Source organism: Haemaphysalis longicornis, unplaced genomic scaffold, assembly GCF_048455015.1.
Source record: "Haemaphysalis longicornis isolate Haplotype H1 unplaced genomic scaffold, Haemaphysalis longicornis Haplotype H1 scaffold_6, whole genome shotgun sequence".
In the NCBI taxonomy this organism is placed as follows: domain Eukaryota; kingdom Metazoa; phylum Arthropoda; class Arachnida; order Ixodida; family Ixodidae; genus Haemaphysalis; species Haemaphysalis longicornis.
Window position 1 is genome coordinate 82,809,381 of NW_027526407.1, and position 72,089 is coordinate 82,881,469.

General features: G+C 46.5%; 1 protein-coding gene and 1 long non-coding RNA gene across 2 annotated transcripts; both read right to left on the reverse strand.

Annotated features, from left to right (window-relative positions):
- Positions 1 to 2,098: 2,098 nt before the first annotated feature.
- On the reverse strand, positions 2,099 to 6,473 carry LOC144141724 (uncharacterized). The gene is made up of 4 exons (XR_013316682.1): positions 6,266 to 6,473; positions 4,887 to 5,045; positions 3,506 to 3,657; positions 2,099 to 2,336 (listed from the first exon to the last, which is right to left on the reverse strand). It is a non-coding gene; the product is annotated as an uncharacterized LOC144141724 (long non-coding RNA).
- Positions 6,474 to 9,076: 2,603 nt separating this feature from the next.
- Positions 9,077 to 50,062, reverse strand: LOC144143108 (uncharacterized). Its single transcript, XM_077674915.1, has 2 exons — positions 49,924 to 50,062; positions 9,077 to 9,469 (listed from the first exon to the last, which is right to left on the reverse strand). The coding sequence occupies exons 1-2, from the start codon at positions 50,060 to 50,062 to the stop codon at positions 9,249 to 9,251; spliced, it is 360 nt and encodes a 119-aa protein (XP_077531041.1). The 3' UTR covers positions 9,077 to 9,248.
- Positions 50,063 to 72,089: the final 22,027 nt, after the last annotated feature.

The window sequence follows — 72,089 nt, forward strand, 5'->3', positions numbered from 1 at the left end:
CAGAGAACCGTTTTTTGAAAAACTTCCATACAGAGTGAAAACACCATATTTCTAACCAGAACGATCTAGATTAATAACGAAAGAGTTACACAGTTTCCTACACAGATAGCTGCAGGCAGCTTATGACAGTAGGAACAAGAATGTGCTGCCCTCGAAGCACCTAATGCGATCGCATGGAACGGAGATTCGCTGCTACCAAAGCGAGCATAACATACGAGTCGTAAAAATATTTTCTTGCCAACCTAGCTGCTTTTAAAAGGTTATTCAATACTCCCCAGTAAAAAAAATCCAAAAGGCGCTAACAAAGGAGTCAGCCCATGCTATTTAATTGCAAGAGGCTGGAGGGCACACCCATTATGTGTTTCACTCCTGCCGACATTTACACTATCTTCATAATAGGACTCCTGAACCCGACGTCGCAGGATCGTAGGGCCCCGGTTTCGCCCATTATTTTCTTGAACCGGTTCACTAATCGAATCTTCCTAAACGACAAAGAAACCCTTCAAAATGTGCCGTTATACAATACCTCACGAACCCGCAAACAATGCTACTCAAAGGAAGACGTGTTCTTTATGACGTTTTCGGAGGCTGCTGAGAGGAAAAGATGATACGAGGTAATTACTCTGAGTACCTTTTCTTGTGCTTGGATTTAAAGCCGTATTCTTCTAGAAAATCTGGAGTGAATAATAAAGAGACCCTGCAGCTCCTTTTTCCGCCATTTTCAAAATCATCAGTGTTTCAGAACGCCGTTAACAAACACACCCAGAACATACAATTGGTGATCTCAAAATCCTCAGACATAAATGACCGCTCTATGTGCATCAGGTAACTTAGAAACTTGCTCAAGAAAATATTCGCTCTTTCCTGGTCTTGGCGTTCTTACAGAGCTTCAGCTACGTCATTACAGCTTTTTAGCATCTTTTGGCTGACTTTATTTTGCTGCACAAATACAAGTATTTGGTAGCCATTTTTTTTAAGACACAAAAGCAGAGCAGAAACGGAAGGCAGATCTTCGGCGACGAACAAAGCAAATGAAGGAGTGCCGATCAGTGCTACCGATAGCTAGATTTTTAGTGCTTCCAGACGGGAAAGAAAGAGTGAAAACGTTTATCGGAAGTGTTGTCGAATCAGTTAATATTGGTGGTACGCCGTCTATGCAAACTGTCTCCTCATTTATAATGCAGCCGCATGATTTCCTTTGCAAGGTCCCTGGCAATCGAGTACCTTTTCCAGGAAGAGGTTGTCAGCTTTCGGCGCTTATGTTTCTGCTTTGGAGGGGCTTCTGTGCGTTGTTTCATTGCAGAGGAAGTGTCTCTAAAAAGAATCGCTTGCCAATTGTACGATGTATAAGAAATATTGCCCTTTTCGTCGTCATCACCTTCATCGGCCTACTTATTTCCTGTGCTAGTGTAAGGCATCTCTGAAACTTTAAACTGTTGTCGTGCGCTGCCATAATCTATGTAATATCAAAATTTTGTCTTATGCCTGCATCCTAATATTAGACTTGTGCTTTTAGCCTGGCGTGTCTCAGGAGTGAGTTAGTGAAACACTTTAATAAATGAGATGCCATGTGGCTCAGAGGGAGCAAGGATGAGGGGAAATAGGGAGAGTCACAGCTCGCACAATGAACATAGTTGCAGTCTTGGGTCCTAATCACAAAATTACACATTAAAGTCAGTCAGTGGCGCCATAATGCACGGTTCACACTTAAATGTACAGTTCACACTGTAGACAATGCGGTTAACACACAAAACAGTGCAGGCTCCAGAAAGTTCCATTGTAGAAAGAGCGGGGGAGTCGACCAACCCGTTAAACCAATTCGTAGAGTCCGTTTTCAATGGTGTACTCGCTGATTTCTTCTACTGTGGTGGGATCGTCACCGACTCGACTAACATGTTCCTGTTCAGTCGCAAGAGCGGGACCTATAGTGAAAAGCTGGTGGCGATTGCGGTCGAATAATGAACAAAGACAAATTAAGTGGTAAAAATTTGGTGTGCCTTCACGACTACACAGGAGGCATCGGCGGAATTCGCATCCCGCTGGAGCCGCCCATTTATAAATAATGGGGGGGGGGGGGGGGGGTATGCGCTGCATTTGCATACACTTTATTGGCGAATATTTCCCTTGAACGCAGAAGCGCTTGAAAGGGTCAAGGATGCCAAGAGGAGTTTCTGCCTGTAAGCGCTTGCAGATTTCCTTTTTGAGGTGGCGACGCTGGAGTTGCCAGTCTGCTTGGAGAGGGGGTACGGACGTGCCAGGCGCCGCGGGAGGTGATCGTTGTATCACCCTGGCAGCGTCGTATGCCACAGGGTTGCATTCTTCGCCAGTAGTGTGTCCTGGAGACCAAGCAATGCAAACTTTGAACCGTCAATTTGTACATCTCTTATCATGGTAAGGATGTTGGTTGTCGTTTGGTTCGGTGAAAACGGACAACTTAACTGTTGGACAGCAACATAGGAATCCGTGATAATGCGAAATTTCTTCGTGGATAGATGGCTGGAATGGTTATAAATTTGCCGCGCGGCTCCCAGAATTCCTAGAAGTTCTACTTCTTGTACAAGACCGTATGTGTTAGAAATGTTCCTGGATTCATTGAATTCCGGCAGGTCCACAGATGTCCAGGCAATGGCCACAGTCGTTCTATTCAGGGCCGCTTCGGTGTAGATGTCAGCTTCGTCGCCTGCCTTGTCATTTGCGAGAGTGCGAACGTATTGTTCGCGTATTTTTCTTTTATCACGGCGGATCGAGCGTCGACACAGAATTCCGATGGATGGGCGTTCCCACGGAGGGAATACTGTAGGCGAATTCGTGCTCTCACAGTTACTATTTAAGTTTAACCGCATTTCGAGGCAACCAGAACCAGAGAGTTTTGACATTCCGGGCATGTAGTTTTGGCATTCCGGACATGGGTCACTTCAAATAATGCTTTCTCTCCCTCTGCCTGTACCGCCAACACCCACTGCTACAGAAGCTCAGAACGTGTCACTTTCCAGTATTTCACCTGAAAATTTTGGGTCCCGACCTGTCCTAATATATCATATTTGCCGCTCAGAGCAACCTGCGTGCTGTAGCCCAGTTCGCGAAGCCAACTAGTCTCAATATTTCTCAACCTGTGCTTATATTCCACCTTTTTGGGGCAAGTTTGCGTTAATCATGTCCTCGTTTACACTGCGGCTCGCGGACAGCGCCATTAATCTCTCGGCCTGATGTCCAACATGGTATGATGCATTTGTAACATTGCCCGAATGCATCATTGTGGTTTCTGAAGAGGAGCCAGCGGTGTGCGATTGTTTACGCCACTTCCCACATCAACTCAAGCGGCGGGGTCTTGTTAGTAAAAAAGGCTAAACGGTAGCGGTATACATTGCGTATCGGACGGAAAGCCCCGTTACCTCCGTCGAAATACAGGACCTGTTGTTCTGCCCCGCTCTCGAACCGCGCATCGAGAAGGGGTAAATAAGGTAAGGACAGCCGTGCACAGGTGCTCCAGTTACCGTAGACGAACCTGCAAGTGTCGTGGCAGGGCACAATCGAATGGTCGGCCGACTACCATATCAGCTCCAGGGCTTGGAAACAGCTGGAGGTATTGCAGGAGCGGTCCTCTTCGGCGAACATACCGACCAGTACGGCGCGTGCCTGGGCTCGCCGGTAGCTCCGCTGTAGGGAAATGGCATACGCGGCACGAATACGATCACGGGCAGTACGATGAGCAAGCAGATGGCGACAGCCTTGTTTTATCCTTCAGAGCTCTGGTTAACTCGTCGTCGAACATTGTCTGAGCTGAGCTCCGCAGAGAGCGTAAAAAATGCAGGTTAAAGAAATGCAGCTGGTATTTCCTGATCCATTCTGCACTTTTGATTCTGCACTAATTTTTAACGGTGCCGAGACTTGCTGACCGCTAATTGCCACCGATTTTGTCCATGCCGGATATTCTTTGAGTGAACGCCTGTCGAAATTGTTTCAGCTGTATTATTTGTGACAGCCACTTATGAATTATTAATTTCTCTCAGTGTTGGACGCTGGGAAGAGCTGGCTTTATTAATTCATTCGCCCTGGCACCCTCAGTGTATGTATCGATCAGGCGTGCTCACAGCAGGAAATCTAAATTCTTTATCTCTTGAGTTGAGGTTTGGATGGAGTGGCCTAACTGAACGGGTTCGCTTAGGCGTCTGCTATTAATCGACGAGACATAGGGGACACCCCCAAGGTAGAGTACGTTTCAGTGAAGGAAAATTTGATAGCCGCTTAGAATGCAGCCTTACTTCTACTAAGAAAATCTGTACAGCTATCTCTGAAACTTCGCAGATCACAAGAATTCGTTCTGGTGCGGGATTCGAACACAGGTCAACCGCGTCCCTAACTCAACCCTCATGGTATGAGCTGTGTAGGTTTTGATTTGTGGTTACGAAATGACTTCTCGTCGATGCTACCAACTGCCAGAGACGTTTTAATGGTGCCCCCCTACGTCTGGGCTGTCACTTCGCATGATGCCGGGTGATCGGCAGGAAATTTGTCGGAAAGCGCTGCATAATTATTTTATCCGGATACTTTTCTTTTCCGCTTGAAGTACTCTCTGCCGCTTTCTGCTTAATCGGTTCCGTTGCTTGTCTTGCGCGGAAAGCGCAATAAGCGACCCAAGTCAAGTTACAGGCACACCTTCGGCGACTAGTCAGGCTGAATTGCCCTGATTAGCGCATTTTTGGTGCATGGGCAACGGCGATAAAGGCAGTAAGAGCCGGACACGCCAGTTTGTGGCTAACTTGTGACACATCAGGTGAAATAATGATACGGCACGCAATGTCGAAATAGAACCTTGATAAGCCTTAGCGGCCGAGCCATCGCACACACGCCTTAGAGTTCAAGCCCCCGCACAATGGAATACAAACCTGTACTCCCTCGGACAAGACCGTTTTCATCGGAGCTTCCAGCTCCTCTGGCCTTTCGAAAAGGTGTAGGTTAGTTTTGTCCAAGGGTCATTTTGATGGCCAGCTCCCCATGCCTTGCGAACTGGGCCCTTTGGTTACCTGCGCAGGCCAGAAGCATCACTACGCCAAATTTGGAAGCTTCGTATAGCTGGTCACGTCAGCGGCAAACAGCTGCATTCTGTTCGACAGAGCTGCCATAATGAAGGCTATTCGAAACTGTTCTGTCACCTACAGCATCGGCTGTAGGGACGAACTTTACGCAAATATTTCAATGGCACAACAGAACCATGTCATGAGAAAGAAAAAAAACTTCATTTCGGAGCCAGTGTTCAACGAAGAGCTTGGCTTGTTCTCAATGTGAGTTACTAGTGTGTGTCTAATAGCACTGTTCAAGCTCCACAGGCGGTGTGACCGAAGGAGAGCATCTGGAAGGGCGCAGTGGGGCAGCAATTGGTTTAAGGGAAAATCTCAAGGTTGCTTGTGTGTTTGGGAATGCCTAGGAGGAATGTTCATTGTTGGGGTATTAGTCGCAGTATGAGCATTTGTGCCTGGAAGCCCGTCGATGCAGTGTTGTATGTGTTTGTGTTGCAGGCACGCCGGTTTGGACTCAGCGAAAAAAGACAGCTTCAGGGCGAGCGATTTTTTTAACGTAAGAAGAAGGTAGTTCTTTGATTTGTGACATCTCATGAGTACTAAATGTGATTCTGATGCATTTCCGGCAAACAAGTGATAAAGCAGCCGTGAGAATAGTGGCTGCCGAAAATCAACCGGTTTCGTCTTCTACGCGATCGACGTCCTCCGCGCTTGGCTTCTCTGCTTTCTTAGAGTGAAGCTTGTTTTAGCAATTGATGCGGGTGCATCACTGGAGTAGGTATCACTTTCCAAGAAAATAGCTCTAACCGGCGGATGTGCTACCGAAGCTAGGTCTAACACCTCCCTTCAGGGTAGTATGATGTCAACAGGTACCCTGAGATTGACAGACAATGAGAACTATGAGCAACTTAATCCAGTGGCTATCAGTGCATCACGTTATACCTCCAAGCCAGGGGATCAGCCGAACGTCAAGTGTTCATTCTTAACGATTTGTTTAAGTTCAATCTCAATCTTAGAATTTTGGGCGACGTCGTAAGGCCTCGAATAGTAACGTCAAGCCTTAGGTCTGACGAATGCGTGCAAATTCCTGTTGTTATCCTGGCTCGTACATCTGTAGCCCATACCCGGAATGGTGTACTGGACAAGGTTTTGTGGTGCAGTATGTAGGCTGCTCTTGCACAATCTTCGGTAGCGTGGCAGGCCAAAGACGCGTTCATTTTTCAGCAGAGGAGATGTATAGGTCTAACCTTTTCATGGGTTTGGTGTTGGGCATGCGTCCCGAAGTGGTAGGAGCAGCTTCCCTGATCCACCAATAGAGGGTGCAGCTCCCCCGGCGGCGTCGCAATAAGCAGTTCCCAGACCCACAGGCAGAAGTCTCAGCCACGGAGTGCTCCGTGGTCTCAGCTGTCTTGCCGCCAGCGGCCTCGGAGAAACCGCTTCCCAGAACCACCGATGGAGGCTGCAGCGTTGTTAAAATGACGGGTTTATCTCCTTCCCGCTAGGGTAAGGAGCCGTTCGCTTTTAACGCTTAGCACTGATTCCTTTGCGCGAAAACTACAACTTGCCCGGTGACGGCACTGTCATTATGGGCTATCGCCTGTTGACGTACAAGCCGACACAAAATGACCCCCCCCCCTTCCCCCCCACCGTTTTTTAGCACATTTATGATTTGCTGGAAGTGGGTGAATTTTTTAACCGCTGAACTAACACTATCCAACGTGTGGTAATAACAAGAATGATTGACAACTTAAAGACGCTCTATAAGCACAGATCGGAGTCCATTAAGTCTGATATATGTGCTTCCCCGCTATGTGCCGATTCCTTAATACACATTGAGCAGGTACCCAACTTAAGTTCGGGGCGCCATGTGTCGTCATTGGGCACATTGGTATCAGTCGGGTAGTAGGACATATCTTTGTTCTTAATTTGGGGGATTCAACACCGTAAAGGTACACTTTAGCTTTGATTCGCGTCTCAGTGGAGGAGTAGATGTTTCTTAGACCCCCTGGGTATTGTTATCGTGCACCGAAATCTCTACCAACAATCATTTCATTTTTTGCTACCATAAAAACACTGCCGCTACGGCAGGAATTGAGCCGACGTCGCGGGCCGAGCAGCACAATTCGTAGGCCACTGTGCTACTGTGGGGGCTAGTTTGAATAACTCTGTAGTTTTATTCCAATCTGTTTATCACAGCCCGCCCTTTAGGCGTGCATCCACCCTGTACACTGACGCTCTTTACTCACTGCGCTCTCTGTTCGGGAGAACTGGTAAGGCCTCCATTCATCTGTATAGATGACATGCCTCTTTCTGAATTTTGCAACACCACCTCACACTTTCCCTACAACGTTTCTCTTGTTCGTGCACAGGCCGTGGAGCTATGCTTACTTTCATCCCCTTTTCCCCCTCCGCTTTTAACAGTGCTGGTGTTGTGCCAGGCGTAAGTTCGTCGTTGAAAGAAAAAGTACCAAGAAAATGCCGAGGGCTGGTGAGCGCGTGCGTTGCGGTGACCGCTGAGCGTCCCCGCCAGCGCAGTGGCTTTAGCAAAAAAAGCTGCCAAACTCCACGAGGAGCGAGAAACTGCTGAGTGCTCATGGGCGCGTTATTCGCGGTAACCGCGGAATCCCCAGCTGGCTCAGTGGTTTTAGCAAACAAAATGTCCAGCGCTGTCGAAAAGCGCTACCGCGCAGGATGCTTGGCATCAGGAACACGACAATGTCGATGCATATGGCGATGACTACTACTAGCACACACCGAAGCAACGACGGAACAAGTAAATAAAAAATTTAAAGCTCCCACAAATGCAGGATGATGTGTCCTTCAGTGCTCACGTACGGCTCGACTTAGGGCAAGCTTCGGCAGGTCAGCTGATGGAAGTCTACAATGCAGAGAATGAATTTGCATACATCACTCGCCGCGAAGACAACGACCTCTTTGATGCATATGACCATGATTACTAGCAGCGCCGAAATGTAATTAAGCACTGATACTGAAACTCAACTATGTGTCCGACAATGCTCACCTACAACAGCTTCGTCATTCAAGTCTTCCGTGCGGGTGCAAGGTTACCTTATTTTTTTTTGTTTTCACTATATCTATTTTACTATCTATCCCCTTTACCCTCCAGGCTACGATTTTCGTTCCCTCCCAGTAGTATTCCATTCACCATACTCGATATTTCACCTTCATTCCATTTCTTGTACTCCCCAACTCCGACAGCACTCTTCCTCTTTTCCTTTGAATTAACTGTTAATAAACGCATTAAAGTTTCTACAATCTTCGTCATCTCCCTCCTCTGTTCTCTTCCCTTCTTTATCTCCTTTGCGTCGTCTCTAAAACCTCCTGCGTCGCTCACCAATCACCCGTCCACCAATACCCCGTGGGCCAGTAACAAAATTTGTAAGGAGCCGCACCAGTAATATTTGTGGATGATTCAAGGGATCTTAGAGCTTGTGTACGAGAAAAAAACTAATATTTTTAAATTTGGATGTGTTGTACGCACCTTCCCTAGGCGGCTGAGGCAATGGTGCTGAACACGTCAATTTTTTCAGGTGTGCTGGCACCACCTTCTAAAAACTTCTCTTCCTCCCGGTACCAGCGAAATTTGCCATATGTTCCAGGCGCGTGATGTCAAGCTTTTTTTCGTTTGCCGATGCCGCGTGGGCCTGTGGTGAATAGCTGGGGGTTTGGGGTTAGCCCACGCCAAGAGGCTCGGGTATGTCTTCGCTCTTGCATGCGCATGGAAGGCTTTGCGGGTTTGATGATCTCAGTGGTGACACTGACAATAGGATTCTTGGCAAGCTGTTCGTCTGCCATTTGCCTGCATCGCATTTCGAGTCAATCTGCACGCGCAAAGACGTATTCTGACGGATGCATGTCAGAGCGCAATACCCAGAAGAACACTGCTGATTATTATCTTAATGAACACGAATGTGTGCCCGTGTGTGCGCACGGAGGGCACGTATGTGTGTTCGAGTGGGTGGGTGAGACTTCTTTGTGACTTCTGTGGGTGAGGTGTGTGTGTGTGTGCTACTGAAACTTGTGTGACTTGCCTAACGCCATGCCGATCATCATGGAGACAGTGCTGGCGGCACACGCTTTGCGTCGTACGGGCAACGTCGTCAGCGTCTGAAGCGCTCTCGTCGGCCGGTTGAGGCTCTCTTAGTCCAGCGAGACACCGACATAGTTTTCGGCGGCCGATACTTCGCAGAACTGGCGGTAGCAGCGCAGCTACGCCTCGTGGACGTCGTCGACGCCCACCTGGCGACAGGGCTCCAGGCCTTGCTTGTTGCCCAGCAGTGTCATGGGCTCAGAGCGGGTGCCCAGAACGGCCACCAGGGTCTCGAAGAGCGCGCACGCCTGGTCGAAGCCGGAACGCTCGCATGGGCGGTACACCAGCACGAACGCGTCCGCCCGAGTTATGTGGTCGTACAGGCAGCCCGTCTCCTGCACTGGTACGCAATCAGCATCGCAAGGTTGACCACAATGACTGACCTGAACAAATGTATTTTTAAAACGTGTAATTTTCTCAAAGTGGAAATTAACCGCACTGGAGACCGCCTGGATTTCCAACAACCCAAGGAGCAGGCTGGGTTTATGAAGGGATACTAAACCATGGATCACATTCATGTTTTCAATCAAGTGATAGAAGAATTCGCACAATACAGTAAACCCATTTCTATGGCATTTATATACTATGAGAAAGCATTTGACTCAGTACTAACCGACGCCTTGCTAAAAGCAATAAAGGACCAGGGAATAGAAGAGACATACATAATATTTCTAGACGACATATACAAGGCATGTGGCGGAACGATGACACTTTAAAAGCAAAGTGAACAATTCCCCATCCAAAACCTGGCAAGACAGGGCGACACTGTTTCGCCAAAACTGTCCACAGAATGTCTGGAGGGGGTATTCAGAAAGCTTTACTGGGAAAGCGCAAGATTAAGGATAAACGGAGAATTCTTTATTCATTTCAGCTTTGCATACGACATAGTATTGTTTAGTGAGACCGTAGAACACCCGCAAAAAGTGCTCGAGGAACTGCACTCAAAAAGCCAGGCACTGGGGCTAAAAATAACTGTGAACAAATTTAAAATAATAAGTTATAAAAATACCATTCTAACATCCAATCACTTCCAACACACCCTAGAGGGATTTACGGTTACGGACTACCATGGTTTGAAGCGCCACGAAAAACAAGGACGGTGAACGAAGGGTATACGGTACACGCACTAACTACCAGCCTTCCTTTTCAACTTAGTGTTCGCCTTCCGTATTTTTTGTTGCGCTTCAAACTGCACCAGCTACTCACCAACTAGCCTACAAGGAAGTTTCACTTGGTTACGTACTAACGGGCTTCTGTATTTTTACCTCGTGCAGAACAAGTTGATCCTACTATTTTCCGCATTCCTCCCAAGCATTACGAGGTCAAGGAACGGAACCTCTTTCGTAGAGTGCAGGCCTTTATTTTCAGCAGCAATGCCTACGTACGTACTACCTTTTTCTTTAAAAGCACGCCACAGAACCGCGACTGTTTCAACTGCATGATTTGTGGACAGACGCTCTCCCTTCCTGTATCCGCCTATAAACTACCGAGCTCCTGCACGAAGGATCAGGCGTAGTGGATGGAGAGGGTGATGTAGTTGTGCGAGTACATGAAAATAAGTAAAACGTCGCTCTTTTACGTATAAACGAGCTCGACGTATAAAAGAATACGACGTGGCGTAATACATCGTAAGCCTCAAGTTGAAGCTTCCTTAACTTAGCAAGTTACGCCTAACGGATGTTAGGCCTAACCGCACGCTTTATGTCTAACGCCGTCAACATATAACCATTGGAAAGGGCATTCATTTTACGTCAAGCTGTTGTCACCCATTGACATTGTATAACGTCGAAGCGAAAAGTTCAGCCTAAACTTCCGCGCATACCCGATAGTTTCTGCTCTTACCCCACCAAAGTGATGCACACGCGCAGACTTGCACATTTCTCCAGTAGTGAAATTAACAGCTACTTTATAAGGAAGAACTTGTATTGCTTGAACGCGCGATGCCACAGACACTACCACTTGTGCATGCTGGTCATTGCACCAAGCAAGAAATGGATATATCAATAATAAAACATACAGTTCACGGTATAAAGGTCCACCAGAAGAAATCGATGTCCGTACATTTATTCCAGTATAACTACTAGGAAGCTTACCGAAGCGTTGCACACACCCATACACAGCATTAGTGGCGTATTGGATTCGACTAGGCATTTTAAACCAGTGGGTATTTGACACCACGGATGTTTGATCCCAGTGGCGCCAAATACCAAAACAGGGGTACTTGACAACGCTGTATGTTATGGTTTCGCATATGTGGCTATGATTGGCGCTGCAGTATGATGTGTGAAATTCTCTGTTCCAGCGTCGCTACAAGAATCAAAATTGCGTTTGCATCCGAATAAACCTTTCTCGCAGGAAAAAGGTCTGAACGCCACGAGCGATATTTTTTTTTATTTTGGTTATACATTCTGTTGATTGGCTTCGCGACTTTTTAGCTGAGATTAATTAGGCCGCACTGCTCAATCGGCAACGCGGCTTATATGCGCTGCACTAGTCTACTATTACGGCTTCTATAAAAAAATGATGACTTTCTATGGAAAGGACGGGACAAACATGCTATAGAAAAATCTAGACAAAGAAGCTTGAAAGACTTGACGAGCCTCGGGAGTTTTTGTTCGCAGACCAAACAAGTAAGCAGAACCCTAGTCATGTATTATGTGCTAAAAATAAACTCCAGTGTAAATTCTATGTAAGTTCAAAATTGACAATTACGGTAGACCTTTACCGGTTTACATCTAGTGGAAACCCATTATCGTTACCTTAAACAACCTTAGTTTCACGATTCTGCTAAAACTTCTGTTAGTAACAGCGAACTAAATGTTTACAGGTAGTAATATTAAAAGAGGTGAGCGAAAAACAACGCCAGTGCACAGTTTTCAAATGAACCACCATGTCCCAGAGACTCACGATCGGAAAGCCATAATAAGGTCATGCGCTGTGCACAGAGCAAAAACATTTCCACCATCTTCCGCGAGATGAACCCTGGGGTGATGCAAGGTATCTCACGGGGTTCAATTCGCGTTTCCGTTATGTTGGTTACCCAAATGTGGTTGAAGTGTAGCAAACCTTAAATGATGCTCAAACACACGTACATTTCCAATTACGCGGTAGCAGGCATGTTAGTGTCCATTTCAACTCATCGGAGCAGCAGTCGGAGCAGTAGCAGCAAGAGCGACTGACGGAGCGACTGAGGAGCGCGCTGCGGATACCGCGGTTATATAGCCGCTCTTCCAGAGAGAGTGATGAGAGAGAGACACGCATGCGCACTAACGCACAGCTGACATGGCGAGGAGAACGTGCTAACGCAGCTGGCGGGCGATGGGAAAGGAGGAGGGTTGCCGACGGACGCCGGATGGAGGGACAGGCCGAGTGTAAGAGATGCCTTGCATCTAAAATTTACCATCCCTTCCTAAAGAAAGTTGAGGGAAGTGTGAAAACTGCGAGAGCGTCCAACCTTCACTGAAGGTGCTTTAAACACATCGCCAAACCTTCGAACACCCAAATCGTAGACGAATAAAGAACCCATACGCCGATTTTTCGCGCACTAAGTACACGCATCTACGCACGATGTAATTGTATGCTAACACGTGGATGATGAGATAAAAGTAAACTATTGTATACATTCTTCACAATCAATTCATGTATTGTGGTATCTGGAACCGTTCCTTGTTCGTGATTTTCAAATAACTGTTCGGAAACAATAAAAGTCCAGTTTCACGTGCGCGCCGTGTGTGTACAGATCTTATAACAGCTCTTCGATCGACAGACTGGTCCATGGGGAACTGCATCAGTTTTTGACTGGACACCATCGGTCCTTATAAGAAATCATTCGCTTTAATAATATGCATTTCTTGGTGAGTAGAACCGAAGAAGACTAGAACTAAAGACCAAGCCCACCTTTCAGCTCTGGCTGAACGAGGTTTTTCTTTATAATTCCCCTGCTAAACAGTGCGTCATTCAGAATGTGATCGTACTGTGAACGAGGCCTTCAAGTTTGGCAAGGCCACATACAGCTTTTGTCACTACCATGACTGGGTTTCAAAGCACAAAAGCCCTTTCGCTATTGAAGGCCATAGTCTAAAGGGTTAGTAGATATTAAGCGGGATCGGACTCGCTTCATGCCTGCTCAGCCTCGAGGCTACATGAATAAACGAAAACACAACAATAAAACTTTTCAAAACCCAATATGAATGATGGTAGTTCAATGCTTCCCCTGTTCAACTGCAAAGAAAGGACTCCTGTACGTTTTTTTTAAATAAATGCAGCTGCTGAGCCTGCTGCGTGAACGAAAATAATAGAGAGCAGAAGGTGCTGACCTTAAAGGAGCCATGAAGAGAAAACACAAGTTTGGTTCATTCAAAACATTGCCTCGTTAGAATAATTCTGACAGCACCTTTAACGTAAACTTCGCTCAAATAAGCTACATAATTAGGAAAAAAAGGAATGGCCATGCGACACACTAGGTCAAATCCCAGAACAGAACCAATGAGGAGGTACATGATAAGGAAGACGCCTACCACAAGAGAAAATAAAACAATGATGATCCGGCGCCCCGAACGGGACCCTTGTGTGAACAATGCTCCCGTTTGGGGTGCCGAAACGTCATTGTTTTTTTTTCTTTTGTTGTCGGCGTCTTCTTTATTATGTACTTCAATGCCATTCCCGACCAGACGGGTGTCCGTCGAAGCCTCGATTTCAGTACCTATGACGTCATACCAGCCAGCTCTGCGATTGGCGGAGGGCGGGAAGCAAACGCAAATTAGGAAGATCTTGTAAGCTTGCCGAACGAGCGATTCGTGCTTAAATTTAGGGCACATACGTTTTAAAGCCTTAAGAATGCTGGGACAAACAGTGGAAATTATGGAAGCACACGTAAACATAGAAGTACCGATGCGTACTGCTGCTGCTACTGCGCGCACTATGCTTGGTTTAGCAGCCCAGGTCCGCGGGGCTTTGGGGTTGTCTCACACGACAATTGCCGATTGACGCAAGCAACGGTGTCTTTAGCGACCACATTTGTCGAGCGCGCACTGTTTCAAAAACGATTATTTTCTCTCTGAACAAAAACAATCCGGGTTTAAATACGGCAAAAAACAAACCGAAGGGGGAAAACAGCTTGCCACGGTATGGTGCCGCCATCTAGGTTCACTAACGGTAAACAAGGCTTCCCAATCGACTGCAGTGCAGTTTCCTGTAATGTCATTGCAGACCACGAAAACGCACGATTCAGCAAGAAAATCAAAATTTTAACTTAAATAATTTTTAGTGAATAAGGCATCGTTTGCATTTGGACAACCGCTGGGGGCAGTATAAAACACGAAATCTTGCGAATGACACAAACTTGTATTTTGTCATCATGGCTCCTTTAAACAAGGAATTCAGGGGAGGCTTCGCCTCCCGTAGACTTCCGCGCGACCACAGTATGATTGGGGGCCTCACTCTTTTAAAGCGAAAGAGAAAGCGGATGAGGGCAGAAGACTGCACCACTGTGCTGTTCCTGGCGGCCGCTTAACTGACGAGCGAAACGGCTCTCCATTTAAATTACCTGTCACCCCAGCTCGTATTAGGGCCCAGAAGGCTTTAGACGTCTACATAGTTTCTCTAACGGCATACAGTTCACCATGCGGACGTCGAACCACCTGTCCAGTCACTGGAGCAAGAAGGCTTCGAATAGCGCACCACCTCATCAATATGCGTCTCAGCGAACTACGCGCTCTTGCACGGCTTCTGCGGCCGTGACTTCTTTGACATCGCCCTCTGGGTAGCTGTCACTTATAGGGCACATTCGGTACACCCAATCTTTTTCTTCTTCTTCATTAAAGGGCCGCCCGCTTTACTAGCTCTTTCATTCACTGACAAGCAGGAAAGGTTAGTGAACTTGCGTGACGCAGACTTATTCGCCAGTTGCGGCTAGTTTTACAATGAACTTCCGGATTTTCTTCGACCAGAGCTTAACCCACACGGAAATCATTCTTCGAGAAGAACCAAAATACAAGGCATTAAAAGGTAAAGGCGCTTTTCAGAGGTAACATCTGGGTTCTTGATATTTTATTTAGTGAATATGTGCTAAGTTATTCAACAGTGGTTTGGGTTGTTGGAATTTTCAGTCCTGCACGTATGTATATCTGAATTCACCGAAGGTTTTGGCGGTAGGCTGGCTGAAATCATTTACCACACCTTCTGAGTTACTTTCCTCGTCCCTGTAGACAGAAAACTAAGATCAGTTTACCTGTATTGATCAGAGGCTTGTGATCCATCCTCCCTAAAATGAGTAGGACCGAGGTTCTTGGGAAGGCAGGATGGTCATAATTCTCCCATTGAATAATGTCCTTTTTTTTGCTCGGCAACAAGATGGTGTCAGATAAACTGCACCACTTCTTTTCTCCCAGGTCCGAATACGAGCTTGCCTGTGGAGTCTGCGGAAAGCAGCCTAGGGTACAGTTCTTGAAGACGTGAAGTAAAATTATACCGCGGATCGGTGCTATAAGAAACGGTGTAGCAACGGTTGGTTTGTACGCCGAAAAAAAAACCCGAAGACGTTTGTGACACGTAAAAAAAACCGCGTTTTAGGCGAAATATCTCTTAGAGAGGTTTTTTTTCTATAGGTGGGGTTTGATCACGTCAGTAGTAATTCTACCTATAAGGTTTGTAATGGTACATCAGATGACCTGCAGCGAGGTAATTATGCAAAGAGTGCATAAAATAGGCTACTCAGCCAAAAAGACAAATTTAGGGAGCAATTTGGCGCTCCCCTTCAGCGCATGAATTTTTTTTTTTTCATATAGCGCACGGCACATTTTCTTGGCAAATCTGTTGGGGCAACTCGAAATACACAAATAATAATTTCCAATACATGCGTTATATACCGAACAAGGTTTTGCAAGCTCGAAGAGAAAAAAAATTCCACCCAGGTCAGTCAAGGCATTGTACACCGCACACTGAGTTTACTCAGTGACGAATGGTCTGCTAAAATGCTTGGTAAACATCACTGGCTTCAATAACTGTTTCGGGAACGCATAGCGATAACAGTCGGTGGTCCCAATTACGACGATCTACTTTTACTACGCCACAAGAAAACACGCCGCTAAAACACATCCTAAATGGCTATAAGACGAGTAGGTTCCACAACTAGCTGGTTCAAATTCATACCCAAAATCATGTCGAAGAGAGTATCATCAGTGTCACTCTCTCCTTGAGCAAGGTGATTCCAGACAAGACTTCGGACATCAGAATGACTTGATATAATAACCACGCGACTGCAGTGAGGCAAACGGTCAGCGTGCATTTCGCACAGACAGGAATCAGTTGCCACCACGCTCCTCCACGGCAGACACAATCCCCCCTATATACGCTAAGCATGAGGAACAATATCGGCGTCATTAATGCTGTCACTCAGCCGTGCTAGAGTTATTACAACTAGATGGGGGTCATACTTAAATAGAGGCAGTTGTAAACACTTTATTCTATTTGCAATCGTTCTTGCGTTAAACGAGATTACAGATATTTCATTCAGAGATCAATGGAATGGCTGTATATTCTGTGGTGCCGATTCACTTGGCTCGTCTAAAACTTGCCGGTTCGTTGCATCGTCCCCTGCGCACAGCATCTTGCCACCGTAACGTTTGTGGTGGTGGTTCCAGTGAAATGCCGCGTACCCACTCAGGGGGATTGGCCAGGAAATGGGCGCCTTACTGAAAGAAATTAGGTAATTTTTGTAGGGAAAGAAAAATATTTAAATATTAGGAGAGATTAGCAGTAAATGAGTAGAGAAATAAAAGTAAAGAGACTAGAGAAAAAAAGAAAAAAAGGTAAAAACGAACACTATTTAATGAAAATTGGAAGTAAGAAACACGAAGAAAGTGGCACAGACGAAACAGTGAGCTGGGCGCGCATATTCTTGACAAGGGAATCCAGTAGGGCTAAATGATGTCTAGCACGGCAGAGGGCCTGATTCCAGGATGAATGAGTGCAACGCCCTGCAAAGATCCCCGTGGCAGAATCCCAGTTCCTTTGCCCCGAATGACAAAATAAGTGTAGTAGACAGCGGGAGGTTTAGCCGGCTGCATTTACTTTCCAAGTATCTTCGTTTTTTCGAGTAGAACCGTCGGCAGGAGAAGAAATGGTCGATTGTTTCTGGTTCTTTGCAAAAGGCGCATAACGGCGACCGGACCAGATTAGAGTGGGGCAAGTAATAATTTAAATTTGGCAGGCGACATCGAAAGCTAGTGAGGGTGACATCACAAGCTCCCGACTGGCTTATGCTGCACTTCAATGAGTACCGGAGGTGCTCGAGCTCCGAGTGGTCGTAAGCAGAATCAGGCAGACTTTGAAGTAAGCACAGCCTACGGAAGCGAGCCGAAGTTATGAGGGAAATGGGCGGCAGAACCTCCACTACTGGACCGCCCAATGGCATTCCGTTCGCAAACGTAACTTTACTTTTTTATCGTTTTCAGTTGTAGCTCTCAGCCAAAGCGGTCATCTTCGTCTTAGCCTTTCTTGCGAATAATCATTTCACATTTTCACCATTGTTACAGCATAGTGGCAATGGTTTAAATTTACCCTGGTTTGTTTAAAGCCTCAAACCCAGCCGCATGTTTGCCTTTGAGTCACTACGTTACTTTTAATTTAAACAAAAGATTGTCACGGGACATGGCGGACAATGCCCCATGGTGTCACAGCCCACCATCCACATCAACGAACGCGACGACGACGACGAAGGGGTAGCTGGCGGGCAGCCTGCGTGGGTGCTGTTCACCGCTCGTAAATAATGTAAAGTGATTGTTCGTATCCCTGCCATAGGCGTTGTCCGTCACAGGCCGAAAAGGCTATAAAAGCCTTACTGCTCTTTTTGAAGGACACGGGCCTGTCTGAACGATTGTAGGGGCATTACTATTGTGCAGTGCCCTTAGTTCGCCAATTTTATCAGTGGACCGTATTAGGTTTGCGCATTTTCTGGTTGTGTGCGTTGTTTGTACCGCCTTTCTAGTTGCTTGGTCACGCCTTGTGTTCTTTCTACTTTTCTTTCACTCATTTTTTTCTTTTAATATGTACCGCTGTCCTTTCTTTCCCTTTCATTTCCCGCATCCCCTACGCCCAGAGTAGGGTAGCCAACCGGACAGTATTCTGGTTAACCTCCCTGCCTTTCCTGTACTATTCCTTCCGTCATATACTATGGTTCGCCTAATCTCTGTCCTACCGCCAAGTAACATTTCGGTGGAGGTGCTGGTTTTATCCCTGTCCCGGCTTAAGCTTCACCCCGTCTCGGCTCATGAAGAGGTCTCATCCTGGCCCTTGGATCGCGTCGGCCCGCAGCAGCCCCGGTGAGCAATGGACGTGCCCATTCCCCAGCCCAATGTCCCCTGCCCATGACTGCCAAGACCAGACGACCTGACCAACCGCGCACCTGACAAGAAGCCGACGAAGTTCCCCCGCCCAGATCTCCGGCGCGTCTCCTAGGGCTTTATACGCTTCTTCGTAACGTCGGCGGGAACTGCTGCTCCAGGCCCGTGCTCACTACGACAACCATGATAATCTGTGGCAGCAAGATCTTTCACGTGGATTCTCATTCCATCTTTCGTTCTCGCCATCATCCTCTACCTACCGCGGCCTCGACCGCGAGGGTTATGTCACGGGACATGGCGGACAATGCCGCATGGTGTCACAGCCCACCATCCACATCCACGAGGGCGACGACGACGACGACGAAGGGGTAGCTGGTGGGCAGCCTGTGTGCACGCTGTCCTCACCACTTGTAAATAATGTAAATAGATTGTTCGCCTCCATAATCTACCATGATTCCTCTCATATCTGTTCTGCCGCCAAGTAACAATATGTTTCCACAAAAATATTTAGCATGTAAGGAGCGGCGTTCCAAATATCGAGTTGCGTGTATATGGCGATAAAGATAAATTCCTAACTATTAAAACTTCTGTTGCTACCGGACACCAGTTAAGAACTTCTGGGCCCATCAAAATACTGCTCTGGTGTAGAATTTCTTGCCGTTCGAACTCGCTTGCCATTATCGTATTGTGTGCCATTTTGCAGCCAGCAGTTCGGCGTCTTCATTGTCAAACTTTTTATTAGAGCTTCTCAGAGCTCTGGATTCATATGTTTGGCACTGTTTAATAAAAAGGAACGATTTTTAATCAGCCTCCGTAGAGATTTTCTTTAAAAGGGGCGTCCTTGATAAATAAAGAGATGAATCTACAGAACCAGAGTTAGAATTCTCTAACGAGTTGAAGCTTTATAAGCTCTGCCATTTTCTCTATTTAAATTTCTTCTTTGGTTAACACCAGCATATTGTCTGTTTTTGAGCGCGTGGGAAGAAGTACCTGATACGAGAGTAAAGCTACGCGCAAAGCTATAGTGTAAAGCTACGAGGTTGTATTGACGCGAGGAGTTGAATATTTTTTTTGTCATTTTCATGGGTTTTGCGAGCTATTTGAAAACCATTTTCCCGTATTTTTAAAACAAACTTCTATACAAGTCACGATTTCGCATACAAACAAGCGTTTTCGCCCTTTAAATGTACCAAAAATCCTTTTACCGTGCCGTGGAAACAAAACCGAGGCTTCGTTCCCACAGGCAGTTTTCGTTATTTGCCAAATTACGGCGTTTTTTTTTAATATTTTAAACATGTCCTTCCTGATCAATCATCGACGCCAGCGGTCACACAAACCTCTTTCACGCATTGAACTCACTTAATCGCAATTATTATCTGCTGTGTGTTTCTCGATTCTCTGTTTCGTTCAACGCCTTTCCAAATTTCCGTATAGAAGCTCAAACTGTTTCTCTAAATTATGCATGATGCTGGCGTGAATTCCACGAGAACACCTTTTTTTAAAAGCACCGCCCTCTGTATTACTTTCGTAATCCTTTATCACTGATTCATTCCTGAAACCTCCCCGATCAATACAAAATTTTCCTACAAAGCTTGGACTCCTCTCGGAATTCGATAACGAAAAAGAAACTTCGGTGACATCACAGCAGACAAAAATTGGGGTAGTCGAACAATGGCCCTTTCTATGGGGTTTTCCCGCGTCTCCTAACTTGTGGGATCTCCCCGCCCTCGACAGAGACCTGGGTATTATCCGCGATCGTCCTTAACGATTTCTGTCACTGTCACGCTGATGGAAGCCGCCCGAAGCACACCAAAACAAACGGTAAGGACGTACTTGTCTCGGCGGCTTGTCTCACAGCGAACCGGTTCGAGCTGCCTTCATTGTTATTGCTTAACAGCATGGCAGACAGGTGCAGGAAAATAAACACAACAAAGACCTTCATACACACCTCGACTGCACACCTCAGTCTCTTTTGTTTTCAACAGGGCGGCTTTGCTTTTATTATGTACGGGGTTTATCACAAGCATAAAGTCACAAAGTTTTCGCAGAATGTAGTGTATCTGTAATACTGCGGCACTTAAACTGGCCTGGTTGCAAGTTCAAAGAGATCAGTCAGGTTATTGAAATTGTGTTTACTTGTTTTAGGCACCTGTGGTGGGCGCAAATAAAACAAACGTACTATAAATCCTAAGGAAAGACGTTGCACTCACCCAAAAAGCATACTTCTGCCGTCAACGTTGCTCCGCGGCCTTTAACGCCCCGAATAGTTTGGGGAAACGCTGTTCAGTGCAGGTAATTAATGCGTGTTAAACTGCATGGGCACGAAAACGTGCGAATTATAATTTGAAACTTTGCGTTCAAACCAATTTCTGGACAGTGGTGGCTACGGCGTTGAGCTGCTGTACATAAAGTCTCCAGTCGGACTTTTTGCTGAGGGGCATATTTTTTTTCTTAAGGAGCCAAAATACAGAAAGACCTACCTGTGGAATTTTTCGCCGCGTATTAAACAGGAGTTGAGACATGTCCACACCTCAGCCTCCGTGAAAGTGCCCCAATTTGAAATGCGTGTATATTTACCTCTAACCTTAAAGTAAATTAGCAGTAAGTATTTAAAACAGAAATAGTTACAAGCAACTGCTGCAAATACAAATACAACAAACTCCGGTTCGCAAGCTAGTTTAAAAAGGCCCTTGCCAGGCAGACTCTGCATAATGTGTTACTAACGTACCGCGTGGAAGCATATCTGTGCAAGTGTAAACGTCCGGGAAAGCCATGTGCAAGCAAATGACGACATTGATATCACCTTTGAAACGTGATAGCGGGCTTCATAAACGTTCTAAAAATGTTGCTTGTCGCAGTTCAAGACTCGAGACAGAACACGCTCAGAGGTTACAGCGAGCTTCATTATTGTTTCCGTCCAAATTCTCAGGCTGCAGTCCATATCATCATGTACAGTCATGGATAAGTGAAATTCTAACACGAAAATATGGACCAGATCACACAATTAGCGCGATTTCTTTCCATACAGATGAAACCGACGCGATGCTGAATTACAGTATTAAAGTTGGGAACAGCGTAAGAAACAGCGCGAACAAACGAGGCGTAGACTACGAAAGACACACACAGAACTGAAAAATGTGGCTTCCCAAATCTATAGTGCGCCATTATTTGATTACGCGGACAGTATTTTTCCATTATGGGTGTTCTGGTTGATATTTTTGTGTTCGCATTTAGTTTATCCATGAGTGTTCTCTTAGGCATAATGAATTAATACATAGTAATTAACTACCTTGAAGTTATAATCAAGGTCCCCCCTAATGCTCTTATGTCAGTCGGTCATTATATGGCGACAGAACGCATTAATTCCGTCCTTAGTGGTTCCGGCTGCAGAAGCTGTTAGGAATGCCTCGTTCCACCTTAGTCTGCCATTTCAGGTTCTGCTTTCGGCGCAATGCCAATAACCCGCGAAAATCAGACAACAAAACACACATACAATACCAATCGACCCGGTCACTGACACAGCCGCTGTTCCGGCGTGCTTCCGGCGGTCAGTGTTGTGGGTGACGACCACGGCTGGTCGTGAGCCCCATCCGAAGTACGGGGCGCATTTTGTATGCGGGAGAGGCGTGTTTGGCGTCATTCTTCGCATAGCAAGGGTCATTGCCTGACGTTTCATTGCTCGCTGCTGGAGCCAAAGACCGCGGTACACGTTCCTTGTACACTATTGCACGTCACGTGGTGGCGGCGGCCCTCACCGGATCTCGCTGATGTTCCTGTCTTGATCAACATTTTCTAGATTTGTTGTTCATTTACTCTGACCCCCATTGCTTCAGCCCTGTTCGTGTCACCAAGCAGGTCAGCGTCTTGGCGGGCCGGGACCAAGATAATTGCGTTTCTCCGACTTTAATATCCGGAGTCGAGTGTTTTTACAGTGCAAAGACGCCCTTTTTATGCTTCTGTTGCAGCTAAACACAAGATATGGCTTCTCGTTTTCTAAGTGAGCATAACTCTATGTCTTCAAGTGAGCGCGCCACCTCGCGAGCCCAGCTTTTCTTCAGACTTCACCGAAGCCCCTTTTAGTGCTGCCGTTAGGGAACATCTAACCATTGTAACGGTTTTTTTATGCTTTTTTGCTACTTTCCACGTCGTGTACTTAGCTTAACATTGCATGAGAGGAGCTTTTATGCCACTTCTTTTCCTCTAACCGAAGAATGTGAACGAAAAAAAAAAAAACAACCCTGCTCGTGGATTTTCGCGCTAAACCAATGTACGCGGCGCTTCCGTTGGATGACGCCACCGAGCCAACCGAGCTGCTCCAGGTGCGATCGTGTAACGCGAGCAGGCGAGCGGAAGCCGCATCCGCGCACCGCCGCCGCAGAGTGTAAGAAGAGCGCTCCCCGATGAGCCGCGCGAGCCACCGTTGTAAATAGAATCAGTTAAATAAAAACGAGTTGTTTCAGTTCAACCAGAGTCCTTCAATGCTGTTCAACCAAAAGCTCTCAATAATAGATAACACCAATTTTTGTTTTTGTCTACTTACCAAATTAGCGATTCGCAGTTCTGGTCTTGTTTTCTTAAAGGATCTTGTAGCCACTGAAAATGAACGCGATGTTCAATCCTTGTTACCATACGGCTGTACTTTGTGCCCCTCAAAAGTCCAGAAATTGCCTACGTCCAGGTTAAAAGGACCTGAACAGTCAGGTGCAGCCTGGGAACTCGGACTAGGCCTGCCTTCATTGTTCAGTACCTGATTTCTATTAATAAAATTTGTTCACTCACTGTGCAAAGAGGGCTCCTTCTGCCTTTAGTTATTTTTATTGGTGGCAGAAGATGTCTTGCGCGCTTCATACAAATCTGGCTCCTTTATTACGCTGCTATTCAGTGTGTTTTTCCCAAAATTCAATATCCCTTTAAACAATACTCTTTAGCACTCCTTGGATGACATATAAACTTTAACATGATCCGGGAACACTCGCTTAAACATTTTCTAAATCGTAAGTGCCTTCAGAACTTAGTGAACAAACACATCAAAGAGGCAGAATGGAGGGTTACAAAGTACTTCAGCCAACAATTACTGCTCCGTGCTTAGTAGATAAGTTGGAAGACTGCTTAGAAGATAGTTCTCTATTTCCCTACCTTGGCGTTATTTGAGCGCTCGAATTACGTCACTACTGCAATGTAGCGGCGACTGGCCGCTTCCGCTTTGTTGCAGCAATGAACTCTTTCCATAGCCACTTCAAAAAGCCACAAATCAAAGCAGCAACGAAAGACGGATACTTCTGCTGCGATGAGCGATTCATGCAGTGCCTATCTGTGAGGTTATCTGCCGATCGCTACTACGATCGAAGCTCAAAGAAACTTTAGAGCCCTCAACTTCCTTCCAAAATTGGAATGATTTCAGAACTCCGTCCACAAGCGAATACAGCACTTCAGTAGGATACTACAAATTACCTTATCCAGCTATTACTGCTTTACGCCCATCGATCGAATCATTTTCCTCTCTTTCTCTGTCTGAGCATAATTTTCTCGCTGGAGAGGCGTCACTCAAGATATGTCGCAGGCAGTCGCCACCTTCCTATCAATTGAAACATTGAGCGCGTTGTATGGCTACTCTAAAAAAAATCAGCAGTGGCATAGCTACGCAATGCGAGGATATACCTCGCGTGAGCTAAGGTTCAGGTGGTTATTCTTAGGTTTCCTGGTTGTCTAGGATTAGTTGATTATCATGCTTACTGCTGCTAAAACGATTTCCCATCCAATCCATTTCAGTCCAGTCCAGTCCAGTCACTGCTACTCTCGCATGCGCAGCACGGCTCTCCTGGAGCCACGCGAGACGGCTATCAAGCGGTTCCGGCGCAGTGAGACTTGGATACTCCGCAACGGAGCCGACAGCTGGGAACGCGCCGGCGCCAGTGCGTCTGCCGCGGCTATGACGGCACTCCTCTGGAATTCGCAGTCTGGCGAATGTGGAGACCCAATTCTCTATACACCATTGGATTTCCAATCCAATATAATCCAAGCCCATCCAAGCCAATCCAGGCCAGGCCAAGCCAAGCCAAGCCAAGTTAAGCCAATCCAATCCAATGTAATCTCGTGCTCTTTGCGCTTGTGCAGAACGGCCCTTCAAGGCCCACGCGAAACTGCTCAACCTCGGCCAGTGTAGCTTACGCTACAAAAACTGCAACAAAAGTGAAGCTGGAACTGGACGGTGTATCTGTTGCGACGAACAAATCCCGTAGTGCCGCTCTGTGCTGGGTATACCTACAGCTACCACAGTGCTCTCATGAAAAAAGGAAAAAAAGTAAGGCACTTCCACTCCTAATAAAAGCTCTGAGCTGCGCAGCAGTGATTCGATAGAGGGGCTGTGGCGTCCTTTCCTTACTAGTTTTCATATTAGCCTCGCATTGATACAAAAAGTAGCCAAGAGAGGGAGCCGCAGCCTCTGAAAGAGTCTATAAAAGACACCGGATTCAGTTTTTATCAATTTAGGGTAATCAATGTGTTAAAACTTGAAAGATTTATGCGTTAATTTGCTCAACGCAAATTTCTTTATCTCGTCTTTGTCTGCTACTGTTCGTTTTACCATTCACTTGTATGGAAGAACACTTATGCCGATTGTTTTTGTTTTACACCTGTTCCTTCTGCGGAAATTAGATTGTCATTATGATATTTTCCGTCGTGCTGCTTCCTTGTTTAATTCTTTCTTAATACTGTTTGTATTTTGTAAGCATTGTGATTTTTTACTCCCTTTTTGAGTGCTGAATTTATGTGATGAATTTGGTTTGCTTTTCATGTGCATGCTTGTATTTTACTTGTCTCCTGAACCCACCCACTCAGTATTGATGTACGCCCTGAGGGAACAATAATGAAATAAATAAATACAGATTTTTTTTTCCTATTTGCGGCATAGCTACGGCGGCCTCTGCGACAACGACGATACGCAAAGATCCCTCCCGACAGTTCACATATACCGAGCATGTGATGTTGTGACGCAGTAGAATTAACATCGGCTTCATAACACGAGGGACGCAGGTTTCATCCCGAACCGGGGAAGCATTGATCTTTTCAAAGACCATGTTTGGGTGCGTGGCGACGGGTGACTGCGGTGTCTAGACACCGTGTCTCAGGGCGAGCTATGACGACATACCTGGCCCCAAAAGAAATCCGCACTTAAAAGTGGAAACGCCTGTTCGGAAGTGTTGGAAGGTCGCTCTGTCGGCGCGTTCTCGTTCAGATTTGACATTTATTATCCTCTTTACAGCTCCCACTCCTGTGCTGACAGTGCGAAAGGAAGAAGACCCGAAAAAGGCCAAAACGGTGTTCAGTAGGCGGGTTGTAGTAGAAAAGTATCGTTTTTCGGATATTTGGCGCGTACGACCTGGAGTGCGTGCCGTTGTCAAACATTGTTCAAGTGAATTTTCCCGAATTCGCGTAGCTCGAGCAACATCCGGATATGTGGCGTCACAAAGTCGCAACATTACTGATGACGCCGCTACAGGAGCAATTTTCGAGTCGGCAGAGATCTTAACGACTGCAGGACACCAAGGTGGCCAGGTAATTTGCCAGGCGTAGGGGGCGGGGTGGTAATAAAAGTTGTCACTACAGGTGTGCCCGGCGCGTCGCCAGCTGCGGCATTCCAGCGACAACGTGGCGCCAGGTCTGCGCACATTAGGCCCCTGTCCAAGGTTTCTCATGGGATGCTTAAAGAGATTTTGTAAGAAAGAAAGTTTTGCTTGCGTTGCCTAGACTGGCATATTTTGGTCTGTCTCCCTGTCACTAGATTGTACGGCACGGCGACCAAAAAAGAGGTGACAGAATGCTTGGAAACGCCTTTCCAAGCCTTTCGCTTCTTTCTCGTGGAGGAGCTCAAGCACACATCTTTTGTTTTTTTAGTGCTTACCTTTATCTCGCGTTCTAAAACACCATTTTTAAACCGCTGATATTGTTTTTACTAAAAAATTAACTATAATGTACATTTGGTATTGATTAAACCCAGGAAATATTCCTTATGTTCCTGAGTCTTTTCCCGAATATGTCTGAGGTTTCGCTTGCACTGAATACTTGGACATGTGGTTTCCACGACGGTAGTTCCACAAGTTCAGAGCGGTTATTAATAATGCAAACTGCGTTTCCACGCATTCTGTCCCCTCTTTTTTGGTCGCCGTGCCGTACAATCTGGTCAAGGGGAGACATACCAAAAAGTGCCAGTCTAGGCAACGGAAGCAAAACTTTCTTTTTTACAAAATCTTTTTAAACGTCCCATGAGAAACCTTGGACAGGGGCCTAATGTGCGCAGACCCGGCGCTACGTTGTCGTTAGAACGCCGCAGCTGGCGACACGCCGGGCACACCTGTAGTGACAACTTTTATTACCTATGCCCCTATGCCTGGCAAATTACCTGGCCACCTAAGTGTCCTGGAGTCGTTAGGATCCCTGCCGACTTGAAAAGTGCCCCTTGTAGTGGCGTCGTCCATAATGTAGCGACTTTGCGACGCCACATATTCGGATCGGGGTCGATATATTTCCTTCCTGAATAATTAAAAATCTAGGAGAGAAAATTGCCTCTAATTAGAGTAGAACCGGAAAGACGACATTTACTAAAACGGCCTGAATTTCGGTAGTTAAACAGGGTTGCCTTCATGTAAACCGTGTTACGCCAGGTGTTTAAGATGACATTGTGCTAGTAGGTATTAAAAACAACAATTTTCATGTACAGAGTTTAAGGTTCGATGTTTCCTGAGGACAGCTTTTGTATCAATAAAACATGTCGGGCGAGTTGGTTCGCACACAATCACAGATATTGCCCTTTTGAGTAAGCATGCAGGCTTTCTGTTGCCGCTGACAGTGGGTTCTGCCGTGTGCCCGCCGCGGTGGTTTAGTCTCTAAGGCGTGGTATAGCTGAGCCCAAGGACGCTGGTTCGATTGAGGGCCGCGGCGGCCGCTTTTTTGATGAAGGTGAAAGGCGAAAGCGCCCGTGTGTCCGATATTCCGTCACTGGTGAAAGATCCCCCCCACACAAGTGTTCAAAATTAATCTGTAGCGCTCCACTACGATGCGCCTCATCGCCTGTGTAGCTTCTGTGCGTTAAACCTGAAAAACAATCATGATGATTTCTGAGGTGTGCCTCACCCTTGTGGAAATATTCCTGTTGAAGGTTCATTCAAATACGCACGAGTTTGCTAACTACGCCTCTGTAGACGTACTAGCAGTTTGCTTAAAGGAGCCATGAACAGAAAACACAAGTTTAGTTCATTCAAAAGATTGCCTCGTCAGCATCATACTGACACCACTTTTAACGTAAACTTCGCTCAAATAAGCTACATAATTAGGAAAAGAGGGAATGGCCATGCGACCTACAAGCTCATTTCCCGCAACAGAACCTATGATGTCATTCGAGCCAGTTCTGCGATTGGCGGAGGCCGGCGAAAGTATACGCAAATTAGGCAGAGCTTACAAGCTTGCCGAACGAGCTATTCGCGCTTAAATTTAGGGCAAATTCTTTTTAAAGCCGTAAGAATGGTGGTAAGTGTAAGTTACGAAAGCACATGTAAACATAGAAGTACCGCTTCGTACTGCTGTTGTTGGTACTGCACGCACTATGCTTGTTTAGCTGCACAGAACTGCGGGGCTTTGGGGTTGTCTCAGACGACACTGGCCGATTGATTGACGCGACGGTGTCTTACGTGAACATATTTGTTGAGCGAGCACTATGTTTCACGAAACCATTTTCTCCCAGAACAAAAAAAAAAAAGGCAGAAAACGACACGCCACGGTATGGTGGCGCCATCTAGGTACAGTAACGTAAACAAACGCGCGAGTACCTCAGTGCCAGCACCAACGTACAGGGTGGAGACACCCTTTGAACGGTCCCGTGCCGCTGCAGTTGGGTCAACGTGCACAACGCGTAGTTCTCGTTTCCCACGCGACCCAGCAACGCGAAACAGATACGATGATTCAAACTTCGCCAGTTAACCCCTTTGCTACGATAATTTTAGCACGGTTTTGATACAATGACTTGTTTCGTCAGCGAGCGAGTGGACCAAAATGGCGGCGCCAGCGCATACGTGTCTCCACCTTGTACGGCGGATGCGTGAATCAAGGGACCCTAGGCTGCAGAGCGGTCGGTTCCTGTGATGTCATTTGGGACCACGAAAACGTACGATTGAGCGGGAAAATCAACATTTTTACCTAAATTGATTAATTTCTCGGTGAATAAAGCATCGTTTGCATTCGGACAAGCGCTGGGGGCACTATAAAACACGAAATCTTTCGAATAACCCCAACTTGCATTTTGCCTTCATGGCTCCTTTAATAAACTTGCTCAGGAAAAAGTTGTGTCCTAGAGCAATCAAATGTCAACGTTCGTAGTTTGATTCTCTGTCGATTATAAAATAAGCACTGAAGGATAGAGGATTTCTTGAGCATATTAATAGAATCAGTGTAATGTAATACCTGTGATCAGAAATCTATCTACACCAATTTATTGTAAAAAGCCTGCAGTAGTAACAAATTTTCTTGGCGTGAAATTGTTGTAGTACTATTGTTAATGAGGGTATAAATGGGCAAGCGGTGCGCTACACCGTATTCTCCAAAAGCGCGGCAACTATCTCTACGAATCTTTATGGGAATTATTTTTTTGGGAGGCAGTGTGTTTTCCTGCGTAGGTTGTCGGTTCTGTTGTAAATGTTGTAGCTGCCACTTTTTTCTATGTAGATGGTGTAATACAGCAGAGATCGAGAGGAAGAGTAATTGCTTCGATAAACCAGCTGTGGGAAGCCATTAAGATGATTGCTTGATACTCGAGAAGGTCGTTCAATATTATGTTACCATCAAACAAAGAGTAAATGTGCAATGTACGCTTGAAGAAAAAAATGGGGAAAGGGAAAAAAAACGGGCGACCAATTCACAAGCTGACGCGCTCTCCTGGGATCGTAACGAATGTGTTGAATATGAGCTGCACCATTGCGCTTTATCAACAAGTAATGGGACTATAAATAACAGTGAGATGAGTGTATTGAAGTACCTGGTGTTGTAAACCATGTTCTTTTGTCCTTAAATGTGCCGAAGACAGCGGAAGCCCACAGTTGTCTTTACCGGTTTCAGTGAGCCCAAGTGCTGCGACGGGAGGCTGAGGTAGAAAAATCTCTCCAATCCAATTCATAGTTTTGACAACTACACAAAAAATGCTTTGGATCACAGCTATACGTATATAACACAAAGCTGAACTCGCTCATCTTGGCGCTATGTGTTGCAGCATAATCTTTTGCTTAGAATCCCAATTACCAGACTTAACAGCACTTGCCGCAAGGGTTCTACCGTGGCGAGTATGATTCAGTACTTTCTGCTATATGCCAATGCTATCCTGTAGGATATCGCTATGTCGTGCACTGAATTGGTGTTGCGGTCCTCAGCGCTTCGAGCCACTCACGTCCAAGAACTTTCCCTTGATTTGTGTTTTTCACACATGTGACCTTACGTCGCAAATATTCACCTCAGCGTAGAGCGCCCGTAATTGCTCGCCGCTGGAACTGTGGCTTGGCCTCTTTATGCTACACTAATTGAATAACGAAGCTGCTACCAGCAGTTTTACCGCGAAATATTTATTTATCAGCACAATAGTACACCACGAACAACTCGTCTTGTGGGGCATGCGTATATATTCATCGCAAAAGGTACCAATATTTCTAATAAAACGTGGAACGTTGCAATCTCCAACGACGAGCACGGAAGAACTGCTTTCTTCCCATTATACCCGTAAAATAACTTCTAGGTTAAAACGGAGCATTCCAGAGACACAAAATTATCTCGTCGTAGGCATATTCAACAGCCGGCGGAATATTGCTTGTGTTAATGTACCTTCAGCCGCAAGGACTTCCTAACCGTCGAGTATTTACTGCCCTTTCTTCAAATGTGCCAACATCTACGAGTGATCATCTTAGCAGTTCGCTGAGCTTTCCTACTGAAGTAGTTTTGAAGCGCAAGCATAAGAAGGCCATACCTTGAGTTAAATACGGAATCAGAATTTTTCCAACATATTTAGTCATCGGAATTATATTCTGAACGGACCGGAGCAAGCATGGCGCTGATCGAGAATAACAGAGTACGTCTACTTCAAGTCCTCCACGTGATAAGCCCGGGCAGTGGGCGTAATTTTCCCGTCCCAGCTGCAATGAAATTTTACTTTTTTTGTGTCCTTGCAAATATGTTGCATTCCAGAGCCCCCTTGCTGGCCGAAACATACCCAGTTTCGGCTTTGACACCACTACGTTTATCTTCCCGTCCTGTGAAACAACAAATCGTTGTACTCACGTTGCCTTCATATTTTCACCATGGCAGATTGGTGCTCCGATAACCCCTTCAATATTCAAGCGCCCTGACAAGAAAATTCAGCGCCAGCAACTCACCCAATTTCGAGACAATGTTTTATCATACATAGTTTTTTTCCTCCTTTTTTCAAGGGTACAGAGGGCAGGCCTTACAGGAAGAGTTACGGCATCGCCAAGGATGAGACCGATTACTGGAACACCCGGCCGCACGCAGGGCCACTGGCCCAGGATAGAACGGCTGTGTGTTCCAAGATCAGCCGACCGTACAGCCTCCAGCGGTGGCGACCATGCTGTTCCCATTGGACGCCGCCAGAAGGCGCCCCAATAACCGCGGTCCGTCGATGCGCCGTCCACATACCGGCTACCTTGAGAAGGTCGTTGCCGCATAACAACCGCGAGTGCCAGCTCACTTTCTTCGTCTCTCGCCCCGTACGCTTCTGCCAAGGAGCAGAAAATCACCATGCCACGACGAAAAGCCGCAACAGCCGTCGCGTCTCCATTTCCGGACCATTAGCACCCGTCGATAGTGCTACGAATAGATGAGCTCCCTGGAAGGGCTTCTGATTAGCCCCTGCCTTGCCCGGGTGATTTAACATGCGACAAGACACTTGTTGGGTGCCCAGTGTGGAGGCTCTCGGTAAACGTGGCGCGACGCTCCCATCCGTGGCTTGGGAAGGTCGCGGTCAAACGACATGAGCTCGCTCCCTGGCAGCACATCGTCCCAGATCTACACGCATCACCTGGGGCATGCCGAACGCCGCCCTTTTGGCTCCTCGTTGGGTTAGCTTGCGTGATTATGTCTTCGCGGGGACGGCAGGGGGTACAGGCTTCTAGGCGCGGATTGTTATGGACAGGAACGAGTCATAACACCTTTTATCTCTGTATACGATTCCGTTAATGGCTTTTCAACGTGGCAATCGCGGGAGCCGAGGCGACCGCCATCGCAGTGCCGGATCACGAACAGCCGCATTCCTTTGCTTATTCTTCCTCGTCTCAAAGATGCCTGAGGTACTCCGCTAAGCTCGACTAGAAGGGAACTGGCAATGGTTGCCTCGTCTTTGTGAATGCATTAGCCTGTCTCACGCAGCTCCTCTGCGTAGGCTAGCGCCCCTTTTAGAAGGCAATGCAGTGCGCACGCCGAAACAAATATTCGCGACACGTGTCACTTTCGTGTCTTCAGTGAACCGCCAAACTAAATACGTCAAACTGGATGCCGCTGTAAGGACCACAAACTCTGTTTACTTTTACGGCTTCCCTACTCTCGCAGCTGAGCCCTTAAATAATTCGGTTGCACTCCGCTTGCTGCCTTCATGTCTTGACCTGTAGCTCCTGGCGAAGTCTACAGGACGAGAACCGCATGCGGAATGTATGTTCGGCTTGAATTTTAGCGCTAAGAAATTCACTGTTTGCCCCTGCGGCCATGGCGGCGTGTCGTACGCTGCATCGACCTGTTTTAAGCGATAAGATATTATTACTTAATTCCTGCATGTTACAGAAGGCGGTATGGAAGAGACTTGTTTTTTAGAGGGTACCATGCTCCGCCGTTTAGAATATTGCGGTATGCAGAAGGAATGATGCACGTCTCTAAGTTTTAGACGGGGAGACCATTTTATTGCTATTTTACCGCAAAGAGCGAAGGCTCCAAAATTTATACCCTCCTATTCTTAATTCCTGCTCCACTAGCGCCTCCAGTTGAGGTTGTCCTTGAAAGCGATTTTGGCATGTAACGTCATTTCAGCGTCCTCTACTCAGCCAAGTCGAGGGCTTTTGCAGTGGGGGAACGAATAAGGACACGAGCGTTGATGCAAGAAGACTTTCCGGAACATGGAGGATGTCGTGGGCAGCCTTTGCGATAAGAACGCAGGCCTAATATTGTAAAAACCACCATCCTAGCCCCCTCTACGGTGTAGGAAGAGAATGTGGCTGGTGTAGGTCTGTACACCTGCGTGCAAAGTGTATATGATGGTGTCTGCTGGTTGTTGTGTTTAAATAAGATTATTAAAAATTATTCATTTTTACAGCGCACTTACACCAAACACGTCACACTAAATGTAGCTTGTATTACTTAGTAGTATGAATTGCTTGGGCTTTCAGTGCTCCCACACATTTCTGTAAGCACGGGTAGTAGCCTAAACAAGCATTGATTAATGTGGCCGTGGTTATGGATTTCTGCAGATGTTGTACAGTGTCGTTTCCAGACAAATACGTCATCCTATTACGAAGGACTCGAAAGGCCAGCACATGATCAGCTCGAAGACTAAGCTATGGTCGCGTTGCATACTAGTTGACGGAAGATGAGGCATCTGTAACGGCACAAAAGGGCGAATATACCGTAAACGACTAAATAAAATGTTGTTCCGCTCGAACTTCATCGCAAAATCACTCGCACTAACCTTAACGGTGGTATGCACCTCTTAGCTCCACGAGCCTGAAATTCCTATGGTGCAACAGCTACCGCTCTCAAGAAGTGCTTTTCCTGTTACATGACGACATGATTATTTGAAGAGCACGTACGAGCATTTTGCCGCGCTACGGTCTTTAGGACACTGAGTAACGCATTCCCCTCGCTGCTACGGGTACAGGGGGCGCTCTCGTAACGTGCGGGTAACCGACTCCTAGGTGGCTGGCCTAATAGTTCGTGGATATTTTCTGTAACGTAGAGCATACACTTTTGCTCACACTCGTCTCAACGCATGGCCTGCCACTTATACCTGGCCTCACAAAACGATTGCGTCGGTATGGAGGCTACTGAACTGACATCGGACTGCCCGGCACACGAATCAAGTCTTCTAGTGTAGAAAAGGGAGACCACTGGCCCTTGGCTGCTTCAAAAGAAAAAAATAGTGCCTGCATGGCCTCGGTGAAAACAAACCTTCGTAGGCAGCCACAAAACAATGCAGAGCTGGTAGCGCAAGTCGCTACCATGCCCGCGATGCTATGGAATGCAGAGGTTTTGGGAGGACTGGGCCATCGCCTCAACGCCGCAATGCGAGACATGTCCGAGTCTTTAAGATTTTTCGCCTTCACTTCACTCTTCTTTATCACAAATCTTTCTTTTCTTTTTCCTCCGTCTGCGGAGTGCGGATCACGTAATAAGGAAGGACGATCTAATGGAACAGTCGCCTGGTGGATGCTAGACCATTGTGCGCATTCCTTGTGTAACGTGTTACGGTCGCTATCCACACAACGATCGACGAGTGAAAGAGGTTTGCTCTGGAGGACTTTCTTACTTTCTTTCCACAGCCATTAGGACACAAACACACACGCACACACAGTCAAGAGAAGATCTAGTCCTTCTGAGAGGTCTTATTACCTTTTGTGCAAAATGAAGTTTTCCTGGGGCCTCATTTCAGCTTTTCGTATACAGGTAAGCCACGCTTTGTGCATAGCTGTTGTTGCGGCCTGTAGTTTGTGAAAAGAATAGCGAATGCTGTGGTTTCCGTTGATAGCTGTAGTACTGTGAATGAAGATTTATTGAACTAGATGACTTTGGTGGTCGTGTGATTGCGTGTTTGCGTGCGTGAATGCGCTTGTGTGTCTCTAGTTTGTTTTAACACTTCTTTTATTTTTACCTCGAACTACTGAACTCTGTATACAGACCTCTTGTCGTTTCTTTTTCGTTTTTTTTTTCATTTGTGTCAGTGTTCACCTGACGTAGCATGTTAGGCTATCTGCTGGACAGACCTCGTCAGCACCATTAAACTACGTTTTCTCTCTCTCTCTTTTGGGGGTCGCTGATGGATGAAGGACTTAGGTCTTGGCTGCCCAGGAACCACTGCGTCTTCCCTTTCTCCGGGGCCATGTTGACCAAACGTAGGTGGTCTTCCAGGCTTGTGCTGGCCAGGGCTGCCTTCGACAGCTGAATATTTTCTCTTTTGTTTTGTCTGCAGGTCAATTTCGGTTGAATTTCCAGATGGTGTGCTACAGTGTTGGAGCTTTGGTGAAAGTTGGACAGTCGAGCGTTATTTAACAAGTTACATAAGACTAAACCTGTGCACGGGTGTGTAAGTGTTTGTTTGTATCTGTATCCAGGAGGTGGCTTCCATTGCGTTTAGCTCTTTGTGAGGTCGCGAATATAAGGCCTTGTCTGCAGTGAGTGCTTCATATCTTTCCCCGTTGTCCTTGGGAGGTGAGTGAAAATCGTTAATGATACATGAGAAGAACGCTAGCACATTTTCCAGCTGCAATGCAAAGTCCCGTTAAAAATATTTTATATGTGAAAATTCCGTACTTTCCGCTGTAGAAGTAGATATTTGCGATTGTTTCTTGTCCTTGGCGAGCTGCTCCAGAATATACTTGGAATGTCGTCGATGCATCAATTCTGCTACATTTTTGTGCTCGGTATATGTATGGCAGAGAACCCAAGCACTTTTATTGCAATAGTCGGTCTACTCTCACACTGCGAAGCCGAATTCAGCTCATGAATAGGATTTCACGACTTTACGAGAAACCACCCAACCTTCGGAAATAAAAATTACGTTACACAACAAAATGACCACGGGACAATTACAGCCAGTGAAAAATGATTGTCCTAAAGTAATGTGTCAGTTCGCAGTGATCATAGTTTCCACTACGCTAACCAATTATCCTGGCCTTCGTGCGACATAATACCTAAAAAGGTCGTTTGAATTTTAATGCATGGTGCGAGATATTTCAGACAAAACAAGTTAGCCCGTAATGTTTTCGTCTCTGGAGTGCTTGTTCAAACCTGTATAAATTTCCACTGCTTTGTCTGCCTTTGTGATTTTTCTGTTGTGACAGTACTAGCTTTACCCTACATATGGTGGCAAACCATTACTGATGCCATCCTTTTTGACCAATGCTTAGAGGCTTTCCCTTTTGCACTGGCGAATTACTATGGTGAGCGTACATTGTAAGTCCCGAAATTTGCAGAAAAAGGGCTATTGAAGCCACCTATGCACACATAACACCTCCACGTCCCGGAGCAGTGAAGTACTTCTGAATCGTGTAAACAGAACTAATTTTCCTCACCCTAAGCAATTAACACATTTTTCCAAAGGTGCTACAGTGAGAGAAATTCATAAGACTGACTATTAAGAGGAATGCCTTCACGTTCAATTGACAAATTGTGGAATATTCCTTTACAGAGTGGAAATGTCCACAAAAGCCACACCTAAATCAAATGTATTTCCATTTTCTACGCCAGAACATTGAGAAGAGCACTTGAGGTTTTAGAGAGTAACAAATGCAAGAATGTGTTATAACGATGTGTTCAGAATAATGAAAAGTGTATTTTAAATTGCGAAGTAAAAAAAAACACTTAAGCTCATTTTTAGGCTCTGCTCACGGTTAGAACCATTTCACTGTTATCTTAATTGCTCGTGAACTAATTCTCATGGGAACAATAGTAGCCGCATGTCGGCAAAATATTCGCGTCAATCCTGTCATCGGAGAGAGGAACAGAAGGGCAGGCGCGGAAATTTGACAGAGCGCCAGGAGAGAGCTGCCTCGAGAGTGGAGATTGCTGACTTCGGAACGATGGCGATGTCATCTTGCGACGTCAAGCCGGATCATGGCTGGCTACCCCCCTATGCCCACACCCCGGACACATAACACCACGACGAGGCCCGTGACTCCCGCGCCGGCTTGTAGGCGTTGTATAATAGAGTGCGGAGCCAGCGCAGCACGCAAAATCACGAAAGAATGGGAGTTGCGGCGTCTAAATGCTGATAGTGGTAGACATTAAAGCAGCGACTGGTCGCCGATGCCGCTGCTAAAGCGAGTAAACCCGACCACACAGACGGTTATAGCAATACGCACGGCTGCATGCGTGAACACGAGTGACACGAGAGAAACGCCCCGTCTCGCAATTCATTAGCATGAGCAAGGTGGGCGCATCGGGCCGTGCCAACAATTTTCGAGGGCGTGGGACGAGATGCTCATGGCTTCTTAAGAGCTCACCAACAAATCTTGATTGATTGATTGACTGTAGGGTTTAACGCGCCGACGCAACGCAGGCGATGAGGCGCGCCGTAGTGGAGGGCTCCGGATTAATTTTGACCACCTTGGGATCTTTAACGTGCGCCGAAATCTCGTACACACGGGCGTTTTTGCTTTTCGCCTCCATCAGAAAAGCGGCCGCCGCGGCCGGGAATCGAACCCGCGACCTCGTGCTCAGCAGCGCAACGCCTTAGCCACTGAGCCACCGCGGCGGGTAACAAATCTTAGTTAACCAGAGCTGGAACAAATGTTCCGAACAATGTTCCGAACATTGTTCCGAATTGTTCCGAACATTGAGCAATGTTCCGAACAAATCTTAAACATGTCCGCTCTAACTTTTTACTGCTCAAGTGATGATGGATAAACATCATTAGTTTGGGTCGAGGTGCTATTGCCAGGGCACCCGCCCAGTGGGAGGGGTCCTTTATAGGAAAATAAAAATTGGCATCTTGAACTACCGGTGCAAGGATGGAGAAGGAACAGAGCTGGCGGTCCCCTCCCTTTGTCTTAGACCATTCTGTTGCACCTTGCATGAATTTCCGAACTAGCGGATAAAAGTTCTGCATGACTGGCAGGCCCGTGTTGCTTTGTCCGCAAGCTGTCACATCTATCTTAAAGTGAACCGCGGTAGCACGCAGTAGATCACACGGCAACCGCTTTCGCGAAATCAGCGTCTGTGCTCCCTTCACTTCAGGGATGAACGCACGTGAACTGGCGAGGAGTATCGCATGCAAGAGATCCCGCCACGAACGCTCGGGAGAGTGTTCTCAAAGGTAGAGTTTGGCGATGCCGGGCACTCCGCACGAGGCGCACGCTGACGTGCGCTCGGTATTTTTTTGCATTTTTTGTGCACATGGCGCAAGCTTACGTGCAAGATTTAGCGACGTCGGCCGCTTTTAACGAGGTGCACGCTCATGTGGGCTGGGTATTTTTTTTTTGCATTTTTCTCTGGTAACGTGCGACGGAGTAACTAAAGTTTTAAAGGGGCCATTCAAACAAAAAACAAGTTTGGTTTACTGGAAAGATTGCCTTGTTAGATCAAACTGACACACTTTTAACGTAAGCCCTGCTCAAATAAGCTACATAATAAGGAAAAAAGAGAATGGCTATGCGACTCACTAGCTCATTTCCCGCAGCAGAACATATGACGTCATATGCCGAGCCGTGCGATTGGCTGAGGCCGGGAAAAGCGAACGCATGTTAGTGAGGCATTATCAAACTAAGTACAGTAAACTAAGTACAGGACGTATCAAACTAAGTACAGTAAAAGCTTGATAAACGGAAATCGCTTAAACGGAACTGCCGCTTAAACGGAACAGTGGCCCGGAATTTGGTTGGTTTTGTATTCAGATAACGTAAGAAAACTCTCGGTAATCGGAACTAAAATTTCCGCATCACCGTGTAAACGGAAGCAGAAGTGGAACTTCTTGTGAAATTCACTGGCATGAGAATCAGCTTTTTACGGTTCCGGCTGTTTCGATCTTGTTTTTTTTTCTTCCTCCATGCTTTTTTATCCTTGTTGGCCTCGTGAGCCTTGTCTCGTAAGTGGTTAGCCGTGTCAGCGCACAGAATGCAACATCGCAGTTCTTGTTCCATTCGTTCGGTCTCGATTCTAGACGCCGAGGCTACAAGGCTCACCTCCTGTCGCCTCGTTCGTGCCATCGTTGTGATATTCGTCCTTCATTACCACGTTGCCGTCTTCTAAATTCGGTGGCTCGTAAGCACTCGCGAAGTTGAGGCCTCTAGCCTCCGTGAAGATGCAATTGCAAGGACGCAAACAAGAATAACTGACGCATTTTGTAGTGCACAGCGACTCATTGTTGCCAAATCAACTTTGCGAATGTTGTGTCTACGCTTCTTGTAGTTTTCTTGCTTTCTGAAAACTATCAGCTACAGTCACTTTATAGTGGTTAGAGTTCCATGAAATGCTCTTAGAAGTGTGTACGCACATAAATTTGCACCTTAGAACATCTGTCTCAGTAAACGGAACTCATGTTAGACGGAACTAATTTTTCCGCTCCCTTGAAGTTCCGTTTATCGAGAGTCTACTGTTTGTACCAACAAGCCCGTATTCACACAGTTTTTCAGATCACGGCGGCTTTGCTTATTGCGGTGGGTTAAGGCAGCCACCTAAGCCCATTGAGCCTGCTTGCTGCATCGCATCTCGTCGTTGTTTCTGGGGCCTTGTTCGGGTGTTTATCGGCATCCTGCTTGGCAGCGTTTCGCTCTCTTTCAACCCCTGCAACGCTCTCATCCTAACCGGAACGAGTCAAATCCTGTCTCGCCGCGTCCGTATTATGTTTTTTTCGACCGCCTGTCAGAACGGAAGACTACTTTCATATGTGTGGAAGTACGGGCGCCCCATTCCCATGTCGGCACGTAGGGTTTCACTTTTTTACACTCAATCCCCTCGACTCGAGGCTACATTACAGGCATAAGTCTGTCGGGATCGCGGTGATGGCCTCTTACCTAGTTGCTGAAGCCACGACATTTCCACAGTGTGTCATCAAATAAAGTCTATATCTTTTAGCGTGCTCCCAATCGATCTTCCCAAGCACATACGTACCTTGAGACTTGGTGGTGTTTCACTCCCAAATTCCGTGTTGCAATCCTCATAACACTCTTCAGGTACGTGCAAAGGTTTGTCAGATTCTTAAGTCTTTGCCCTCAAGTTAACGTTTTTTTGTTAGAGCCCGAGCATCACTCACTCATTACTTGGGTCTGCTGGCAAAATACACGTAAACCAACAGCGGGCGCGGGATATGTTCGTAAATTTGATACTCTTGAACGATCCACTAGGGATGCTGCTGAATCTACAGCCCTGAACATGCGGCACGACCCGCAATTCTCCCTGTAATCTTTCGAACCCTTGCCCCCCCCCCCCTCCTCCCCCCCTCATGTTACCTAATATAAATTTTCCATCCTACTACAGCTGACGTGCGGGCGGTTGCATCAATGGCGGTTCAATAGATCGTCCAAAATTGCTTAAGGCGCGTAGTTTGTACCAGAAGTATTCGAATACGGCAGAAGCAATAAAGGACACGCTCAAATCATCTCCAGCATCCAAATTTTTTACTGATCAGCGAAAAAGCACTGTCTTCGTCCTGAAAAGCGACGTCATCGCTCAAAAAAAATACTCCAATTGCAAATCGAAGCACGGCGAACTCTGGCTGCAAGTCTGCTGTAGGGCGAAGTGCTGTGAATAAAGCTCACTCGACAATTCGTACTAGGCATTATATGTTGGTAGTAATAAAAGCAGAATCATAAAATAAAGCAACATTGAATTCAACGACAAAACGTAGGGGCAAAGGGATGCTAACAAACTCACCATCATTGGCGAGAGCATAAGTGCTTCCGTAGTTTCTTTTCTTTGGGTGATACTGCTTGACAAATGTTGCGAATACTAGTAAGCTATTCCGAATAGACAGTTTTTAGCGCAAAGCGTTCCATCAAGATACGCGTAATTGTGTTTTCGTGTTAGGTATCTCGGTTCTGAAATGTTAAGGTATGAAATTAGGAATTACACGCAGCCAGCTAATTGTTTTCACCATTAGCCTCACTATAGGGCGGTGAAGAAACGGCAGGCCTGTTCGACGGTGCAGTGGTGAGTATTCCTCGGGCTGCACGTGCGCAGGGCGTCATCTCAAACTACGGCTGAATCGCTTTTTTTGCGCAGACGTGTGTCACTTAAATAAAGCGACGCCCCACCACGACGTTCGACGTGTTTGGACATGCTACAGTTTCCGCACAGAGTCGTCCTGTTTGCTTCCGGCCCTCCCAGTAGCCAACTTCCGCCAGCGGGTTTGGCCCAGCACCTTCCGGACACCCCTTTCCAGCTAGGGCTCAAACATATAGATAAGGACACACGTACTTGTAAGTATAAAATTGGTTTGTCACAACTCACGTACTAATTTTTACGCTGCGGTGAACATCTACAGCAGCAGATGTCGAACAAAAAATACGCATGTGATTGCCTGCGCGTTTCTTTGGTTCCACTCACACTCCTCTCTAATTCTTGCCTACAGCCGGACATGTGAGGCTGGCCTACTGTGAATACCTTTTATTTTGGATTACCTTGAAAATAAGTGGAATTTGGTTTTGATGGTGTTGTTGAAGACTTGTCTCTGTTTACCGTCGCACCAACGCTAGAGCAACTTCTTTTGGAAGGTATCTACGCAGCCTAGGAGTTTCTTCGCAATCTAAGTGTTTGGAACTGTCATCGGTGTGAGCTTTTCAGTAATACGCTGAGGCCTGTTGAGCGAACGAGCGAGTGAGTTATTGAGTGAGCTAGTGAGTGAGTGAGTGAGTGAGTGAGTGAGTGAGTGAGTGAGTGAGTGAGTGAGTGAGTGAGTGAGTGAGTGAGTGAGTGAGTGAGTGAGTGAGTGAGTGAGTGAGTGAGTGAGTGAGTGAGTGAGTGAGTGAGTGAGTGAGTGAGTGAGTGAGTGAGTGCGCCGGTGCCCTTGGTTCGTAGAAATAAGAAGCTTTGCCGTAAAACGACCTTGTATGCAAGAGCTGAGACAATTGAAAGGCAGATTAATAAAGTTGTAATGCGGTGCCCCTATACAAAATATATTTTACATGGTGGGAGATAAAGTTGCCAGAATTAGCACAACACACAGCTAAAATGGAATTCAAGTTAACCAGAAGACGTCCTAGAGACAAGAGCGTAGTTTTTAAAAATAAGTTCAATCTTCAAAACCTGTACGCCCGCGATTTGTCTGTCTGTCTGTCTGTCTGTCTGTCTGTCTGTCTGTCTGTCTGTCTGTCTGTCTGTCTGTGCGTGCGCATGTGAATGTGGACTTAGAGTTTTCATAACTCTTGCCCAATAACTAGCCTACGCGCCAATACAAAAGGAATTCGGAGCGGGGTTGTGTTAATACTTGTTCGAAGTCAGAACTAACAGCTCGGCCTACCACCCCTTGGCAAACACTTGCACGGATTGTTCTTCGCCGAATTTCCTCTCCAAGGTGCATAAACCAAACTGTGCCAATTTATTATCATTTGAGAGTTATTCAGTGTTATCTTGTGAGTGAGATAGAACGTCCAATCAATGATGGGCAGATGCAATCTGCGGAAGTATTGTTCGTTTATGTGCTTCTTTGGGCTATTATATGCCTGCTACGGGTTTTAGCCTTTGCAATTGATGGTTCATATCGTTTTCTCAAATACCGCTTCAAGACACAACAGGCTGCGCGCATCTGGAGGGACAAGGTTTCAACAATCCTTGTCGCAAATATCAAATATACTTCATAAAAGGAATATATTCCGAATATAGGAAATTACAAGCATCACGTTGCTTCATACACAGAAGGACTGTCCGCTCACCGGCACCGCAGCAGACCCCTCTCGCTGCAAATGAGAATTGCATCATACCGAAGATGAGACGCCCGCACATCGCGACGTCCTGGTGTTCGCCTTTCGATCAGTGCCCCCTGCATTGCCAGGAAGCACAAGCACGCGGCTGTACAGGAAGCAAGCGGACCTCCTGGTGGGAATGTACAGAAAAACTTCCCTTCGCGTGTTCGTGTTGAGGAAACAAAGTGACAGCCATAGAGGCTTTGGTCTGTGTCAGGACCGATATAGCGGTTTATGGGGCTTCATGGAGGTTGAGTTTAAACACAAAAGACCGTGTAAGAAGGACGAAATACTTGGACATGCTTGTACCCAAATTCTGCGAACTTACAGTACCCGGAAGTAAAGCACTTCTACCGGAGCCATATAGCGAATGCAGTTTGTCTGGGTGCTGAGGTGAACAGCACCACCTTTTGGCTATGAGAGAATACTCAAGGATGGCTAACTTACTTGGCATAACAGCAAAACACCTACTTATGGTTAGATACTTCAGCACATCTATGAATGAACCGTAAAGCCCCGCAATCTAAATTTCATTAGATTTTGCGTTAACAATATGTGATTGGTAAGGGAACGTATAAAGTAACCATAAATTCCTGAAATGCGGCGCTTCATGGGCTCAGTGTGCTAATGGCTCTGTAAGGACCTCTCCGGAACGATGACAACTGTAAACCTGCTACATTACATACCCTGCATAATCATGACTTCCTCGTGGAGACATGATAGAACGGATCGTATTCGGGATTTCCACAAGCCGAAGCTCCACCCCGGGTCGTTCTATGAGGTTCGGCTCGATAATTCACGCCGGCGGCACTGAAGGGTCCAGCGACAGAGGCGGAAATCTGCGTCTTCTCAAGGTCCCCCAACTGAGAAGAGAGGGAGAGGAGGTGGCCAGAGGACGACTTTAACGGCCGCCGTTCCACTGCGACTTACAGGGCGTGCGCGTCGGCGACTCGTGTTACACTGCACCGAAACACGGAAAAGGTAACGCGCCCAATACTGCCACCAATTCCCCAGTGGCCCACTGCGGTCCTTCCTATTTACTGTATGGGTGGGAACGCGCCGAAGCCGGCGTCTGTCTTTGTTAAATGTTGTTTTTCGCGTGTACGCGGCTCTTTGGCTTCCACTAACGGCCATGACGCACCGGACTGGTATTCTCGGCCGCTACGACATGGGCTGTCTCGCTCGTGGTTGGCACCACTGTGATAAGCGTTGCCGCGTTCGTAAGGGCGCCAACGAACGTGTCGCCGGAACACCGTTGAGGAATGTAAGCGGCGTGCTCTTCCGGGCAAGCGGAACGAATGGCTAATCTGTGCTGGGTAATTTTTCGCCTTCAAGTAGAATGACGCTGCACGTACTGCGAGAAAAGCATGGAAGTAAAACCTCGAAACCTAAATTAACCAGCTAAAAAAAATAATCGGCGCTACAACAGGGACAAAGAAGAAACACGTCACACACAACACAGTGCCGAACTTACTACTAGAATTTATTGAAAAAAGATGCTGCTGATATACACTAAGTGGAGGCTAGTTTCCACGACCAGATTTTGAGGCTAAGCCGGGCCTGGTTTCCTTCTTTTCTGATTTCGAGCGTGTGTGAAGTTCTTCTACAAAAGATGAAGAGAAAAGACAGCCCCGACGAACTAGACAGGCCGACAAGAAAAAAGGTGCACGTCGTGCCGTATCTACACAAAGTGTCGCATAATGTAAAGAAAATGGCGCAAAGGTACGGTGTAAATATCGTTTCCAGTGCCCCGTAAAAACTGTCTACCTTGTGGTGAATAATTTCTTGAATAATTTCTTAGTGAATACGGCACCGTTTGCGGCCGGACAAGCGCTGGGGGCAATATAAAACACGAAATCTTAATAATAAAACAAACTTGTATTTTCTCTGCATGGCCCCTTTAATACTGACATTACCAACCGCACGGCGCCGAATAAGGACAGCCAACGTTCCATTGAGTGCGCTTCCTCATTGGCATTACTGCATACGCACGGCCTGTCCGGTTCCAGCCGCTGTGATTAGTCCTGATATCCTAAATAAATGTCACCCGCGAGAGCAAGCACGAACGCCCAGGTTAAAATATAAACGCAGGAGTGTAGCCCTGGTGCAGCAACAAGACAAAACATAAACACACGAGTGTAGCCTTGGTGCAGAGACAAGACCGATTGTGTTGATTTGGACGCGGTTGTCAACTGAGCTTTCTCGTCTCGTACGTCTCGCCGCGGGCTCGGTCACTGCCTCATTCTTCGCCCTAATGGAATCGTCCTTCTTCAACCTTAAAAGACTTACTACTGATAAAGCAACCGTCCGGGGAAACGTGGACAGAATGTGTTGTCACTGGGCAAGTTCACTCCGGAGCGTGAAAGTGGCGAGTCACTCGCAATCAGGAAACGACGGAGCCACGAGATTGAAAGGCATCATGTGAACCCCTGCATCGGAGCTAAAACCTTGCGAGGGTTTATGTCCTAAACACACAAATGCATTAGTGGACGAGGGTATTGCAGCTGAGAGTTTCTTGTCGCTCATGCAATTAGACAGTGAAGTTGAACAGTAAACGTCAAACATAGAATGTCAACGCATTCTGCGGGCCGTCACAGGAAGCCAGCGGTATATTCACTTCTTTTCCTGCTTAATGCCTGAAAGGATCGCCATAGATGGCAGGAGTAGTGTGTGCCTGCAGAAATAAACTGCAAGTTCACACAGGGAATGAACAGCCAGCTATTTTCCACAACCGTTCTAAAAATATCTGGGATGTCGAGTCGCCTTGGTTGCATTTACAGTATGCTTAGAGAAGAATGTAAACTTGGACGCCCACCTTGTCCTCCCTGCCACTTTCATATAAAAACGACAAGAAATAAATAACACTTCTTGTTCTTTGTCTTGCGGGTCAATGCCCGAGTGGAGATATTGTACGGCGAAAAAACAACGACGGAGTTCTGCTTTGTTCTTCTGCTCCGCGAATATAAATCAGAGTGAGAGACACGGCGATGAAAAAGATAACACACAAATAACGCGTTTCTTGCTTCCCAGGTCTGGCTCAGGCTCTATTCTGCTTGTAAATAAAGCAGCTGGCTGCTCAAGTTCAGCTAGTTCAACATTTTCGAAACACTAACAGGAAACAGCAGCTGCGTTTACTTCCTTTCTGCAAAGCGGAAGAAGCTCGACGGGCGGCAGGCGGAACGTCTGCCTCTGTTGTGCTCTCCAGCAGACCCGGATCAAAATCTCGCATTAGGAAACCGGAAGAAGCCGTGAAAAGACGAAACAAAGTGTCTTGAGACTCACCGGACTTCCCAGACCGTGAACTGCCGAGTACAGCAAACTTTATGCAGTTTACGCGGTTCGTCATTCTGATGTCTCGAAAAGCAGATGCCTGGTGCAGAAAGCGTGTCCTGCTTGCTCTTAACCACTCCGACGTGAACGGCCTTCCACTCGGCAGTGGTCAGTCATTTTCGCCCGAGAACCTGCACGACTCATGGTTGGCGGTGGGTGTGAATTGGCGACAACATCTTTTTTTTACCTCCTCCAAGCCCCCGATAACAGAAACATGGGCACTCACGTGTCACAAACAGCCAATGTTGCCCGGTCAAACAGATACGCCAACGGCCAACAGCCCCAAGTCTACTCATGGATAGAGAAAATAAAACGACTTTTGAATGGCCGCTTTCGCGCTTGCGTTTTCACGCCTCTCTAGTGTCAACTCGGGTGTTTCTCCTAACCTTCTCCCGACCGCCACGGAGCGAGCGAACGGCGCAGATGATGCAGGTTCCGAACATACTTTTAAATGCGGAGCATTTCTTAGGCTCGCCTGGTCCTCCGTCGTTGATGGCGGCGCCATCCACACTCACACTGCGCATGCGCAACTCTCCTTCTTACACCCACAGCTCCGCGATACTACACTATAAAAAAAAACTCCCACCTCCCCTCGCGGGAACCCCTGTGTAGATGCGACGCATAGGCGGAGCGGCGAAGGGAACGCGTTTTATAGCGCGCATAACGTTGAGGGGACTGCGTAAGCCGGTCCCAGTCGATGACGACGTTGGCGTACTTGTAAAGCGGCGTGGACTCTAGGTGTTTGAGCCAAGCGTGGATGTTGCTTTGCCGGAGAACGGCACACCGGTTATATGCGCAGCGCGCCCGAAGGAGAGGAAACCGCGGAAGAGAGAGTACTGCACATGCACCGGCCCCAGCGCGTCTGCCGCGGCTATGACGCAACGTGCCGCGGCTATGACGCAACACAATCCAACACAATCCACTTTAATCCAATCCAATCCAAATCCAATCCAACCGAATCCAAGCCAAGCCAAGCCAAGCCAATCCAATCCAATCCAATCCAATCAAATCCAATCCAATGCCCCTCGCGAGAGAGTGTTTGTTATCGGAGAGGAGAGGGGGTGAGCGGCGGAGAGCGCAGCTCGCGCGGCGAGGAGAATGGCAGAGGGGTGGACAACGCCAATAACGACGACGACGCCGGAGGGACAACGCGAGTGAATCAGATGCTCTGCATCTAAAAGATATAGTTAGCGGCGACCGGTTTCGAACCCACGACTCTCTGGCCGCAACGGGAGGTACGCGGTGCTCTCCCACTACGCTACAATTCTGAGACACGAGCAAGTGCTACGAACGCGCCTTATGTCCTTGACTCATTCAAACTACGTCAAGAAGCTACTGATACAACGAAGGCACGCGAAGCTGAACGTCAACGGAAACGACGAACCGAAAACTTTAGAGGGGGATGCTGAATTTTCCGTGGGAAAGCTGTGGCGGCAAGTGCCCCGCGCCTTGCAGCTCAACCAGCCCCGTCCGCAGCGCCTCTGATGCTGATTGTGGCAGGATGCCCCTAGGGATTGGCCAACCAAAGAATCCATCACGAGATAGGTTCGCGTTCAACCACCGTCGTCATCTTCCCGTAGGGGAACCGCCGAAGAAGAAGAAGAACGAGAAGACAAAGCTGCGAGGATCAACAACAATAACAACAAAGCTGCGAAGAGGAGGGCGTGTACATTGCTCTCAGCCGGTGCACCAATTTCAACAACCTTTACCTCACCAAAGCTGACGGAGACTACCGATTCTACCACAGAGACAAAACCGACAAGAACATGATGGACGAGATTCGGCGCCTCGAGAACCACCGCCTACTCACCGTAACACAACAGCGCTTGCGTGTCTTTGCCACCGGTGTGGACCCGGACCCGGAATTCCCTCTGGCGCTAGTAAAAACCAGATCATTCAACATAACGGCAACAGAATGGAACCACACGGAACCGCCACGATTCTTCGCATCCTCATCAGGGTTCCCCACGGGAAGATGGTGTAATTTTTTTTATGCTTCGAATCTTCTGTCTCGGGGCTCTTCAAAATTTCCCGGTGGAACGGGACGCCGAGTGACGTTTTTCGTCGCGGAATGGGGTTAGTGGTCCTGCTTGAACGTCACACAGCTTTCCGTACCTTAAGCGGGTTTGGCGCTGTCGCGAGCCCTTCGTGTTCCCGGTCTTGAGACCCTTGTCTTTCTCGTGAACGGTCCAGCGGTCTTGCGTTTCTTTTCGCGGGGCTGGAGAAGTGGAAATTTAGTACAGGTCATTTAAGAAATATACCCTATGTGCACACTAACACTGAAGTATTGCGGCATAGCTGTGTCGCCTTTCTAATCAGTACATAACAACGAGTAAGATGGAAGTAGTAGATGAATCAACGAATAAAGGGGTAATCCAGCAACAATTAATCAAAGCTTACAACGCCTATGAACACAGAGATCCGCATGATTGGTAATAGCGTGTGCTCCAATGCTGTTTGTGACAAGGATTACACGTTCTCTCTTGTGGCAAGGAATCCACCCTTAAGAGAAAATATGGACACAATCTAAATACACAACGGAATGATCAGAAAATGATATAGTGCTGCCTAAACATTTTTTATATAAGGCTCAAAGCTTTATTGAGGACCGAAGCTTCTGAGGCACCAACCCTTAATCGAGAGAGTGATTTTAATGAGACGGACAAAGCCAGCTGTATGCGCTAGACATCCAGAAATAAACCATGCTATAACACCCTTTTTGTGAAAATGTTGCGATGGCTGTCAGAGTTGCACATCTTACTCCGACAGTGCAGCCTACGATAAACTTCCAAATTCAGGGCACTGAGTGTACCCGGATTGGCAAGGTACACATATTGCCGATATGGCTTCCCCTTTTGCATTGAACAGTGTTATTAGGAAAAATCTGCTTGCGTCTTCAATATATTTGTAGTCACCCCCCAGCAAGTCACATTACCAACTCATGGTAGAGACTGAATTTGTTTGAGGGTGTCATGAACTTTGGTTTTGCCCGTTATATAAGGTAAAACAGCCAAAATCACAATAGAGAAAATTTCAATCTCTTTAATTGCAGAAAACCTGCTCGTTTCAAAAACTTTATGAGGATCCAATTCATCTAAGAACAGTTAGGGTTAAAAGAATAACGTATATTGGGATATTAGGTTTAAGACAATAACTTAGCTCCTCTATAATGGAGTATCAGAATCTTGAAATTTCGGCACATTCGCTCAAATGAAGGGTTCTCACTACTTACCTCCCGCAGCCGTTGTAAAAAAATTGCGAACGAGCTACTTTAAACGAGAAAAAAATCTACATAACAAGACCAGTGAAAGCCACTAATAAGTATTCGCATGTTTTTTATTTCTTCCTGACTGTGAGCTTATGAAGCGTAAAATAATTGCAGTAAGGTTTAAAGCTCAATTTGCGCGTTCTGGGCCAAGGCATAATTTAAAAAGCAGAAAGTTCTGACCAAGGTTCACTGACCGGCCACATCTGAATACAATAAAAAACCTTGAACCTAAGAAGAAAACAGGAAACGTAAATATTTGCCTTGAAAACGACAGGTCTAAAAAATGATTTTGCCGATTTAAATACGCAATGCACTTCATTACTTTACCTCTAGGATCATTTCTGCATATTCTAGATGTATTTGTAACGCGGGTGTTGCGGCAGAAAAAGCGCCATATGTTCCTGTCCTCTATGTGTGTTTTTTTCTCTCAGTTTACAAATGCAGCCACTTATTTTACGAACGAGTGTAGTGAAGGGCTTGTTGGCATATTTTAGCGTTTCAAAATAGCGCAGAATAAAGGAATAAGTAAGCAACAGGCGAAACAAGAGTTCTTCCTTCACGAAGCACACGAAGGACACGCGACTCTGATCATTACAAGACTACGCATGCACGGTGGAAGAACAATATTGTCCCTGCGATCCTTTCTCTTCGTTCGTCTTCTCAGTTCTAACTGTGGTGATCCTGAATTGCGGATTCCGGATATATCCAACACGAAAAAGTTAAGGAAGCGATAATAGTACACTCAAAAGGCAGAACGCCCATAAAGCTTATTCATAGAGTGCGTTCAAAATGTTGAATACAGTCAAGAGCTCCACAGGTCGAAGTTCGATATACGCGCGCATGTTACGCGCGGTTGTCTCGCGGGGTACTCCAGTAGAAAATTTTTGAAACAATACTTAAAGAAGGTGTTCAAGTTGTTCGATATGAGCAGTAACGGTACATGTAGAGTTGAATACTCGCCCGTATAACAGTACGCGCACGCGAGTCCAATGGCCAGCCCACCGAGCCCGTATATTCCAGCGATACTGGCACCTTTGTCATACTACCACACGTGAAATGCGCAGTGCACACAATTATATCCAAGAAGAATGATCAAATTGCTCGACATCGACAATAACTGTACATGTTGAAGTTAGATACACGTGCGCATGACAGTAAGTGCACCGGCCTGAAATGCCCAGCCTCCCGACGAGCATTTACGAGCGACACTCACGGCTCAGTGGCGGTGCAATCACCTCGAGACGACGTGCTCTACGACGCCAGGTGTCAGTGCCCCCCGACCTCGGAGCGGGCTCGTGGACGCGCACAACAGACCAGCATACGAGTGAACATGCCCCTTGGCGTGCGTGCATCGTGCGTGTGAGCGCGCTACGACGACCAACGTGCGCTGCTCCCCTGAGTAGGTTACAGTTGGAGCGGGGACCGTCCGCCGACAAACTGACTGCGGCCTTCGAGTATCATCGCGTCGGGCGCTCTCTCTCCGACGGCTGCAGAAACCGGCTCCTTCCTCGAGTCCTCACTTCAGGCGCTTCGCTGAGCCAATCTCCCTCTCTCTCTTTTAGGGGCGAAGCAGCTTAGGACCTCACACTGTCCGGTGCTTGGCGTCCGTGTACACAGTGTTCCGCATGCGCGAGGGGCATTGGATTGGATTGGATTGAAATGAATTGGATTGAACCGGATTGATTTAAATTGAGTTGCTTCGGACTGGATTGCATTGAAATTGTATATACTGTACACACGCGTTGTTACTTATTGACATGCAGGATTGGGCAATGCCACGGGTGATTTACGGTCAGAACGATCCCCAGAGCTTCGCCCACTCGTCATGATTCACTTCGTGGAGATGCGTGAATTTTTTCATTTTTTTGGTAAGATCGGTTGGCGTAACTTTTTGTTGTCGTATGCGACGCGAAAGGAGGTTTACGTGATTCCCCCATTCACAAAAGACTGTGCTTCAGGAGACAAAAGGCGACTGGACCGACTAAGTGAAAATTAGTATTGCCTGCTATCCCAACTTGAGTAACGTTTGCGTCAAATAAAAATGCGGAAATTGACGCTTGTTTTGGCGCACTGAGATTCCGGTAGCAGATGATTGCTATAACAAGTGAGCCCACTGCATCAAGGCAGTCGAATATAACCAGACCATTCACATTCCTTAATAAAAGTTTAAGAGTAATAACAATTGCGAACACGTCTAGCGACACCGAAACTATATGGAGATATGCACCATTTTTAGTGCAAGCTATTTGAACCAACAGTGTTTGTGCACAGAAGTTCGTTCAACTGAATGGTATTTTCATTTAGTGCAGCCGTTTTGGCGCGAATTTCGAATGCCCCTCAAGCGCAGTTGGCGACATGCATATTTTCTCTAGCACTTGGCCCACTCGTTTCAGGCACGATAGACGGGAAACAGCAGGTGGCGCGATTGGGTCGGGTATTCATGTTCCACAAGCGCGCTCCACGGTAACTATGCGCATGCGCAAATCCTCAGCGATCAATCCGGTTACGGCGGCGCAGGTTCAAGTCATTCTTTGCTCAGTGGCTAAGGCGTTGCGCTGCTGAGCACGAGGTCGCGGGTTCGATTCCCGGCCGCGGCGGCCGCTTTTCTGATGGAGGCGAAAAGCAAAAACGCCCGTGTGTACGAGATTTCGGCGCACGTTAAAGATCCCCAGGTGGTCAAAATTAATCCGGAGCCCTCCACTACGGCGCGCCTCATCGCCTGCGTTGCGTCGGCGCGTTAAACCCTACAATCGATCGAAGTCATTCTTTGCCATCTCTGCACCACGTCCTTGTAGACAGAAGATCGCCTCTTACGAAGCCTACACGACATCGTGAACCCTAAGTCGAGAACGCGGTTACTGAAAAACCCTTTCCTCGCTTCTTCCTTTGATGACACGATAGCCCGAGAAAAGACCTCGCCGTGAAGCTCAAGGGCGGTGCACGCCCACTGCGCGATCACCATCATATTACATCTCGGCCAGCAGACTATGAAGCAGTGTGCTTAATCTGCTATGCACAAAAACACTACTATCGTTAGACCGTAAAAGAGGCTGGAAGGAAAGGCAGGCCTTTCTTCTTTCTTATTCATCTCTGATACCAGAGAGTTGCGAGGAACCGTCACCTTATTTGCGCTCATGTTCTTCGCCTGCATTCTTTATGTGGGCAGTGAAAATTCGTCTCTTTCTGTCAGAGGCGTTGTCGCGCAAGCTGTACATCGATGCACGGCCGCTCAATGGACCCTTCTTATCATAAAGCGGCCGCGCTTGAGGTGTGTATTGCCCAAGCGGTGGTTTTGCGTAGTAGTGTAAACGTCGAACTGCCCTATACACCCGCTGAAACAGTTCGCTTTCTTTCAGCTCATTGAATGTGTGCTCTGAAACGTTGCTCTATGGATGTCATTGTGTTTCACCTCTTTTCACTAATATTTTTCGAAATGTAAATGAACGTATGCTCTAGTTTGCTATATGTGGTAATTACGAAGAGAAACGTACGAGGAGAGGCCTAAAAACAGTAACGAAGAGTTCGCAAGCAAGGCCCATGCTTAAAGCTTGTTCCCGTGTTGGTACCCATTTTGGTTCAAAATCTTAGTCTGCTCACACTACTCACGTTTTTCTGGCGGTATGTGAACTAAAAAACAAAACATGATTTCATCTGAATTGAATTGATCTAGACTGTAAATTGTTAGAACGAACAGCTTCATAATTTCTGACAAAAATTTAAATCGAGACATAGTGCACTTTTTCCATTTCTGACTATTTCATTTACAGTAACGCTGTTGCCTTTGCAGCGCAAAACTATGCTTCCAAAACTGCAGATAATTGCTTTTTGCAATAATGACGGCAAAATTCAAATGTGGAAGCACGTATTGGTATTTCTCAATAAGCCGCAAAATACAGTCTTGATATATTTTATATCAATGACCTCGTTTGTGAGAAACCCAGCAAACTGGGTAATTTCACACATTCATTTTTGTCTCCGCGATATCTTTCGTTAAGATAAACCATTATGAAAATGACTTAACAATATGCCTTGAAAAACGCCCATGAACAAATGATATTATGCCGGGCGCAGATAATTCGACCAGGGGGGTAGTGCTCATCACAAACATGAGAAAGACCTAAAAAGAAAGTGGAAAAATACACATATGTCTCGTTTTTGTTACCGGTACCATCGGGCCCAATAGGTTATACGCAGGCAACGATTTTTATTGAGTAGCAAAGAAGAAAAATGCACTTATTGAAGTATAAACAAATTCCCTCCGCGTAGGCAATGCAACCTGCCAATTGTTTACATAAGTCGCGGTCTCCGGTTGCTACAGTCCATGCGTAGCATGTGATTATACCTATGGAATTGTTTGGGTAGGGTTGACAGTGTCTGATTTGATGATAGCGAGGCAACGGAGGGTACGCAGTGTGTGTGTGTGTTTTTTGGAATCTGGAAAAAAATAACTGGCCATCTTTTATGCGGCTTTCCAAATATACATCACAGCCACACGACCACTAAATATCAACCAATGTATTTATGGGCCAACGTTCACACTTTCATCATGCTTACCTCGAATTCAATGAAATGCCGTGGAATCGAAACAATATGCGCACAAATGATGATGTTAAAACAAAACATTGTTCCGAATTCAACCGGTTGTTTTGAAAAGAGCTTTTGCGATTGCTTCGCCGACGAGGTCATTCTGCGGTGCACGGGCGTTCTGTGGAACATGGAAACAGGAGCACTTTTTGGTCGGCATCAAGGCACCGCGATTGTTAATTCATTTAGCATGCAATTGAATATTGAATGTACAATCGAATGACGGAAGCCAGCGAAGTTAGAAAGTACTCATTATTACGAACAACTCCATGTCCGGTATCAATAGGTGAACTCAGCAGTGGAAAAATACGCTCCAGACAAGGAAATCGATTTTGGGGGACAATCCTGGAACATTGAACAATCACTACTACTGCGCCCCATTTTCGCCAGAGAAACTTTTTACTCGAGGCCCCAAGCTCATAAAACGACATTTTTAAAATTATATTTCTTGACTGTGGAATATTGCTGTTTTCATGTTGTGTACAGTAGACGTGAGTGCAGTAAAACTAAAGTCTTATGTGAAGGACCATAGCAAGGAGAGGTTGACCGCACTGATCCTTTAGAAGCAGACCGAAAAAGGAACAAAAAACGGGAATCGCGCACGTTGCCATGATTGTCGGTGCTTTCTGTTTGGGCTGATTCGGCGAGCGTTCTCAGTGACAAGGTGAATGAAAGGAGGCCAGAAAGTTGGATCGCAAAGGACGAAAATATGTTCAGAACATAAAGCGGTGTGCAACAGTCCAGGGTACAGTGAGCGTTATGACGTCATACTTTCGTCGATTCCTATATTCTTTCCTTTTGCAAGTTTGCTGAAAATATTTTGCGGTTCCTCGTATGTGCTGAATATATGACCGTTCTCGGAATTTTAACAATCACGTGCAGTTGTTCGTAAATAAAGCAGTTACACGAACATACCTACAAGATAGAAAGGCCCCAAATATGGTCCTAATCATGACTTTCAGTCATAATAGAATTAATTCAGTGTGCGCGTTTCCGTTTTTTTCTGTTTATGCTTGCCGAGTTTTGGGTGCCTGGCGAGGGGTATTACATAGTTTGTAGCGACACGTTCAATGTATTGCTGTTCTACCGCCACCATCTAAAGCTGTGTGAAACGGGTCTGACAACTCTTGCAAGGTGATCACACCCATTTTTTTGCACCGTGCCAACATCCTTATACCGTTTATCTAGACAGAGAACAGAGTGTTAGCGCGTTGAATGCCTTCTGCTTTTTGTACGGTATCCGAAAGATGTGTAATGATGTACGTTCAGTGGCTAATAACAGGGAAATGATTTTAAAAAGTGAAAACGTATAACAATTTTGAACCTCCCAGTATCACATTTTTGAAGTCCACCTGGTGACTTCGATTTGCTGAAAACAGTAAAAATTTGCGCTAAAGTGTTTGATTTTTGGAACGAATTAACCGACGGTGACAGACAAGCAATTTTAGTCTGCTGGGTATAACATATGGGAGAGGAGGTCCACTAGACTGTACGAAGGGACCTGTCTCGCCTCCTGCTGGGGTTCTTAGGACTAATTGAAGAGTGGTGAATTTGTGGATTTTTATACAATATAGTGCCGCTCAGGCGGAGCGATTTCCCGCAGTTTAATGCAAGCCTCTAACTACGCCTTAGCAAAAAACGCTTGCCATAAATGCTTTAGACTAACTACCGTAAGTACATCCTCAGTCTCGGCGGGCCGTATGTGTATTTGCTTACATAATACACGTAAAGAAGGTGATTCTTTTACGCATGTAAAAAGTGATTCGTATACGAATGTGTGCTACCACACAGCCATAATTAGTGGTGTGCGTGCAAAACCATAAAAGGTTTTATCTGAATACCTTAAAACACCCTTTTCTGTGCAAACACCTTTTCAGAGGGCTTGCAATGGAGTAGCTAATCCCACCTTTTCGCTCAATTAGGGCGTAAGAAGGTTTAGGATGTACGATATTGTGCTACAGCGGACTCAGTAACTATGCGTGGGCTACGCCTACAAAATATGCCCTTAACTCCCTAAAACCTTGTCATGTAAGACATTTAATGGGGTCGCCACTGAAAAAGTTATTTAAACCCTTATTCGGTAATAAGAAAAAAATGACTTGTTTTCAGAAACCGAAGTTCGTTTACATGCAGAGTCAGTCATGCACACTTGCCGGCATTCTGCTTGTGGGATAAGGACTCAACTGAACCTCACTGCCAAAAAAAGACAGGGGCTTTTCTTCTCTAGAGCGACCAGGGGAGTAGGCACGACATAGCTCTAATCAAAGCTTGGAAGGAAGACTTCAGCTGAAGTTCTAAGTCCTAAGTCCTACGTTAGGCTCAACGAAAGGACTAAGCATGAATTATGTACAGGAGTGAACTGGTCACCGTCTTACAGCTGGGTAGAGGAGTTTTGTGGGAAAGGGTTGACCACGAATCCAGCACCCTATTCGAAGGAATGTTCAAGAAAAAGTGTGATAAGGAGTTCAATCTCCTAGATCACCCCGAAAGCAGAAACGTTGGTACGTCGCAGTGCTTAATATTGTTAAGGCTACACCCGAGGAGTTGTATTTCTTATCCTGTTGAAGTTTTGTGTTGGTACGTGTCAAAAGTAGCAGGCGGGTACACATGAGATTGCAGGTACACATCAGGGCTTTGTTCTTATTGGGAGGACAAAGCTTTGTATTGTGATGGAGAGCCGCAATTTGCAAGACACCCCTCACAATTGTTAGTACTCTTCCTGGAGAAGTGGTATAACGGATAAGCTTAACTAAATAAACGTGCCTTGTGAGGAAGAAAGGCAATCACATGTTACACTGAAAAACAAAGGCAGATTCCTCAGTACACACGTCTTTAAATAACAGGTGGATACGCTTGACGCTCTCCACTTGATGATATGGTTTTGCGTAAGTATTTAAGAAAAGCAAGTCAGGGGATGTCACATTACGTGTTGTGTTACAGTGAGCACAGAATGCCAGTTTCCCATTGATGGTGTCTAAAAATTGGCAGAATCGAGACACAATTCGCGAAATGAAATAGAGTATACCGGAAATGTAACGACCTCTAGCTGAATCCTTCCACAATAGCTGTGTACATTGTGGCCGTGTTGTGGACTATTTATCGTCACAGCCGATGATTTATTGCAAACGCCTCCTGCTACTGGAGGACAAAGCAAACGAAAACTCGCTATAAACTGCGTGATATTTAGATTTCCCTTCATCATCTAAACGTAAATATACGCCGTGTATGGGGTACATTACCGTTCCTTGTTCGTACACTTGGCGCAAAATCTAGACAACCAAAAAAAAAAAACGAAATTTGGCTCAATAAGGCAGGAATATAAATCTTCTGTTCCCATTAGTTTCCTTTGGTCACCCACGATGCGCCCCGTAGCCCAGAGGCTCAGTGATCTAGTACAACAAGCCACCCGGGGACTTCCACCTGGCGCCGGCACATGAATCACACACCTTCCTGACACAAACAGTTCTTACAGCATTCCATCAAGGTGCATGCATGCGCACAAGCACACGCGCAGCCGGCATCGAAACCTGTTCAAAGCTACAACCGGTTCACACCGGCTCATACCAGGCAGCGAATTGGCGGAAGCTCCGATTAAAGAAGCAACTGGAAATGCACAAGTAAGAACAGACACAAAACGAAATCGCTCACGGAGGGTATGGGAGAATGGCCGCACTCTGAACCCATGATGGCCTGGGCAGACGTAGACATCAATCTCGTCACGCATTGGAATGCAGGATTCCAGGTGCTCTTAGGGGACATCGCTTTATAGCAGTTTCGCGTTCTCTGCTACAGCCCCGATGACGCCGCAAAGCAAGTGCTATATTACGATCCGGTACTACCGGCTTTGAGAGAAAACAGTTAATTTCAATTTGAGCCACGGGGATTACCGACACTCGTGGGCCAGTTTGGGCTCGAGGCGCTCAGGAAGACGTGGCGAGAGTGGCACGGCACACCTTCTTTTGCCTCTATGGGTCTCGTAGCCTCGTCCGTATCTAGCTCCTCCCGTGTAGCGCTTTCTCACTGATAGATAAGTGATTGTACGCTGCTTCCATGGCGGGCGAAGATATAACGGTTCTCGATACTAGAGCGCCGCTCCATCTGATCTTCGTTTGTCTCGGCTATTCCTCATGCGTTGGGGCAGGGTAATCAATTTGTTATAGTTGGTAAACGATGCACGACTTAAGAAGGCTAAGAAAAGATTCCGGTCGCTAATAGTAAGGCGGAGGGTAACGTCGTGTAAGAGGCTGTGTACCGGACGGTAGAGGATTTAACTGGGCTAGGTCGAAGCGTGCGCTTCCGAGAGATACATTGTGACTACGTATAATCGAGTACTGCGCTGGAAAAAAGTTTTATATTTCGCGCACTGCATCCATCCGAAGTTATAGGGTGCCCGCGAACAGAAAGCCTTATTATTGCAGTACTTGTATTGGCGGTAAAGACACAAGTTGCTTTCTCCATCTCAGAGGGTTATGAACCAATATGATCGACTGCTGTTTTCGGGGGAGGGAACATATTTTTAATCATTGTAATCTAAGCAAATAACTTAACAGCTGGCAGAAAATGGCGTAGGTTTGACTGCAAGCTTTATCACTCATATTATCTTTCTGAAAATTAAGTGTTATTTCACTTTACTTGGCAGGTTTTTTCTGTATAAAGCTCCACACCCCGATTCAGGGCCGAGGTGACGACATTGTGGTGGCAAAGAACGGACTGGTGCTCCCCAGAACAAACAAGTTTGGAACCTGCACTTGATATCAAGAAACTCCTGCTGCTGGTGATGAGGATGGTGATGTTCCTGGTTCGGTTATATGTATTTAACGGCGCCTAGTATTGGGAATATCACCTTTCACCTCAATTGCTTTCAGACATCACCTCAGTAATCCTCCACGCAAATTTCTCATGAGGACTTCCAGTGCGTATCCCAAGTTGGCATCAAATATAAGTACACGCGTTATGTACGCGTGTGAGGTACATCGACGTTTTGTACTTTCCCTAGAAGAAGGTGGAAACGTTTTGCGCATGTTCCTTCTGCAAGGTGCAATGTGATCACCAGTGTTCTAAGTCGAAGTGGAGCCATATATAATCATTGAGTCAATCTGAACATTCCTGGTTATTTGGCGTTCTTTTCACGTCACTCAGGTATCTCCAAAAGCTTCATGATTGTGAGCGCGCAAAGTAGCATTCATTCTGTGCTCTCTCAATTATTATTACAGGACCCACCAAGAAGGTACGGTCGGCCGGAGGTAGGGTTGGGAGGTACGGCGGGAGGTAGGGTTGGTGTGGACGAGAAGCGGCTGAGAATCTATCATTTTCAGTGTTGTTATTTCTTTCTGGTGTACAGGCTGTCACGCACGATGGGAGCCCTAAGCACCGGATCTTTTTGTCACAGTTAATGAATTTGATTTTGCTGTCAGCTTTAGTGCTCTTCATTTGCCGCTAAGCGGTCTTGAATATTCGGCGACCTAAGACGTATACAATGTTCACGGCGTGGGCTTATAGTGCAGCATAAAGCTGGTACTTGAGTGCACTCTGTTTCAATAATAAAAATTATGCTCTCCCACTATGTAAGGCACGTTTGCTGTACTTGCCGTGGTTTCAAATCTCGATCCCCAAAGTAAATTTACATTAATGTAAGCACGCAAAGTTACTCTCTCATAATGACTGACTTACTCTGTAACCCTAACTGGGGAAACTTTCGGTACCTTAAAAAAAGAAAACAGTAATCGAAAGACAACAGGTGCACTTTAGTATTTTTTAACCCTTACAATTTCCAAGCCATGAGCTACAATTGGAGCCCAAAACAGCAAAACGTTTCTCGTTCGGCTGTACGCTGTTTTTTTAAATATTTCTTGCCCTCACCAAGACATAAATAATGTGATTACAAGGATCTGCTATCTACACATTTATCACTACACGGACCGAGTGGAGTCTTAGTGTCCTACATTCGCTTGAGCCGCTGTCCGACTCCTGACTTCTCAAAACACAATCGCTCAGTCCAACTTCAAAAATAAGGAAGCCTCTATTAAACAAAGTTCATCTTTGTTAGATAACGCGAGAAATCGACTTGAAAGCCCCTTCTCAAACCAAAGCAGGCGAATGAGTGTGCCGGAGTCGGCTCCCACGGGAAGGTGAGGACGTAAACCTCACGTTCACGGCGGCAGAATTGGCCGCCCATGCTCGGTGCTATTGCCTACAAAGCTCGCCGTCAGCGACTATTACTCAGAAGGCACACAGGCGTGAGGGGGCCGAGCCCGCGCGTTAAGGGCGTAGCAGCCAAGCCAAGTTGCACTTTTTCCCTCCCGGGGGTGGACGTGGTACGCTCCTTTACGAACTTCTCCCACCGGCCGCCCTTCTCCCGTAACGGTGCTTGCGGAAGACAAGCTACCTTCTAATGCGGTCTGCAGATAACGGTGCTTCTTCTCTTGTCGCGGGAGGAGGAATACCGATGAAACCGGTACTCTGATGAACGAGGATCCGTTCTCCCGTCTCTCTCGCTTTCTCTCGTCCAGCCAGCAACCGCTTCTCACTTTCGGAGGCGTACAACGACACAACGACGGGCGTTGCCATCTCGAAGAGGGTCCTCGACGACATGTTTTTCACTTGAGGGGACGGCCCTGTACGGCCTCCTGGCTATTGAAATGGAGTCTGCGGGTCACTCAGATGTATACGCTCCCATGGGAGTGGGCCGCCGGAAAGGGGAGATGAAACCCTGTGCGTGATTATCTTCGACCCTGGGCGTATCCCTACCCTTTCACCCTTTCGTCTATTTATGTTTTACGCGGGGCTTGATTTATGTTTATTGTCCTCGGTGACGGATGCCCGTTGTGGGGCAGGTTTTGTCTTGCTTGGAGGGTTCTGTGCTGAGACCTTTTCTGTGGGGATTTCCCAGTGCCTAATAGCCTCAGCCTTCACTTAACGCGATCGTAAATTTCGCGCATAGAATGCCCGCCTTACAGGTTCGACAAAAGTCGTCGCGTTACCCCTCGTTCCGTTTTTCAATTCTGTATTTCATTGGAGTTTCATTAATGACTGCTTTCGGTAGTACTTTATCGTTTAAGCAATAAAGGGTCATTTAACTTAAAAGATCGTGTCGGCGTCAGCGTTCTCACGTTCCTCTAGACGGATCCGAAATACAGGTTGGCTGTGCTGAGTTAAATAACGCGTTCACGAGAAGAAAACATAATAAAAATGAACCCACCATTTCCACAAGAAGGCGTTCACGGATTGTTAGAATGTTTAAGCTGTGTAACCTCTAACTGAGCGAGTAAAATATCATTATTATTCGCGACACAACTGAAACCCAACATGATGAGTCCTTAAATGGCACGCAAATACAGTAAAAACCGCTGTTCCATCATTGTTGCAGCCACGAACAGCGGAATGGCGGTTTCTTTTCATATGCTGGAAAGAATAATGGTGGAGTGCATGGTTTAAACAACGCAATGCAGCGAGAAGTACCACTCGCACAAATTCCTTTCTAAGTCCCTTTAGAGCAAGGATTAAAATCGCAATGTTGCCTACTCTAAAACCCATGTCACCCAATCCCTTAACGAATTACATTCTGGAAGTAGACCAGACTATACGTTTTTTAATCGTCCCAGAACTAAGCATCCAATAGTAATGGAAACGGGCCCTTCCCGTGCCGTATTATCGGTCGAGTATGACCGATGTGTGAGCCCGACTACGCCGACCACTGGAGCAGTGCTGACGGCCACGGCTTCGGCGTAACTCGAATATTCGCGTGCTGTCTACGACAAACCACTTAAGCTGCAACAAACGACAAAAACTCTTGTAGGAATATATGAGTTAGCATAACCCATCTCAGATACGATCGTTAAATTTTAAGGCCAATGGAGGCACAGTTTCAGGCTGGACAGTCCAATAGGTATGTGATTTTAGCGAAAGAGCACCAAGGCGCTGGCTGCATCGATTATATCTTGCTTTGTACGAGGGCATCAGAACTCGGTCATGCAAGAAATGCAGGTGACCCCCTTTTCTTACTGACCAGAAGCATGCTTTCGTACGAATAATTAGTCAAAACCAAAACTTGCTTCTTGTTTGCGGAACGGGGAAGACTAGCGATAAAAGATTTTCTTTTCGCAGTTGTTTGTCGACCGCAATGATCAATAATATGAGCTAAGAGCTCAGCGGGATGCCTAAACTTGGGTGGATGCTCGGAGGGCAGCGGATGTTCGCTGAACAGACAGGCACATGCGGTGTTTTGAATCAAAGAAATTCGCAAAAATGAAGCCTTCCCTCCAAGCTATGACACCCCAAGCTACGAAACAAAACATGCTGGTTGCGGAGGTAACGCTGCTGGTTAAATAGTAATCATGTGCGCACTCACTCACTCACTCACTCACTCACTCACTCACTCACTCACTCACTCACTCACTCACTCACTCACTCACTCACTCACTCACTCACTCACTCACTCACGCACTCACTCACTCACTCATTCACTCATTCACTCACTCATTCATTCACTCACTCACTCACTCACGCACTCACTCACTCACTCACTCACTCCCTCACTCACTCACGCATTCACTCACTCACTCACTCACTCACGCACTCACTCACTCACTCACTCACTCACTCACTCACTCACTCACTCACTCACTCACTCTCTCACTCACTCACTCACGCACTCACTCACGCACTCACTCACTCACTCACTCACTCACTCACTCACTCACTCACTCACTCACTCACTCACGCACTCACGCACTCACTCACTCACTCTCTCACTCACTCACTCACTCACGCACTCACGCTCTCACTCACTCACTCACTCACTCACTCACTCACTCACTCACTCACTCACGCACTCTCTCACTCACTCACTCACTCACTCACGCACTCACTCACTCACTCACTCACTCACTCACTCACTCACTCACTCACTCACTCACTCACTCACTCACTCACTCACTCACTCACTCACTCAATAATTCACGCGCACGCACAGGAAAATACACTTAGGAGAGACAGCACAAAACCGCATCCCTTAAAGAAGATGGTTCACCGAAGATGTACCCATACTTGACCAATTGCTGCTCTGCGATGATACAACGGCGAAATACGAACAAAGATATGCTGGTAACGTGTACAGAACCGCCAAATAAATGGGTTGCGCGCATTTATTGTACTACAACAACCTCATTCTCCTCCATGCTTGTGCTGCTTGCGCTGAGCCCACAAGCATTGCACCATTCCTCTGCTCAACGGCAAAAAAGTTGTGGCTTATATTGTTTTCTTGTCGTGATGTTAAGCAAATGCTATAGTACAAGAAACTGATGGCTACACATCGCGAAGTCGCATGTGTATTACGAGTAGGGATTGGAAGGGTAGAAGAAAAACAAGCAGGCAAGAGCTGCATTTTTGTTGAATTCTTTCACAATGGTGTCATAAGCACACTTTGGTAAAGTTCGCCTTCAGTACCGGCAACCCAAAAAATGAGCCGAAAAAGAAAAGTTGGCAGTTATAACGCGGGGCAATTATTGCAATAGCCTTTCAAAGGAGTACTTCCCAACTGGCTTCGTCTCCGAGCTGCTCTTAAAATATACCAACCAGCTGACGCGCCCACTATAATCCGAAACTATAAAAGTGGTGCACTGAGGCGTACATTTCATTAGACCTGGGCTATGTCGTGGAGTCATTCACGTGCGTAATACACTTATGTACGGCTGTGTCGTCTAAAGCATAGCTACAGCACAAGGAAGGCTACAAAAGTCTATTGAATAGGGTGCAGAAGGTATTTTGATTGAAATATTTCTACCATGGGCACACAATGAAAAGAATAGTTTTTTTTTCCTCCTTTTCGCATGGTTTATTCCTGCCCTAAGCTTGCCTCTGAACGTTGTTGACTCAGGAAGTTGGGGAGTAGTGGGGTGAGGAAGGAACTAAAGAAGGGGTTTAGGGCAAATAAAACGAATATCCGGTACATTCCTTGTTTCTCTTCACCACAGGAAGGTATCATCCTTAGACTGTTGCAAGAGTCGCCGCTTTCATCTAAAAACAGTCCTTTAGATATGCGCACAAAAACGACGAGTTGCGCTTTCAGAACAGGAAAAGCATTAGGGTCAAATGGTAGATTTGAGCTGTGGGAGCAGTGGAATATTGGGCTCGAAGAATAGTATTGACAAACGTGCTTCAATATTTTTTTAAATCTGAGCCAACAGGGTTCACAGTAGGTATCAAATTTTCTTGAGTACAGGTAAGGTAGTTTCGTATCTGATAATGAAATTCCGTACTTTCCCCGGTGGCCCTGTGTTGGAGAGGCGAACGAGACCTTCAATGAGCGAGTAGGGTCAGCACTTGGCGTAAAGCGTTGACCTTGCCACTAGCGTCTGCTCCGTCTGGCGTAGCAGACCAGAGCAGCAGCCGCACCCGTTTCAAGGGTGAGTGCTACAAGCTGTTCCGCCGTCTTCGACGATCGGGCAAAGAAAAGAAATCGAAACATGCGGGCTAACGTCGCCAAAAATAAAAGCTGCCGGCAGCGGTACGGCGCGGCAAACGTCGAGAGAGAGAGGGCGTGCTGCTCAGGCAGCATCACATCTCTCATCCTTAAACGGCCTAAGAAGCGTGGCGCCAGGAACGAGCAACTTGCGGGGAAGGCATTTCTCCTGACAACGCGGAAGCTACTCCAGGTGCAGGTCGCCCGACCGAGTAAAAGTCTGCTCGGGGATTTTCCGCCTGGCTGCAGTGCTCTCGCCTCTCGCTGGTGTTGTAATGTCCAGGCGAAGATGTCGCCGCTTTATGTCCTTTTAATCTCGTCTCAACCGAGTTCCCACCGCGTCGACAAATACGAGCGATCGCCGTTTCCGAAAGGGAGACCAGTTCTCCGCTGTGGTTTCGCTGGGCGCGTGACGTGACGAGGGCGGAGAGGGGTACGGTTTTCCGCTCGGTTCCCTGAAGTGCGCACGAGGAACTTTCGTCCGGGATTTGTCGGTGAGCATTGCCCGCCGAGGAATGCGCACTCGGTTCATGCAGGGCACACAATCCGGGAAGTGCGCGGAGAAAGAAGCCCGTGGAACGGAAACCATGTAGCGACGACGCCACAAACGTCTTTCTGGGCCTAGGAATCCAACAAAGAAACGATGCGGCCTGTGTCTGCTATAAGTGGAAGAAAATAGATCGGCAAGACATTTCTTTGATGCTTTCTCAGAGATGGGAATCATATTTCACCATGCCTCGCGTAATTGCTTGCCTCCTTTGACACAGCAAGTCTATTCAAGACGTCTAGTGTCCCTTTATTTTCATGAGATTTGAGGAGTCGTTGGCGGACCCAATCAGGAGACATGGCTTACGAGAATGCAACTAAACGGAGAAATGAACCCCACCACCACCACCATCATCATCGTCATCATAAGAATAATTACGTTCATTGCAGTACGAAGGCCTCTCCCATTGAGCTCCAGCCGCTCCCGTCCTGTGTTTATCGAGTCCATTGTTCGCCTCCGAACTTCGTTATTTCATCCCTCTGTCAAATTATTGGCTTTCCCTTCTAGACTAGCCTCTCGGTATCCACTCTGTTACACAGGTTCTCAACCGGTTGTCAATTAGCCTAAATAGGTGGCCAGCCCAAGTCCATTCCTCTTTCTTTATTTGAATTATGATATCATGTGCTCGAGTTTGTTCCTTTACCCAAGAAGATCGTGTCCTGGCGATATGTATTACTCCTGTCATTATTTCTTGCATGGCCCGTTCAGCCGACATAAATTCTCTTCCGAGTTTTTAGTAAGGGACAAGTTCCCGCTCCGTGGTCATCACAGGCAAGGTGCATTGGTTGTATATTGTTCTTCCGGGTGATAGAAGTAGCTTACTTCATTATTCGGGGAAAACGACCGTAATTACAGACACTGCCGAACAATGTGCTCTTACTGCCAGCAGGGCTTTGGATGACGTTGACATCGCCGCTGAGCTGGCACGTTCTGCAGGGGCGGTGCCCGCATGCACCCGCTTTTGATAAATCAAATGTGTACCTGGCGGAGCAGCTCACCGACTTAGAGGAGTTTTACCAATTTGAACGTGGTCACGGCGTCTCAAGTGGACAGCGCCAAACAGCGTCTTTGTCTTCATGTTTTATAGCGTTTTATCGGGCTTTTCGGTACTATTTTGCCCATTCTTTTAAATTCGCTGTTCTAGTATCAAATTTGAGCATTACAAGGAATTAAAACATGCTGCTATTCTCGGGTATATACTTACTTCTTGAATAAAATATTTTTTTGGACAAACAACGTGTATATGTATGATTCGTGACACCAGTATTTCTTATTTAGAAGGGTGTTGAGTGTATGTGCTTTGTGTTCACCATTGTTGTAATGGATGGCAGGAATGCCTTTTACAGCTGTGGACAGTCATCCAGGAGCAGTAAATATATCGAAAAACGGCTCCAGGTGTATTCTTGGCGCCTTGGCATATTTGCCAACGGAGATTAAACCATGGAGGGTAGAGGTATACAGCCTGTCTGTAAAAGTGTCGTGTCTTTGAATCACGAAGCGTTCTGGCGCGAAGTGTAAACGAGTGTCCCGGCGTTTTTCAGTACGCGGTAGGAAGCGTTACAGTGCGAAGCGTAAAAGAGTGTCCCGGTGTTTTAGTACCTTGAATACATGAGACGACGATTACAACGACGGCGACATGAGACGCTGACAGTCCGAGCCCCTAACAGGCTTCGTCCCTAAACCAGAAAGAGAGAAGCCAGACAACTTCACGACATAGCTGCGCAAATCCGCAGGCTTCGTGTAACGGAAGAAACGAAGGAAATAAACGTTATTTCTTCAAACGCCCTGAGTCTATGGGGCCTTCTTTGGAACCTATGGTCAAGGCGTTTTCCGGCCTTGACATCAGTAGAGGTATTAAGGCAGTCAACGCTACTAGCATCATGGCGTAGTGAGCCCAGACCAGGAATTTAAAAACGACAAAAACCGGTATTATACACTGCAGGTTTAACTTACTCCGCAGGTTTAACTCCGTTTTAACAATTTAACTCCGCAGGTTTAACTTACTCATTTAATGAGTCAGGATTTTTTTACTGAAGATTTCCATCCCTCAGTGGTGCCGACCATCTCGCCACCAATAAGCGCTGCAGGAAAGCCAACCTTACTCAATGGTGTTCACAAAACGACGATGATGATAAGCGAAGGCACATTAGGCGCTTCACGAAGAAACGATTCTTTTATTCGGAATCGAACCTGGGTATCTCGCTTTGTGAAGCATCGTATTGCGCCATTTCGACAGTTTTTATATATTGCATAGGAAAATACGCTGAAACATCACAGTACGGGAAAACGGCATAGTCATGCAAACAAGAAAATACCCTAAAGTTAAGAGAAGCAAAAATAAATCAAAATTCGCTCGAAGCAGTTTAGATTTTTCACTCTGACTAACCCCACATTTCTTTCGAAAACTATTCGCGTTTTAACAATGTTTCTCTTAAAAAAGGCGCTTCGATATTTGTTCCAAATAACTGTGCTGCAACATAGGCTACGACAATGCAGTCCCGTAGTACTGAATGGCCAAGTCTTTGATGGAAACTGTTGCGGTGCTGAGTTTTGCCATTGACTGAAAACCATCGCTGTAGCAAGCTTCAAGCTTCAAGTGAGCTTAACGAGAATCATTTATCATCTGAGGTGCGCTTTTTGTCGTGATCAAGATTGCACGCTAAATACTACACGTTTCTGAGGCTTACAGTCCTGCAAACTATGTGAAAATGGGCACCGGATACACACAAATAATCTGGAAAGCTACGTAAACCTAGCGGAGTGAAAACTAATACTAGGACCCCGAGATATGTCTTCTAGACAAGAACGTTTGTTCTCTGTACCTACCTCTCTCCCTCTCTCTCTCCCTCTGTATCCACAAAAGTCTCACATCACGCCCACTATTCTCTAATTTGACAGACGAATTTTCCCTGAAAAATCAAGCCGTTGTCTTTTCGCTGCAAATCCTTTCGGATATAAACCATGTTAGCACCGTCGTATTTAATTTCACAATCGGGAATCAAAAGTGCTGTTTAGCACCTACGTTCCAATTTCGTATTTCTTTGGCTTCAAAAAATAGCCTGTGCTTGGGCGCCTGCACTAATGTCAGATGCGAAGCCCTTCACTAGGAGCCTCCGGGCAGTTTACAACTTCCGGTCTTGTTCATTAGGGGGAGCCTCGAATAAAACACAAGCCTTAAATCGGTCCGGTACAGAAGCCCTTCTCACGCAACGGCAGAAGTGAGGGGACTGAGAGCAGAGATAGTCCTCCATCACAGTCAGTGTACGCCGCACCACTTGCAGGAGTGGCCACCAAAACGAAAAAAAAGGAAAGGGCGGTGTTTGGCCAAGGCGCCAAACACGCTCATTTTCTCTCCCCTCTTTGCTTGCGCACACGCCTTTTACAAAGAGCGGGGCATGACCGAGCGGTGTCGAGATCATTTCGTACGCTTGTTAACCTCGGCCAAATAAACTCGCCACCTCCCCTACAAGCTGCCGGGCGCGCATGCGTGTCGATGAAATGCCACCTGGATGCAACGCTTTGTGTCATCACACCGCTGGGGCCCGTAGGCGTGTACCGCAAGCATAAACCGTTGTTCGGACCTATCCTTGGGCGTAAAAAAAATGTTTCATTTTAAGCGACATTCAAATACCGAGAGATGCGAAAGCGATGAAATTCGGTGGGCTTAATGTTTTATTTAAAATAGATTACAGAAACTGTCTCAAACTTATATGTTCACCCCTGTGAGGCTTGACGGCCAAGCATCCCCATTTCAAAAAATGCCTTCTTCTTCAGTCCGTTGTTAATGAATCTGTAGAGGCGGTATTCTGATTATCTTATATTAACATTTGTATTAGTCTTATATTTACCTTCGGTGTTCATAATTTCCTTTTGCAAAAGGAACTTTTGCATGCGCACGGCATACAAGATATTTGTAAGAGGTGCAAAGGCATTTAGTAGCTGTTTAAAGGCAAACATTTTTTTTCTAATCAATCCATAAATATAACCACAAGATGGCATGTCCGAATGACAGGATAATTTACTAAAAGATCATCACCGAGCACAGGTACAGATTTAGACTTGATTGCTACCCCGTCACAACTGACGCTTGGAACTTAATAGGAGGGACTACGTTTTTTCGGAATGTTCAGGCCCGCTAAGGCACCACGTACGTAACGAAACCATACGAGTACCAAAAAAGTAAAACTCTTTGTACTGGCTACTGGATCATTGACACTGCAATAGAGCTGCAACATTTCCTTTTAAGCCTGAAGCATACTCACAGAAATGCTCAAGAAAGGGCTGCTGGACTTTTCCATCCGAGAATGAAACTTTCTCCATTATATAAATGAACTTCAAGACAATCATGAAGGAATATGGTCATGTGGCCTTTTTGTGACCGAAAGTTGTAACGTGGCGCACCCATTTGTACCTTTTTCAAAACTACCAGCGTCATCTTCTTGAACTCTGATCTTTGAACTATCTCATATTTATTGTGTTTGTCGGGTCAAATCATAGTTTCACTTTGACTGGCGGCGTTCTTGGAAAGTATATGAAACGGACGTTAGTAAGAAAATAAATTAGCCCTAAAGATATGCTCGCGTGTTCAGCAGTTTCACTCGCATGTTTAGCTCGCATGAAGCTAAACTTGGGAAGTAGCGAGGACCATATATCCCGTGCACACAGGCTAGGCAGATTCGTAGCCGGTAAATCTCGACCCGTTATTGTAAAATATGCGTCCTTCAAGTTCCGACAAACTATACTGCAATCTAGAAACAGTTTTCGTGATTGCAATGTTTCAATGAGTGAGGATTTTTGCCGCGCAACAAGAAGTGTGCGCAAAAAGCTTTTCGAATTCGGATGAGCGAGTAGCGATAAGTATACTGTTAAGTACAATAACCTTTACATAAAAAAATGCTTTGTGTACTCGCCAGTAACAGACAGTGTTCGTTTACTGCACACACATGCGCAAAACCCTTCAGTAGCTTCGTCTTCCACTACTCTAGGCGACAACGCTACGCTACAACTACCATTTACGTTTTTCTTAATATTTGTGGCATCATAAATCTTCAATGCTGTTTACTGAACTTGCGTAGACAGCAAGTAGCAAATACCGTTTATATACATTCTTGCAGATACGCATAGGATATATCTGTCAACTTTTTGTGGTAGGAGTTTATCCAACTGCTCTGAAATGTGAGCCCGGTTCCTCGCGATTCCGGACGTAATAACAGACATAACAAAAAAATGTCAGGGAACTAAAAAATCGAGAAGGCATGCGTAAAATTCACAAGCACAAGAAGTACAAACCTTGAGTTACCCAACTAGTGCTTAGGGTCCGTGAAAAAGCAAGAACATTGAGCACAGAATACACCAGAACAGTCCATAGGTTCCACCTGTGCTTTGTTTTGTGCGGTCGCGTGGTTATATGTCTGTTATGTTTTAATCATGCAGCAGACTTTTAGTAAATCGGCGAATTAGTCGCGTCGGTTTAGATTTATGGGGGGTAATATACTACACAGATGAACAAAGGCTTTTCCGTTGCTTCCTGCCCTGCGTGCTTGCTTTCTCCTGTCTACTTCCCCCTCTTCGCCTCTGTAGCCCATTATCCACCAGAAATACTGGAGAGTGCACAGAATGGCCTATTGTTGATTGCTTGCTGAATATTACTCGTTAACTTGTCCGGTGAAAAAAAAACCTCCTGGCATTTATTAACGTCAAAAACCAGAGACATCCTTCGACAGATTGCGCTGCAAGCTCTAAGAACCTTTTTCACATGGCCAGAGAGGGCGATAGCAAAGATAGGCACCAGCATTCTGCTCTCAGGCAACTCCTTTCAAAAGGGGTTCCCCAAGCAGGCGACACTCAAAACAGGGGCTGGATACACTGCAATGACAATAAGAACGCCTGATGGGCGCTTTAGGGGCAGGCGAACTCGTAGTTTTATAACGTTTTTAAAACTAGTTCTACAAATCATATGTATTACAAGCCGGATGGAGTAAAATTTTGAAAACGTCAGAATTGAGATCGTTCTTGTCTATGCATGTTTTGTACTTTTATAAAATTTTTTTACGGTTTTCGACGCACTCTCTTTATTTACGCCGCAGTCTTCACCACCGCTAGCCCGAGCGCATCTGTGAGACAGCGATCTGCCCACCCTTACAGGCATTTGAGAAGGAGTAGGATGTGCAATGGGCGTCCAGGTGACACTGGGCCTAGAAGCTGTATTGTGCATTGTCTGAAGCCTTTTGTCAGTGAAAACGTTATAATCGGGGTTTTATGCCGTCGAAGCCTTCACTAGGCTTGTTAAGGGCTACTGATTAGTTAAGGCAATCGCAAATCTCACGCACGTTCTGAAATCGCGAACGCTGTCGTTAGCAGGAGATTATAGGTTAACTGCCACGCAACTCCTAAAACACGGCCTTCAACGTGTATGCTCTCTCCCATGCACAGCACAGATGCAACGAGGAAACAAGAAACGGGATAATAAATCTTGCTTTAAGAAATAAAACACTGCAACGATTTTTTTGCACTTACACTCGTGGAGACACGCAAGCAAAAAAGCTTATCAAGACACTCCAGAGTAAATAACCAAAAACAACTTAGCACCTGAATTAGCGGTGTTTTTCTGACCTGTTTGCTTTCCCCACCGGTGCCGTTTGTCCAACATAAACCGAATCGCCCAAGCAAAACATCGTTCTCGAAAACGGTTCCCCGCTCCAGGCTTCAAGGCAGATCCAGTGCGTCCTGCTGCTTATTTCGCCCGATTCACGGTCTCGTTTTGTTCTTCCTCTTCTTCCAACCGCATTCCCGGCGTTTACTCCATCTTCCTCGCCTACAAATCCCCCCCGGGGCCGCGTGGCTGCTTTCCGATGTCCCGACCCTCCCGAAGGTCCGGCGGCGTGCGGCCATCGGATGTGCCAAATCTCCGATGCCAAAGTTCCCTTTCTCTCTCCTTTCTTCTAATACCCCTCTCTCTTCGTATGTCCCAGCTAACACCATTCAGACGAAATGCCCCGGGGTGTCTTATCTCTGCCACGTTCCTCGCAGCTATTAGGCTTGATTGGCCTTGGCACGCTGGTGTCCTTTTGCCTCCTCTAATTAGAGAGACAGGTTATGAGAGTGGTTAGAGCGTATTGGGATGCTGGACTAAGCACTTTGCTGTGGGAGGTTGTCTCGGGGGTGCACTCACGGCTTCACGGGCGTTGAAGGGTCGTAAACCGCAGCGCCCGATAAGAGCACGTGCTCCCTACTCTTCACGTGCGCCCGGAGCTAGCCCGAACGCTCCACACAGCGGCTGTGTGCGTGCGCCCGTGTCCGCGCTGTGCGAATCTTGTTGCGGTCCCCGCTAGCCAGTCGCCACGGGAAAACGATTCGGCGCTGGACGAAATCGGCCGGGGCCGTCAATGCGCGAATTTGGAGCAAGCACCTCCATTCGCCGAAACCATGCCGGCAACAGTCGCATCCTGTCTCTTTTTCCTGACTTACGGTCCTTTGCGGGGAGCGAGAAAACGACACGATTGCACGCAACGTTGTCATCGCTAAGCCTACGCACAGCTTTTCATGCCGAAATTGTGGTTCCGTCTATCTCGCGCTTCGATTGCGGGTCAACTCGAAGCGCGGTCGTCTATCGGTGATAAATTTTGTCTTGTTCCGAAATGCTCGTCGTTGAGGGCCCACGCTTATACGTACATAGTGAAGTTGTGACACTTCAATTATGCGGACTATGCGAACAATAAACAAATATGACGTTACCACGGCGAATGGTCAAAAGTCTTCAACATGCATGCTGAAAACTATCCTTACCCTA

Bases quoted from the DNA above. Each gene is read 5' to 3' on its own strand.
- LOC144143108 (XM_077674915.1), bottom strand. From the start codon at position 50,062: ATGCACGCACGCCAAGGGGCATGTTCACTCGTATGCTGGTCTGTTGTG. The intron at 9,470-49,923 runs GTGAGTGTCGCT...ATTGCGTACCAG, and splicing joins GATTGCACCGCCACTGAGCC to TGCAGGAGACGGGCTGCCTG.